General features: G+C 34.2%; 5 protein-coding genes and 1 pseudogene across 5 annotated transcripts; all 6 read left to right on the plus strand.

Annotated features, from left to right (window-relative positions):
• The first annotated feature begins 5602 nt into the window (after positions 1-5602).
• LOC107418144 (pentatricopeptide repeat-containing protein At4g35850, mitochondrial-like) lies at positions 5603-9148 on the plus strand (annotated as a pseudogene).
• Positions 9149-15004: 5856 nt separating this feature from the next.
• Positions 15005-16635, plus strand: LOC107418145 (probable leucine-rich repeat receptor-like protein kinase At1g35710). Its single transcript, XM_060815381.1, has 3 exons — positions 15005-15320; positions 15610-15663; positions 15845-16635. Exons 1-3 carry the CDS (start codon positions 15005-15007, stop codon positions 16633-16635), a joined length of 1161 nt encoding a protein of 386 aa, XP_060671364.1.
• A 294-nt stretch (positions 16636-16929) lies between these two features.
• Positions 16930-18233, plus strand: LOC112488799 (MDIS1-interacting receptor like kinase 2-like). Its single transcript, XM_060815382.1, has 3 exons — positions 16930-17184; positions 17247-17505; positions 18034-18233. The coding sequence occupies exons 1-3, from the start codon at positions 16930-16932 to the stop codon at positions 18231-18233; spliced, it is 714 nt and encodes a 237-aa protein (XP_060671365.1).
• Positions 18234-29904: 11671 nt separating this feature from the next.
• Positions 29905-34395, plus strand: LOC107422039 (probable leucine-rich repeat receptor-like protein kinase At1g35710). Its single transcript, XM_048476665.2, has 2 exons — positions 29905-33220; positions 33741-34395. The coding sequence occupies exons 1-2, from the start codon at positions 29905-29907 to the stop codon at positions 34109-34111; spliced, it is 3687 nt and encodes a 1228-aa protein (XP_048332622.2). The 3' UTR covers positions 34112-34395.
• Positions 34396-44841: 10446 nt separating this feature from the next.
• LOC132803130 (probable leucine-rich repeat receptor-like protein kinase At1g35710) lies at positions 44842-54558 on the plus strand. The gene is made up of 2 exons (XM_060815383.1): positions 44842-45113; positions 53868-54558. The coding sequence occupies exons 1-2, from the start codon at positions 44842-44844 to the stop codon at positions 54556-54558; spliced, it is 963 nt and encodes a 320-aa protein (XP_060671366.1).
• A 110-nt stretch (positions 54559-54668) lies between these two features.
• On the plus strand, positions 54669-55184 carry LOC132803131 (probable leucine-rich repeat receptor-like protein kinase At1g35710). The gene has a single exon (XM_060815384.1). The coding sequence runs from the start codon at positions 54669-54671 to the stop codon at positions 55182-55184; it is 516 nt and encodes a 171-aa protein (XP_060671367.1).
• The last annotated feature ends 16905 nt before the right edge of the window (positions 55185-72089 follow it).

Below are 72089 nucleotides of genomic sequence, written 5' to 3' on the forward strand. Positions count from 1 at the left end.
TTCAAAAATTATTTATTATATTTATTTACATTTTAATTACATTTGGAGTATTTATTTATTTATCTATTGTTTATTAAATTAATTGATCTCTTGGTTTTCGGGAAGTACGAATAGCGGGTTTTGCGAAAATGTTTTAAAAGGGGAATATTTCCAACAGAGTGAATAGTGAGGGTTTTGAGAGAAAGCATTACCTTCAAATGTTTATTCATTTATTTATTTAATTGTTCGGTATTGATTACTTAAATCCATTTAATTGTTATATTATTAATATTAAAAGTGTTCAGTAGATAGGGTCACTCACTGAGATGATTAGCATCTTACGTTTTTAAATTTTGTTCCCCTAGGTCCAGGTTGGGAGACGTTGATCGTTCGGGGCGAGCCCGACGTCTCAGTTCATTGCCGAAAGTCCAAGAAGTATTTCTTCCCTTTCCTCTCCATCTTGTATTACTTCTTTATCTGTCATCATATAAATTGCACATTTATTTGTATAATGCTCCGTATACTGTATTGGACATGTAGTTATTATTTATGCACTGGGTTGCTGTTATTCTTTGAAGTGCTGTAAATTTGTAGATACAAATTGTAGTAATGTGGGAGGAATAAGGGGACGATTATAGAAGTGTGTTTTCAGTGCAGGAAATTTATGGTAAGTCCTACCCTTAGGGGAGGTGTTGTCGGATTTTCCGTTGGAAGGTTCGGTGGTATTTCCCTGGGATTATGGCTTGTCTAGGGTTACGAGGAGAAATCTTGGACGGGTCCTGACATTGGAGCTATCTTAATGCAAGAAGGAAGACCCATAGCCTACTTTAGTGAAAAATTAAATGGAGCTGCCCTAAACTACCCGACTTATGACAAGGAGATGTATGCTTTGGTGAGGGCTTTGGAGACGTGGCAGCATTATCTCATGCCAAAGGAGTTTGTGATTCATACGGATCATGAGTATTTGAAGCATATCAAAGGTCAAGGAAAGCTCAACCGAAGACATGCCAAGTGGATTGAATTTATTGAAACCTTTCCATATGTGATCCGCTACAAAAAAGGTAAGGAAAATGTGGTTGCCGATGCATTATCCCGAAGGTATGTACTCTTTTCTACCTTAGATGATAGATTGCTTGGATTTGAACAATTGAAAAAACTTTATGAGCATGATAGTGACTTTGGAGAAATTTTTAGAACCTGTTTGAAACATGGATTTAATAAATTTTACATATTTGAGGGATATTTGTTTAAGGAAAACAAACTTTGTATGCCTAATTGTAGTATTAGGGAATTATTGGTTCGGGAAGGACATGGGGGTGGTTTAATGGGTCATTTTGGTGTTTTAAAAACTTTATCCTTAATGCAAGAACATTTTTATTGGCCTAACATGAGGAAAGATGTTGAGAGAATTTGTGAAAGATGTTTGAAGTGCCGAAAAACAAAATCAACATTGAAGCCGCATGGATTGTATAAGCCTTTGCCGATTCCTACCTGTCCTTAGGTAGATTTGTCTATGGATTTTATTCTTGGGTTGCCTAGGTCAAGGACAGGTAAGGATTCAATATTTGTTGTAGTGGATAGGTTTTCTAAGATGGCACATTTTATTGCATGTAACAAAACTGATGATGCATCCAATATTGCTAATTTATTTTTCAAGGAAATTGTGAGATTGCATGGAATGCCAAGAACTATTGTTTCGGATAGGGACACGAAGTTCTTAAGCTATTTTTGGAAAACTTTGTGGGCTAAATTAGGTACTAAGCTTTTATTTTCAACTACTTGTCATCCATAAACTGATGGACAAACCGAAGTAGTAAATAGAACCTTGTCTGCATTGTTGAGAGCATTAATTAGTAGAAATTTAAGAACTTGGGAAGAATGTTTGCCTCATGCTGAATTTGCATATAATAGGTCTTTACATTCAGCAACTAAATTTACTCCATTTGAAATTGTTTATAGTTTTAATCCTTTGACTCCATTAGATTTAACACCTTTACCTTTAAGTGAGCGTGCTAATCTAGATGGGAAACAAAAAGCTGATTTTGTAAAGCAGATTCATGAGAAAACACGAGCAAATATTGAGAGGAGGACCGAGCAATATGCAAAGGTGGCTAATCAAGGCCGAAAATCAATGTTATTTGAACCTGGAGATTGGGTGTGGCTGCATTTAAGGAAAGAAAGGTTTCCTGAACAAAGGAAATTCAAACTCATGCCGAGGGGCGATGAACCTTTTCAAGTTTTGGAGAGGATAAATGACAATGCCTACAAACTTGATTTACCGGGTGAGTATAGTGTTAGGGCCACCTTTAATGTTGCTGATTTATCTCCTTTTGTTGCAGGTGATGACTTCGATTTGAGGACAAATCCTTTTCAAGAGGAGGGGAATGATGCGAACACGTCCGAGCTCGCACAACCGACAACTCACTGGGGCACTGATTCGATACGGATAAAGACTGGACCGAACACTAGGGCTCAAGCTAAGACGTTTAAGGATAACCTTGCTGCTTTTATCCAGAGAGTAATTCATTCTCAAAAGGGCTTGTCCATACCTGAAGATAAAAGACCTGTTTTAAGTATCCAAGTGGTGGAGGCTGATACATCGGACACCCTTGCCTCGGAAATCGAACCCTTGCCTCGAACATCTGATCTCGGACTTCGGACATCGGATGTAACTTAGATCGGACAGACATCAGTTAGCTCGGCCAGACACAACTTAGCTTGGACAGACATCAGTTAGCTCGGCCAGACACAAGTTAGCTCGGACAGACATCAGTTAGCTTGGATAGGCCATAAGCTAGCTCGGACATTAGGCAGACATAAGTTAGCTCGGTTGAAGACATAATTAAGCCTAGATGTCAAAGTCAACTTGTTACCTAATTTGCGATTGACTTTCTTTCTTTTTGGGTTTTTATTTATTTATTTTTTGGACAAATAACTTTAGGAAGGTTTTTATTTTATTCTTTCCATTATAAATTAATTAATTCCTAATTTAATATAAAGGAATTAATTAATCAAACTTAGATTAGGAAAGGAAGTATAGTTTCGGCCAACTAGGTTTCTTTATGTGTGTGACCGGTTTTCCCTAGGTTTTTTTTTTTTGGGTTTATTTTGTTTCTTTCAAAGCCGATTTAAAGGTTTATTTTTCAATATGAATACAACTTTGATTTTATTAAGAAAATACTTATGAGATTAATTATCTCTTTCTTCTTTGAGAACACCTAAAACACCATTAGAGAATTGGCTGTTTTAGCTTGACTTATCAATAGGTTTTCCATCCCCTATTGTGACGTCTACATTATACCAAGGTTTCTAACCACAGGTTGATTAGGGGTTGAGGTCCATTCCATTAGAACTTGAACTTAATTAAGATCCGGGCTAATATAATACGGGTTTAGGAGCAGGTCGTCTTAGGTTCGTATCAAGATGTATGCAATTTAATTTACTAATTCTGATGAAAAAAACATATACTTGACTTATTTGCAATTGGCATATATAATGTATCTGATGGTTTGGAAGTACTAACTCAAAGTCATAATTCTTTGAAGAGCTTGCTTATACAATGGAAATAAAAGAGAAGATTGACATTTACAGCTTCGGAGTCGTAACATTGGAAGTGATCGCTGGAAAGCATCCAGGAGCCTCATATCATCTCTGTTCCATCACCATTACTGGCTTTTGATGTGATACTCAAAGATGTACTCGATCAACGTCTCTCATCTCCAAGGAGGCAAATAGCAAATCGAGTGATCTCCATTGCAGAAACAGCATTTGCATGCCTATCGCAAAGTCCACAATCTCGGCCAACTATGAAGCAAGTATTTCAGAAGCTATCAGCTCCTTTACCATCATTGTCAGAGCCTTTTCATATGATTACAATAAAGTAGCTGTTTGATTCTCCAACATGGGCATCCTAAACTGCTTCAATTTCCCCTTGTTTGATATCATCTGTTTGTGTGCATTTTCTTTTGCTCTGTCATTCTTTGTTAGTCTCAGATTGTTTTTCTTTTCTTGTGTAATAAGATAGCCAGAGCTTGGATATACTAGGCCTTGGATATGGCATGTACTTAATATGAGAACTCATTGTTGTTGCATCTAGCTTTTAGTGTGTTTGATGGAGAAAAAACATGGTCTTGCATTTGTGATGGAACTGATGCAAAATTTACTTTCATGTAATGTTTACAAGAACCATTTCCATATGTGACATAGTTTTTGGACCATAATTTCTACCATGAGGTACACACTCTTCTCTTGCTGCAACATAAATTATGACCCCCGACTCCGCAAAAACAGATCAAATTTTCACCAAAATAATCAAATGCATTGCATCAAAATTTTCACCTAGCCTTTCTGCAATGTGCATTCATGATTTTGGATTTCCTGGTTTTCCTGAGAACCTAGGTCTTTCTAAAAAGAGCATAAGACCATAAGTAGCTATTAAATATCTCTCAAATAATAACAAAAAAATGACGGTTCAGAAACTAAAAGACCATTGAATGTTGATGGTGAATAAGATAACTTCACAGAGCTTTAAATACATGGCAAATTCATGTAAACTAAATGTCATAATTTCCCAACAAAAAAAAAAAAAGACTATTTTTAAGTCAAAACATATCAACACGTGAATTACAGTATATTAGTTATCTCCTTTCAACCCCAGACTTAAAAGACATAATTTAGAGAGGAGCTGATGGAATTCTTGTTTAACCAATTGATTCCATTTTTAAGTAAAACTACAAAACTAGATAGACATAAAATATTGATTTTATGGTGAAAGAAAGGTAAACAATGTGCTTCTTAATTTTATTTTATTTTATTTTTATTTTTTTAAGGAAGCCCTCCTTTGCTCAAACTGAAAGTGGCTATCAGAATTCTCTCCAGAGTACTATATAATATAGCGAATAAATAAATCAAAAGAGATATCTCTTCCTGTTCCAAGTATTAATTTACAAGTTTCCTTTAAAAAAATATTAATTTACAAGTAATTATAAGAAAGTTTACATTATCTATTGTTATGCTTGTGGACATATATGCATAGAAATAACAGATTGCTTTACAGCAGACCATTCACAAAATTTCTATAAAAATGTCATATTTTATATCCAAAGACAGGAATTAATTTTTTAACTAATTTTTTATATTTTAAATTTCAATTAGAATAACTTCACCCAATTCCTATTATGTGAAACTTTCATTTCTTAATGTATGTGGGCCATTTATTGCAATATATTGTGTCAAATATACATAAGTCAAGGGGGAATTTGGCCCAATACCCTTGCAGGGATGGGGTTAATGATTTTTACCCCTTCATTTGGTATCTTTTTTTTTCTACCCTTTCAATTTTTGACAATCCCAAAATATCCTTATATCCAAGTTAAATATTTTTACTTCTTTTTTTTTTCCTTGTTTTTTCTTTCTTTTCTTCACCCGACTTTTCTCTTCTCCTTATAATCCATATCCAGCCCATTAGGAGCCCTCTATTTCCTTTTGTATCGGTCGGATTGTAAGCTTGGAGACTGTGCATTTTGAAGGAAATGGTGAAGAGGCGACTCAGAGAGAAAACTGCAGGGTTTTAGAGAGCCCTAGAAGCAAAAGCAACAGGCAAGCAACAACGAAGTAGGAAAGCATGAGGCTCATTCGATGAATCACTGGTAATCTTCTCCTTTCCATTTTCAAATTCTTAAGCTTTTCCCCAGACATTTTCTTACTCTTTCGCTAATAACGAAATAGTTTTTTTTTTAAAATAAATAATATATTTTAGATTGTTATAATTCAGGGCAGCATAATTCACTGCTGCGAGAGGTGGGATGGCGATACTTCACTGCGGCTTCAATAGAGGAATACGCAAGGAGGAACTATGCAAGTAATGTCTCTGAGTATAACACTGTTATCGGTTCTCTCACCGCGCAGAGAAGGTAGATTCTAATTTTGATTTTCTTTTTGTGGTTTTGGGATTTTTTTTTTTTAGGAGAAATTGTGAAAGTTGTGTTCTTTTTTTTTATTTTTTTATAACGGTGGTGGGAGGCATTTCTTGCTCAGAGATGTGTATGATACTGGATGGAATACAGCAAACTAGGGATAGATTCCATTCTCTCATCGTTGGAACCATGAAAGGCTCTTGTTTGTAGGACGGACCAAATGAAATCCATGGATTTGGTCCCTGATGTATGTATTTGTATATATATGCTTTTTTTTTTTTCGTTTTTGTTTTCTTTCCCATGGATCTGTATATATATATGTGTTTTTTTTTCTTTTTTTTTCCCTAGCTTTTACAATGTATTGCTTTATGTTATAGGTTACTTTATACAACATTTTAGTTTCATTGTGGGAAATGCAAGCACTCTAACCAGGCAATTTGGGTATGTTTCTTAGATGTTTTGTAAGTCTTCAGATTATTTTTAGAATCCATAAACTTATGTCGGATTTTGGAGTAAATTTTGATCTGTTTACTTTCAACATGATTGAAGATTTTGGATGAGATGAAGAAATATGAAGTGAAGCCGATGGTGCAAACCTATGTGTGTCTACTCAATGCATGTGCTGCTGCTGGCCGTATAGATCAAGCATATGCCACCCTTTTAGTTGTCTTGTTTTACCTAGTTGCAAATTGCAATAATTATGGTCATAAACCTTAGCCTGTAAACTTGATAGTCAGCTATACCAGTGATTAAATTGGCTTTATTTTACCTTAGTGGATGATTTTACATGAATTCATTCCAAAATTTTACATTTAAATGCCTGCTCTGCAAATTAATTTATAAGTTTTCCTATATGCTTTACGATCTACTTTTGGTTAGTTTCAGCATATAACAATTCTAATCTACAGATATGCGATCATTTGTGATATGACTGTAGCTGGTCTTGGGTTGAACAAGTTCTGCTATGCAGGGCTTATTGCTGCACTTAAGAACAAATCGCCTGTTCCAGAAGATTTTGCCACTATAGCAACTACTATAAGATCTCTCTTCTTAAATTAGGCTTTCATATCATTAGCTTTTGATGTTTTCTGTGATATTCCCTTTGCTGAAAGATCATTAAGTTCGTTGAGCAGTCAATAGAGTGGACATCAGTTGAAGCATCTAGTGCCTTAGATGAAAATTTGATGATAGGTGTCGCTGAGGAGGAATTATATTATCTTCCCACTGTTGAATATGTTCATAGGCGTGGTGGATTTTTGAATAGGCAACTAACTGTATATCATGTTGCATTTCACACTTGTGCAGACCTGGGAAATGTAGAGGTACTTATTTGCATCTCTAATATTTCGGCTTAATATCACTCAACAAGCAAATCTCTATTATCTTCTTTGTGTATAGGCAATTGTGGGTCTATTATTCTATTGTTATTTTGTTATCTACTTTATGTTTTTCTGTTTTCTGTTATTTCTTGATATTAGTAATATACCTTTATATTAGTATACCTGTAGCTTATATATGTTATATGAATAATTTAATTCTATTTTAGCTTTGTTTATTTAATCTCTATTTATTTTGTCAGTTGAAGGAAACTCAAAGGATGAGAAATATCCAGATATCTTCATTGTAATGCAAATTATGAGGTAAGTGATTTTTTTAATAATATTATCTTCATTGGATGGGAAAAAGTTCTTTTGGAGATTCTAAATTGGTTCTGTTTTGCTTGCTATGTTCTATTCCCTAGAAGATGCTTTTTTCTGTTATGTCCTATTTATTTTGTTAATTTTCATGGTAAAATATCCTGTTAGTTGATTAGCTCGTCGTAAGAAACTGGTCTCTGTCACTAGCGCTTTGATTCAGGTGCTATCTACGTGCACGGGACATTGATAATGCTCTTAAAACTTTCGTAGACCACATTAATGCAAAAAAGCCTGCAGTGCCAGAACTATATGTAGTAAGTTTAGTGGCAAAAAATCTTTGGCATTATGTCAAAGCATCTTCGTTCTCTATATTTGAATGCTATTTCATAGTTTCTGCTTCCTTTTGAAATTAGTAAGAATTTACATTGAACCTGATTTTTAGATGATTGGATTTCTGATCAGCCAAATCATTTTTGGACAGCACTTGATGTCAGATTATGTGTGCAATAATCTGCCTTCTTTGAACTCTACACGTATTCAAGAAATACAACAACACTTTCCCTTTCATGGGTATCCACATGGTCCATCCAGACATCTGATATGTTATGATTTTTTTTACCAGAAAAACTAATATTTTCTTTTTCCTTTTGCCATGCATAAACTCTTTCCATAGCATTTATGGTTGGCTAGTTGTATGTTGCTTAGTAATAAAATGTTGCTATTTATTCTATTATATTATACACCTTCATGTTTGGCACATTTTCTATTTAAGACTCAAGAAAGTATATTATTTGTGTTGTTCTCTCTGAAATGTTCGAAGGATTATTCTAATAGCTGGACGTTAATTTTGTATAATATATGTCTCCAGACACTTATAGAGGGAGCCACGATTGGGCATACCCCCAAGGGAATGCAACTTGCACAAGATACACTGGTACGTTGAGTAATTGTAGTTTCTTATCTGAGTTAAAAAATAAATCAAGGACTTAGTCTAACGTGATTTCATTCTCCACCATAGGTAAAAATGACTGAGAGGGACTTTTTCTTCAGCTCAAAAATGGGGAGTGACCTTCTCCTTATAGCCTCTGGCGAAAAGGTGCTATAAGAGCTTCATTTGATCCTTTTTTATTAGCTTAGGGATGAGAAGGGTGATTGTACTTTGTCTTTTGTGGTTCCTCATGGATAATTTTATGTTTCTGCGTTTGAGGAAATATTCTCATTCAAGAACTCGTTTTGATATTTGCAGACTGGTGGATATACTACTGCTAACTATATTTGGGACTTGATGCAAGCTCGGAAGATTACTCCTTCACTTCCTACTGTGGAAGCATATTACAATGGCTTAAAAGTTAGTCTCTTGCTTCGCTAGAGACGTTTATTGTTTCACTTTAATTTAAAGTACATAATATATATATATATATATACCCATCCACGTGACTCAATTTCTTTTTCTTATCCAAGTTTCCATCTTTTTTGACAAATTTTCTGAACTTTTTTTTGTTTATGAAATTGCAGGGACACGAGATCCTAGAAGATGATCCATGGCTCCTACAAGTTTCATAGAGTTATGACAGCCTTTGCACCAGATTTGGAATAAGACCTGGCCAACCCTATTAGGTGTCAACTTTGTCTTTTGTAGGCTATTAAGCGAGGTTTAATATTTAGAACTTAGAACTAATCAAAAAATTGGAATTATCAAAGGGATTTGATATGGATTAGAATTATCAAAGTGTACAACTTGCCCCAAGAAAGAAAGTGCCCCAAACAGATTAGTCATAGCAGCCGATCCTGCTGGCCGCCATACCTCTTGATAGCATTACCAACCAACAGCACCATTCAACTGAAGGACCATAAATCACTCTACGCTATATTAAGACAGTGGGGGCATGTTATGCGGTATGCGTGTGTTATGTAATGTAGTAAGGAATGCAATTAGTAGCTTAACTGCGTAACATGTGTTTTGGCATAATAGACGTTGGTTTTATGTGTTGTTTTGTTGGCAAAGTCATCTGTTGTATTGTGTTTCTAAAATATCATTTTGTGTTCAGTTTTTGTTCAGTTTTTTGTAGGTTTCTTACTGTTTCACGGATGCTATTACTGCCCAATGGTAATTACCGATGCACCATCGGTAATTGACATTTGTCCACCGTCGTAAGAGAATCACCACAATTCCATCCAACAACTTCAATCGTGTGTGTTTCCACCAAGAACATGCTAAATCTAGCTTTATTGGTGATAAATGTTGACAAAGTAAGAGAAAAAAACGACATTAATAAGTGAAAACATTCAATTTGTAATTGCTTGAAACATTACCATAGGTTTCATCGGTAATTACCGAAACGCTTGTGGTAATCACATTTTACCAAATTTTTGGCCTCCACAAGTCCCTTAATGTGCGTTAAATGCAATAACATGAAAAATATACATTCTTCAATGATCCTAAGGAGAAAAACCCCAAACATTAGGAAAAAGTTCTTAAATTGGCCAAAAAAACTTGATTACTGTAGGACCTTCAGTAATTACCGATGAAACCGACTATAATTAGTTTAAACTTGCTGGAAAAATTATCGAAGGTTTTATCGGTAATTACCGAAGGCCCTACAGTAATCACATTTGACAACCTTTTTGGCCCCTACAAGTCCCCTAATGTGTGTTAAATGCAACAACATGCAAAATATACTTTCGTCAATGATCCTAAGGAGAAAAAACCCCAAAACAACTGAAAAAGTTCTCAAATTGGCAAAAAAACTTGATTGCCATAGGGCCTTCGCTAATTACCAATGAAACCTATGGTAATCATTTTAAACTTGCTGGAAAAATTACCGAAGGTTTCATCGGTAATTACCGAAGGCCCTACGGTAATCACATTTGACAACTTTTTTGGCCCCCACAAGTCCCCTAATGTGTGTTAAATGCAACAACATGCAAACTATACATTTTCCAATGATACCAAGGAGAAAAAATCCCAAACGTTATGAAAAAGTTCTCAAATTGGCAAAAAAAACTTGATTACTTGAGGGCCTTCAGTAATTACCGATGAAACCTTTGGTAATAGATTTATACTTGCTGGAAATATTACCGATGGTTTCATCGGTAATTACCGAAAGCATTACGATAATCAAATTTTTGTGCCAATATGAGAATTTTTTCAGAAACTTTGGGGTTTTTTCTCCTTAGGATCATTGAAGAAAGTATATTTTGCTTGTTGTTGCATTTAACATACATTAGGGGACTTATGGGGGCCAAAAAGATTGTCAAATGTGATTACCATAGGGTCTTCGGTAATTACCGATGAAACCTTTGGTAATTTTTCCAGCAAGTTTAAACTGATTACCATAGCTTTCATCGGTAATTACCGAAGGCCCTAGGGCAATCAAGTTTTTTTGCCAATTTGAGAACTTTTGCTGAACTTTTGGGGTTTTTTCTCCTTAGGATCATTGAAGAAAGTATATTTTACATGTTGTTGGATTTAACACACATTAGGGGACTTATGGGGGCTAAAAAAGTTGTCAAATGTGATTACCGTAGGGCCTTTGGTAATTACCGATGAAAGCTTCGGTAATTTTTCCAGCAAGTTTAAACTGATTACCGTAGGTTTCATCGGTAATTACCGAAGGCCCTACGGTAACCAAGGTTTTTTGCCAATTTGAAAACGTTTTCCTAATGTTTGGGCTTTTTTCTCCTTAAAATCATTGAAGAATGTATATTTGGCATGTTTTTGCATTTAACACACATTAGGGGACTTGTGGGGGCCAAAAAATTGATAAAATGTGATTACCACTAGGGTTTCGATAATGACCGATGAAACCTATGGTAATCAAATTTTTTTGCCAATTTGAGAACTTTTTCCAAACTTTTGGGGTTTTCTCTATTTAGGGTCAATGATGAATATATATTTTGCATGTTGTTGCTGGAAACATGCATTAGTGGACTCCTTGGAGTCAAAAAATATGTGAATTTATGTTACTGAAAGCGTATCGATAATCATCTTTGTTTGAATTTTTATCACTACCAAGGGTCTTCTTTTCTCTTTTTTATCAACGGTTATCATTACTAAAGCTAGATTCTGCATATTAAGATACCATTAATATAGGGTGTCATAACATTAAAGATACGATCTACATTGAAAATTTATTAAAGTACAAGTCAACAGCATATTTTTTTCTAAAAAGCTAATGTCTTCCGGGCCAAATAAAAGGTTCTCCTCATGCTTTTGTATTTAATAAATTTCAAAGCAAAGACGCCACAATCACCCCTGCAAAATAGCATTAATGAAAACCAACCACGTGAATTTCCACACATAAGCACAATTAAACAGCAGCAATAGAAGTGGTTGGAAATGACAACACATTCATACCCATTATCTTGGCAGGGCGCACCTTTGATCATGGTCATCGTGAATGGCTTTAAAGTGCGAAGCATGTCCAGATTCTTCTTGTAATATCCCCCATCCCTCGATAGGTAAGGCAGCATATACTTAAGGCATTTTGCATTGTCCAACTCTTTATTTTGGACATATTTATTTCCCATATTTGGGTCGTATAAATCAATATGTCGAGCCTTCAAGTCCATACATGCTACCAACCAAAGGGTGCCTCCATTGTTGACAGGGATGTACACCTGAAAATTAGAACGTAACCTCATTATCCACAAATTGGGAAACTTAGTCAGAATTTTTTTAAATATGTGTATAGACTTACATAATCACATCTCCACCACGGCACGCTAAGTTTGGGTGACTTCCCATGCACATAGCTATGAAGTGTCAACTCACATGAATATGTGCTTCGAGATGCCTCCCATGTGGGATAACGGCCTTTGATGGATGATTGCCAAATAATTGAATAGATACAATATAAAATGTCATCAATATAACATTAAGCAACCCAGTAACATCCCATCTTCTTACCCAAAATAACATGTCTAATATGGCACAGTTGTGGGTGAACATCTTCTCATTCTCAAACTGCCATTTTCGTATAAAATACAAAATAATGTCAATATGCTGCAAAAAACATTAAAGGAAATAAAAAACAAGTGTGAGGTGATAAATAAAACATCATTCCAAATGTACAAACACAATGAATTTACATGGAAGTAAAGTATATAACTTACATCAGAACTCAACCATCCTGCAGGGGTAAGTAGCTCAGCAAAAAATTTCTTCCCCACCGTCATATAAGATGTACACACGGTTGCTCCGTTTGGTGCCACCCTATACCATTCATCGAACGCCCTCTCCTTCGATGCATCAATATGTCGATTAAGATTAAATTTGACCTTCTTCTTACACGAGTCGGTGTAAGAAGAGTTGACATGATGTGACTGATGGTAAACTCTACCGAATAGGCTTTTATCACCAACTTTATGCATCCAAGCCTCCACCTCACTCTCAGCTGATTGGTCATGATGTGGACTGTCAGCTGAAGCACTGATATCCCACCCCCAATGCAAAGGCTGATATGGCACCAAAGCCCAGGAATCCTCCACATAGGCTCCTCCAGGTACGATAGGCTCGAATGGTGTTGTACAATCCTCATCCTCTTTTCTACCATTAGAACCATCTATGGGTGCATAAAATTCTTCGGCTTGCTTTCCAAATGACGGTTCCAGAGGGGATGATGGTCGCACCGAAGATGATGGTGAATGGGTGTGCATATGATGTTCGGCCTGCAAAACACAATGGTTATTTTGCAGTTCCCAAAAACTAACAACAGGTAATTATTGAATTACAATATATAATTTAATAATGCTGAAACCCTAAAGTATACTATGTTGTCTAAATGATACCTAATGCTTTAGTTGGTCAATAATAGAACTAAGCATCTTCCTTAATGATGCCATCTCTTGCTTCACTTCGTGATGACAATCATCCACAAATTTCTTTAATTCATCAAATTGTGCCTCCAAGCAAGCAAGCTAATCAATATCAATATCCAAAACATAAGTCAATATATATTAGTACAACATATGAAATGCAAATTTGCATGCAAGTAACAATTGCATACCCTGCAACTAGCATCTGAAGGGGCACTAGAATGCTCCTCAGCTTTGGACGCATCTTTAGCACCAACGACGGCTATTGGTGCTACAAGTGGTGGTGTCGTATAGCGAACTTTATGTATGTTCACTGCTATTGTTCGCCAGTAATCCATAGTTTTCTCCTCATCGGTAGCGTCTAACCTCCAGTGCATAACACACTACATGAAATGAAGAAAGGAAAAAAAAGTAAATTTGGAAACTGGACATTGGTAATGTAACTTGACTGTAGTCGTACCATATAGTCTAAATAAATTTCCCTCACTATGCTATTTGAGGTGAACCAATAATGGACAGCAAAATGGCTCGGTTGACTTGTAGCATGCCATCCAAGGATCCTCGGACAACGGGTTTCCTGTCGCTCACCAAAATGGTTACCGAAATCAGGTATTGCTTCAAACCCCCACACCTACAAAATATAAATTATAGGTTATTAAATATAATTTTTAAGTAAACACTACATGTATTAAATATATTACCGTACTTGAAACGCCAATGGAAAACCTTTTAGGTCATACGACTGTGATTTATTCTTTACCGCACGTCCTTTATGGTGGAATGCATTGTGCAATAAGTTAATCGTCTCCTTGTAGCTCAAAAAGCCCCAAGGGTAGGAATTAAATACCTCAATATCAGCAACCAAATCAATGAATTTTCTATTTATTTGAACCTTCGGATCCATTCCGAGTACACCATGAACTAAGAAATATAGTAATGCAATTCTTATAGCATCCCAATCATCCACAAAATGTGTACCCTTGAATCTTTGAGCCAGTTGGGGCGGTTTCAAGTCAGTCCTGTCTTCTAGCAACCTCGTGCACAGCTCATTTCCTTTCGAATTTAGCATATCATATATGGAAAGGCACCTACAAAACTTTAAGCCACTAATTAGTGCAAATTCTCATTTCATAAACCGCACTCTAGATCCGCCGAAGTTAAACTCCAGTACTTCTGGATCGTTGGAAATAACTCGTCTGCAAAGCAGGTGATGCACTAGATGACCAGAGAACTTGAGGTTCTTCATGTCAAGTAAGTGTCCAAAACATGTTTGTCTATACTTTTCCAGCTGCTCACTTGTGAGGACACTTGTAATTACTTCGTTCGCTTCTATTGGATTCCCAAATGAATGTGCCCTAACTTTAAATATATCGGCATTCTGAAAGATCCGTTCCTTTGGAGCGTCGTTGGCCTACAAAATGAATTACATAAATGGAACAGAAGTCAACCATTTAATCATACCCTATTTTTCCACCCTACCTTGATAATAATAATTTTCAACGAAATATTAAGACATATGGGTTCACATTTTTGCATTAGTGGTAATTACTGATGAAACCATTGATAATCAACCTACAATGAACTAAAAAAATCCCGATGGCCTATCGGCAATTACCGATGGCCATCAGGTGAAGTTTTTCTCAAGTATTTACATTCATGGCGCCCTGGTTTCCAAACCTCGTTGTACAGTTACCTGATCAGTTTTTGTTGTTGTTTATCATCATCCTACTATTTCTTTGTTCTTCTACTACTTGTTTTACAATAAGTGGACAGGCAGAGGCTCTTGTGAAATGGAAGGACAGCCTTGATATGAATCCAACTACTCATTCTCTTCTCCGCTCTTGGAATCTCAATTCTACTGTTTCAACTTCTCACCATCTCTATAATAATAACCCCTGTACCTGGGTTGGGATCACTTGTAACGGCTATGGCAGTGTCATCAACATTACTCTTGAAAGCAGTAATCTGAAAGGTACGCTTCACCACTTCAACTTCTCTTCCTTTCCCAGCTTGCTCGAGCTTAACCTATATAACAACTCCCTTCATGGAAGTATCCCCATGCACATTGGCAACCTTTCCACACTCACCTCACTTGATATGGGGTTCAATCATCTCTCTGGAAATATTCCTTCCCAAATATGCCTTTTGACAAGTTTACGCTTCCTTGCTTTGGCTAACAATTATTTGAATGGCTCTATACCACCTCAAATAGACATGTTGGTGTCTTGAAGTGATTTATGTTTATAGTAACAATCTTTCAGGTTCAATTCCTGTGTCCATTGGAAACTTGAGCAAGTTAACTGAGTTAGACCTTGGTGAAAACAAAATAGTTGTGGGATAACCATCTAACTGGCTCCATTCCTTGGTCAATCGGACAGCTTAAACATCTTGAACATATTGACTTGTCTTTCAACCATCTAAGTGGCTCAATTCCTGCATCCATTGGAAACCTTACATCCCTTGCCTTCTTCAGTTTGTTCACTAACAACATTACAGGGTCCCTTCCTCCTGAAATGAATAACCTTACAAATCTGGAAGAGCTTTTATTAAGCAATAACTTCTTGTATGGCTATCTTCCAGAAAATATTTGTCTGGGTGGGAGACTTAAAAAGATTGCAGTAAGCTATCACTATTTTACATGTTCTATTCCAAAAAGCATGAGAAACTGCAACTCCGTAGTCCGTGTTTTACTTGGAGTGAATGAATTTACAGGAAATATGTCAGAAGACTTTGGAATATACCCAAACCTGGTCTACATGGAATTAGGCAACAATAAGTTTTTTGGAAAACTTACTAGAAATTGGGGACACTGTCAAAAACTAACTATGCTGAACATCTCTAACAATAAAGTTTCTGGCATGCTACCTCCTGAACTTGGGAAAGCTACTCAATTGCAGAAACTTGATCTGTCGTCCAATCTTCTTGTAGGGAAAATTCCAAAGGAATTGGGCCAATTGAGATTGCTTTACATTCTTAAACTCAATAATAATACACTTTCTGGAAATGTTCCTGCTCAAATTGGGATGTTATTTGACCTTCAACAGCTTGACCTTGCAGACAACAAATTGGGTGGACCATTTCCTAAACATTTGGAGCAGTGTGCAAACCTAGAAAACTTGAACTTTAGAAGCAATAGATTCAGTGGTGCTGTTCCTTTTCAGATTGGGAATTTTCACTCTCTTCGAAATGTTGATCTAAGTCGGAATATGCTTATAGGAGATTTGCCTCCAGAGCTTGGAAATTTGTTCTTGTTAGAAACACTCAACCTATCCATAACAATTTCATAGGCTCAATACCAGCTTCATTTCAAAAGCTAATAAGTTTGACATCCGTTGATGTATCCTACAATCAATTAGAAGGTCCGCTTCCCACATCAAAGTTTTCATTGAAGCTCCTTTGGAAGCCTTGGAAGATAATAAAGGGCTGTGTGGTAACAACACTAGTTTGAAGCCTTGCCCCTCACCTAAAGATAAAAATGAAATCAAGCTGTAATTGCAATCGTAGTATCCATCTCCAGCATTCTATTTTTATTGTTTATCATTGTTGGGATTGTTTTTATTTGCAAAAGAAGAGTGAGGAATATGGATGAACCAAGAGAAATACAAACTGAAGCTTTCTTTGCAGCATGGAACCATGATGGGAAAAAAGTTCATGAAGAAATAGTTGAAGCACCAGAGAATTTTGATTCCAAATATTGCATTGGAGTTGGAGGGAATGGAAGTGTGTATAAAACACTACTATCAACTGGTCAACTTGTTGCTGTGAAAAAGTTCCACGAGAATAATGGAACAGACCATCAACAAGCTTTCAAAAGCGAGACAAGCATTTTGGATTTTGTTTGCATACAAGATACTCATTTTTGGTGTATGAGTTCATGGAACTGGGAAGTTTGGTAAAGATATTGAGCGACAATGAAAAGGCAACAGAGTTGGAATGGTTCAAGAGAGTGAACATTGTCAAAGGTTTGGCAAAGGCGACATCCTATCTGCACCATGAATGTTTTCCAGCTATAGTCCACAGAGACATATCTAGTAAGAATGTTCTGTTGGATGATGAATGTGAAGCTCACATTTCTGACTTTGGCTCTGCTACAACTTTAGATCCAGACTCATCAAATTGGACTCCATTTGCAGGAACCTTCGGTTACTCAGCCCCAGGTAGGTATTCCATCAAAGTTCCATCAAAATTTAAATCCACAATTCATTTTTTGATCTCTTTGGTAACCAGGAAATTTCATGCTTTTCATTTCGACAAAAAAATATCATTTAATCAATAGACATTGTAGCTTTTTTTCTTTCCCCCTTTTTTTGGGTCAAAACAAGAACTGAGAAGTTCCTAGCAAAAACATAAGACAGTTGGTTTACATGCTTAGAAAAAGGATTTCAAACCAGATCACATTAATTGTAGTTTTTACCTATTTTCCTTTTTCAAACAACTTCGAAAACAGATTTACCTACAAATAGTCCTTTATGTATATTTACTAGATAATACAGAGGTTGAACTAATGGTTTGGCTATATTCTGTATATGCACTTTCAAGGTCTTTACTTGCATTTTTAGAAGAAGTTGTATACAATTTATTTTACCGACTACCATGAAGGAAATGTTACTAACTTCTTGCCATTTAACATATGCAAAGTATCTTATCGTTGGAAAATATTAACTGCAATTCATATTTCTTTGAAGAGCTTGCTTATACAATGGAAGTAAATGAGAAGATTGATGTCTACAGCTTCGGAGTTGTTGCATTAGAATCTATCATGGGAGAGCATCCTGGAGACCTCATATCATCTCTGTTATCATCACCACTACATGCTGTTGATGTTCTGCTTAAGGATGTACTTGACCAACGTCTCTCACCTCCAAAGCGGCAAATAGCAGACTAAGTGGTCTCCATTGCAGAAATAGCATTTGCGTGCGTGTGACAAAGTCCACAGTCACGACCAACTAGAAGCAAGTATCTCAGAAGCTGTCGACTCCATTACAATCATTATCAGTGCCTTTTCATATGGTTACAATAAAGCAGCTGTTTGATTCCCCAACATGGACATCCTAATTTGCTGCAGTTTCTCCTTCTTTTTGATTGCCTACATGTCTATGTACATTTTCTTTCACTCTGTCTTTCTTCATTTCGTCAGTGAGTTGTTTTCCTTTTCTTGCTTATTAAATTAGCCTAAGCTTGGATATTCTAAGACTTGGCAGTGTAACGTCTTAATGAGTAAAGAGACTTTATTTATCTGGCTTCTTGTATTTCTCTGATTTTGGATAAACAATTTCATCAGTCTCTTTAATTTGCTAACAGATAGTGCCAAAGCTAAATTTTCTGTCATTTAAATTCCAAATGTCATATAATATTTACCAAAACCATTTCCATAGAAGGCAGTTTTTTTGTCCATAATATATCATGAGCGACAAACTCTTTGTCTAGCTGCAACAACAATTATGATCACAAACCTTGCAAAGCAGGCTCAAGATTCACCTGGCCTTGCAGTTACTTATCTGAACTGTGATAAAATGCATATTATAATATGAAATGGGATGTTAGATTTGCCCATCAAAGAGGCAAAGGTTTTTTTATTTTTTACTTTGTATGTAAAACTATACATATAAAAACATGAATCACAGATTTTTTTCAATATCATAATTTCCCTCAAGTGTATTCTCAAATATAGGATCGATATAAATTTGAACTGGTATCTTAGTTTCAAGTATTAATTTACAAGGAAAAGAAAGGTAAACAAGCTGTTTCCTTACCTTACCTGTGACTATAATTTTCCGATATGGAAGCCTTCCTTGATGAAAATGAAAGTTGCCACTAGAATTCTCTCTAGAGAACTTATATAATGAAGAAGATGTATAAAGCTAAACAAATATCTCTGTTTTAAGCATAAATTTACGAGTAATTATAGGAAAAATTTGTTTTATTGCTTTTGTTATTGGGAACATATAAGATGAGGTTAGCACATAGCTTAGATGTGGTCCAATTGAATGTTGTTAATTATACTTATATTAGTTCAATGTATTTGGATTAAATTTAAAATAATCTAGTCCAGTTCTATATTTTAAAATTTACCCAGAGAGTAGGAGAACGTATTTGTTAACTTTTAATCTGATCCTTTTTTTTTTTTTTTTGGGTTGTTACTAACAAGAAGATAAGACTTCAAAGTAAGAGTTATACTAGAAGGTAAAAGTCACTGTGTAGTAAAGATCAGTCAGGAAAAAAAAAAAAAAAAGGAAAGTAAAAAAATATAGCAGTGATTTTTTCTTTTATCAAACAGGCCAAAAACAGAGCGTTTACCTTGCATAGCAGTCAAATATGGCAGTGACTATTTAACTACCTTAAGTATAAGACATTTCTCTACTAAATGAGTACATTATTGCTTTTATAAATAGACACTTCAAAAAACACATTCTTTTATAAAATCTACTTTAGTAATTGACACGCCTAATATGGAAACTAGATTGAGCAAATTAAGTTAATAAGTTAAGTTAAGAAGCATGAAAGCTAGTCAGAATGAATGTTCAAAGAAATATGGAGATTCATTAGTTAATAGACATACACAAAAATTACAAACTCTACTTATTAGACACACTTAACATGCGGAAGAGGTTAAGGTCTTGGTCGGAATGTAGATATTTAGATTTGTTGGCGTAGAACCACTTGGGTAAAAAAAGGCGTCAACTGGAAACAGAGAGTCTTTCAAAAGGAAACATAAAAAGAAACCAAGAAATTCATTTTCCTAAACCAAGAAAACGAATTGTCCTGCTTGGAAAGCAATTACTAATTTGCTTATAAAATACAGCCTATTTTGATAAATGAGTACTGGACCAGCATCTCTCACCTCCAACGAGGCGAATAGCAGACCAGGTGGTCTCCATTGCAGAAATAGCATTTGTTTGCCGGCAACAAAGTCCACAGTTACAATAAAGCAGCTGTTTGATTCCCGAACATGGACATGCTAAATTGCTGCAGTTTTTCCTAGTTTTAGATTGTCTATGTGTGTGTGTGTGTTTGCATTTTCTTTCACTCTCTCATTCTTCATTAGTCACTGGGTTGTTTTTGATTTCTTGCTTAATAACTTAGCCTGAGCTTAGATATTCCAAGACTTGGTTGTGTGATGTCTAGCTTCTGGTGTCTGATGGATTAAAAACATGATCTGGTATTTAAATTGCTAATGGATGGTGACAGAGCAAAATTTGCGGTCATTTTCTTTTCAAATGTTTAATAATATTTAGTAAAACCACAGCATGCAAGGCCGTAAAGGTGACGCTTAGTTATATCACTGCTAGACTTCTTAACCAAACGTTTCAATAAAATAGCAAAACAGAACAAAATATTTTCTTTCAAATTTGGAGAACACAGGTAATCTTCTTTGAACCATTTCAATTTCTACCTTCATAATCTAGAAAGCATATTACCTCCAAGGGGGTAAAATACTTTCTAGTTTCTGATCATCATAAAATATTAACTCAAAGTCATATTACTTTGAAGAGCTTGCTTATACAATGGAAGTAAATGAGAAGATTGACCTGTACAGCTTCAGAGTTGTAACATTAGAAGTTATCATGGGAAAGCATCCAGGAGACCTCATATCATCTCTGTTACTATCACCATTACTGGCTGTTGACGCTCTGCTTAAGGATGTACTGGATCAACGTCTCTCACCTCCAAGGGGGCAAATAGCAGACCAAGTAATCTTCATTGCAGAGATAGCATTTGCGTGCCTGCAACAAAGTCCACAGTTCCGTCCAACTATGAAGCAAGTATCTAAGAAGCTGTCAGCTCCATTATAATCACTATCAGAGCCATTTCATATTATTATAATAAAGCAGCGGTTTGATTCCCCAACATGGACATCCTAAACTGCTGGAATTTCTCCTTGTTTTATCTCATCAATTTGTGTTCATTTTCCTTCCGTATTTGTCCTAGATTATTTTTCTTTTCTTGTGTAACAAGATAGCCCGTGCTTGGATATACCAGGACTTTGTCATGTCTTGTTCTTAATGAGGAAACTGATTTTGTTGTCTCTAATGGAGAAAATTAAAACATGATCTGGTATTTCTCTGCGAGTTTTTTCTGAACAAAATAATTCCTAACACTCTTTAATTTACTAATAGATGGAACTGAAGCAAAATTTGCAGTCATGTAATATTTACTTAAACCATTTCTATATGTGACATTGTTTTTGGACCATAATTTCTAGCATGAGGCACACACTCTTATCCTGCTGCAACATCAATTATACTCCCAAGCCCTGCAAAAACAGATCCAAGTCTCACCTGGCCTTGCAATTATATATAATCCCAAAATGATCAAATGAATTGCAGTAAAATTACCTTTTTTTGTGCCCTTCAATGGTGCATTACCATCTCCAAAGAATATGGACAAAAATATGGTCTAAATTCAAATCAAATTTTGTACCCTGCAATGTTACATTCACGATTTTGGATTGCTTGGTTTTCCTGGGAACCAAGATCTTTTTACAAAGAGCTTAAGGCCATTTCAGTCATTCAATACTTCTCAAATAAAAGTTGGAACATAATACTCAAACCAACCAAACTATTTGACTACTATATAACGAAACGAATGGCAGTTCAGAAACTAATAGACCATCTAAATATTAACCTTATACAGTAAGAAAAATTTATAGAGCTACAAATTATAAATTCATCGAATATAAATGTCATAATTTCCCATAAAAATAGATAAGATATTTTTAAGTCAAAATATATATCGACACATGAACCACAATATTTTTATTATCTCCCTCCAACCCCATACTTGAAGGCCATAGCTCAGAGAGTGATTGATGGAATTCTTGTTTAACCAGTTGATTCCATTGTTAACCAGAACTACAAAACTAGATAAATATAAACATATTGATTTTGTGGAACTATCAGAATTCTTTGCAGAGTAATAAATAATATAATGGATATATAAATATCTCTGTTTCAAGTATTAATTTACAAGTAATTATAACAAAATTTATATTATCTATTGTTATGCTTGTGGACATATATTTATATATACGTAGAAATAACCAATTGCTTTACAGCAGACCATTGACAAAATTTCTATGACAATATCATATTTGTCTAATATAACCACATATTTGTATCTAAACATAGGAATTAATTTTTTAAATAATTTTCATATTCATCTAATTCCTATTATGTGAAACTTTCATTTCCTAACGTATGTCGGCCATTTATTGCAATATATTGTGTCAAATATATATAAGTCGATCGATCGGAGCAATTTTATTAAAACAAGTGAAAGTAAGTAAACTTGTTAAGGATTTTAACCAGTGCATTTAACAATTTTTATTTCAATCTGTGAAGATATAATCCACAAATGCATCTTGCAAAGGTCTGGTGTATGCATGAAGTCAACATTTGGAGAAGACTCGAGTTGATTAAATTGATGAGTCTCAGAAGAGCAAAACGCATCGTTTCATTTACTTGGAAATAAAGAAGGGCAAAGCAGTCATTTCCAGCATATTGTAACAGAATAATGGTATAAGTTGGACGACGTCGTTTTGAAGCTGGTGTGTAATATATATATGCACAGAACTCTTTCCTTTCGATAGAAGAAACAGAAATAACAGAAACCAGTCTTTCTTCAAGCTTGTGAACGAGAGAGGAGCTCCAAGATTCTTCTTTACCTTTTCTTTAATTGTATTCTTTTCTGAGTGAGAAATAATCTCTAAGTGAGATTGAGTGATTGTTGAAAGGGTGTATACTGGGGCTTTGGATTTTGGTGTGTATGTTTTCTATGTGAAAACCTGTGTGTATACCAAAGGTGTTAGTTTGTGTAACTACTGCAAGATCAATAAGAGATCAGAAGCTCTCACCAAAGCAACGAGGACGTAGGTCATCTTGACCGAACCTCGATAAGTCCTGTTGTGTTTGTTGTGTTAGGATTTTCTAACACAATCTTACTTAAAACTAACCAATAATTTTCTCACAATGAACATTTGTTAGTTCAAAATATACAGGAATAATATATTCTCAATTTAATTAAGAAATGATCAAATGTTGTTCTCTAAAACTTCAAAGGTGACTTATTAATCAGGTATTAATTTGTTTTTTTAAAGTTAATGAAATACTTATTTTCCATCATCCAAAAATAAGAAAAATCCGTCACTCTGCAGTGGTGTTTGGCTGCTCGGCAGTTTTTTTTGTTAGGATCCTATTCGGCAATTGATTATAAGTTTTTGAGGTTTCGATTTGTTAATGTTTAATTTATTTCTAAGTGGAATTATGAAGTTGGGAAAAAGATAGCTCATTAGAGAGGTCTCAAGACTAGTGTATTAGAGTTGTTAGTCTTTGCAGGTGAACAAGTCTGCAAAGACTTGTTAATGTCAAAAAGGAAAAACGAAAAACGAAGAAAAAAAACCAGCAAAAATTTTATTTTAAAAAACAATGATTAGTGTATTAGACTTGTTAGTCTAGTATTTGCAGGTCAAAAAGGGAAAACGAAGAAAATAAGAAGAAAAAAATAGTGCCTATGTGCGAAGCAAACTCTTTTCCCATTTTGAATAAACTTTACAAGGGGAAGATGCAGGGAAATTTCTTCTCAAATCTGAGGAAGAATAATCAACAACTACTTTATCATGGTGTTGCCTTTATTATTGTCTCATGTTTCATTAGTCATAGCTGGTTGCTTATTAATTAATTAATTTATTCATTAGTGATAAAGAATTTAATGGAATAGAGCTTGAGTACTGAACCAATAGTGCGTTGACTTTGATTGAAGAATTCTGGCATGGCATGAATTCTGCAATTTTGATCGGGTCAAATAGTGTGTCTAATGGTGCAAAAACACAATCTGTCATTGTGTGTGGTCACTCAAATATCATGAAAACATCTGAATGCTAAACATTAAGATTTCCTACCAAAATTTTCAATAATTAATTGCTGACAGGACGAAGAATGCACAAAGACAAAGCAAATGAACCAAATGTTACGTACAATGGAATGGGGCCGACTGCAGTGGATGCTAGAAAAACAAGGAATTTCGTGGCAAAGCAAAGTGGACTAGTGGAAGACCACTATCATTTTGGAAAAACTGCCATGCGTGAAGAAAGGGGAATAAAAACATGTTTAATTATACTCTCCACTCAGCAATGAATGAAATATTGACAATCAACCTTATTGTTCATTGTCAATACTTAACAGATCAATGTCTTATGTAACATGTTTTAATGTTATAAAGAAAAGAAAAGGAAAAAAATAAATAAAAATAAGGGAGGCTTTTTCTTTTGTGAAAACAGAACAAAACAGAGCATTTACCCTGCCTAGCAAATCTACTCTAACAGGGACGATTTAACTGGATAAGCATAAGAAATTTCTCCACTAGTACTAAGATTTGAAAATTATGGAAAGTAGCTAGAGAAAGTGCTTTATTTAATTCTATAGACAAAAAAAACACATTCTTTTAGTGTATTACAAACTCTAATTTGTAATAGACAAACTTTATATAGAGAAAGAGAAAAGCGTGAGCAAATTAAGTTAGAGGTACTTAAGAAGCACAAAAGCCATTCAGAAAAGAATATACAACGGAATTGAGAAATTTATTAATTTTGACAAACATGTCTAATTTGTGTCTTTTATTATCCTTCAACTAAAAATAAAAGGAAAAAAGAAAAGGAAATCAAGGCCTTGGTCAGAAAGCAGATCATATTTAGATTGGTTCGTATAGAACCACTTGATATGGGCCGGGACGAGCCGAAAAGATTAGGAAATATACCTACAGGTCGATTAGAAGCATAAAGTCATGAAAAAAAAAAAAAAAAAATTCAAAGACACAAGCAGATTCACTTTCATAGAAACCATGTTAAATACATTAACAGAAAATGATCATTGTCCTGGTTGGAAAGCAATTACTTAGGTTGCAAAGCAATTTGTTCATAACGGGTGTTAATAACAGTGTTTATGATCCGAGGATTCAAATTTAGGCTTTCTAAGAAATATTGAATATTTCTCTACTGGATTGTCACGAGGGGACATCTTAATCAATATTATTGATTTTCTCTAAAATGACAAAGACATTTATTTTCATCACCTACGCATATCTCTAAAGTCGTGGTCCTTGGCAATGAATTAAAAGACAAATAAAAAAACGAAAGCAATTATTATGACGACTTTGATATGGGGAAGTGCACAAATAGAAAGCCATTAGTCAATTGTCAAAAGAAAAATCAAACAGAATTGTAAATTCATTTCCATAAACAATATATAGGTATCTTGGTCATTAGCAAAATAAGAAAACGACATGACTCAGAGACAATAAATTCATACAAACATATTTGGATTTCTACTTAAGTTGTTTTTGAGGTAGTTTTACTTTACTTATTTACATTAATAGTCTGCTCATATATATAATTTAATATGTATATCTAAACAATGTAACATGGCCTTGCAATTATTTATAATCTCAACTGTAATCAAATGCAAATTAAAGAATAGGAAATATTTTATTTACATCTATTCAGTTTTGTCGTAATTACAATTAAATTCATGTTTATAAAAAACAATATAAGCAGAACTCATCTATCAATTTTTATCTATTAATTTTTTATAATTAAAAATCATAAGTTTAATCACGACAGATTGGAGGGGTTCTAAATAAAATTTATCCATTAAAATATGAAATGGGATGTTATAATTTCCCAAACAAAGAGACAAGTTTTTTTTTTCTTTATTCAAAAGTAAATATATATATATATATATACACGAAACATGAATCATAGTTTTTATTAATGTCATAATTTCCCTCAAGAGTATTTTTAAATACAGTGTATATATTAGCGGCCAGATTAGGTTTAGCTACTTATATCGTCCAATGTCGCAATCCCTGGTCAGGCAGTTCCTTAGAAGATGTAATTCACAGGTTCAAACTCATGTTAAAGACCTGTAAGTGGTCGAAAAGTCGAAAAATAACAAGCATTAGATACAAACTCCTTTAAGATATCAATTCCATGACTAAAAAGTGATAGATACAAACTTTGTAACAGAGTACTTAAATGTATTTACCTAATACGAAAATCATAATCATAATGATCAAAGACTGTTCTTTTACTCAAAACCAATTGAATTGGAAGGCTAGTCTCATATTCTTAGTTGCCATCATGATCATTATCATCATCAACATTTTGTTGGATCCTTCTTCCTCTGTCACTGCAAGTGTTATTACACCCAGGCACGAACTGTCCAAGAACAAGAAGGACAAGGACAAGTAAAAGGACACAGAATTTTTTTTTTTAAATATCAAAATGATTAGTTTCTTTTCCAACCCCTAGACTTAAAAGGGGCATGTTTCAGAGATTTTAAGCAGACCTCTAAAATATATTACAATGATTTTCTGGAAAAGGAAAGGTAAAACAAACTGTTTGATTGACTATCAATTTTCTGGTAATGAAGCCTTTCTTGCTTAAAATGAAAATGGCTCTCAGAATTCTCTTCAGAGTATTATATAATATAGAAGATACATAAAGCTAAACAAAATCTCTCTGTTTCAAGTATTAATTCACAAGTAAATAAAAGAAAATTTGTTTTATCTTTTGTTAAGCTTGTTTCATCCTCTCTATCTCTGGTGTATACTATTGCTTGAAACACATACGATGTACTTAGAACATAGATTTGATTTAGTCCAATTGTATTGTGTTAACTAAACTTATATTAGTTCAATATATTTGGACTAAATTTACAGTAATCTAGATTGGTTCTATATTTTAAAATTTACCAAGTGTACATAAAATTTCTTCCTTGGAGATGAATGTATTTGTTAACTTTTAATCCGATCCTTTATTTTATTTTATTTTATTTTTTAATTTAATAATGTTACTGATAAAACGATAAAACTTCAAAGTGAGAGATATATTAGAAGCTAAAAGTCACAGTCTAGTAAAGCAGGTCATTACAGTATTTAATAGATTACTCTTTCTGTAACATGTTTATCAATGGAGTAAAAAGGACTTCCCGACCTTTTGATTTTTATATTAATTTACAAATAACAGTAAAAAATAATAATGAAGAAAAAATAAAGATAAGACTTCGAAGTGAGAGATATATTGGAAACTAAAAGTCATTGTCTAGTAAAGCAGGTCATTACAGTACATAATATAGATCACTCTTACTGTAACATGTTTATCAATGGCGTAAAAAGGACTTCCCAACCTTTCGATTTTTATATCAATGTACAAATAACAGTAAAAAAACAATAATAAAGGAAAAAAAATAAAGATAAAACAGAGTCTTTTTCTTTTGTCTTACATACCAGTCAAATCTAGCAGTGATAAACACAAAAACAGGGGGGAAAAAAAAAAACAGAGCATTTCTCTTCTAAGTGAGTACCTAATCTGCTTCTATGCATAGACACAAACTAAAAACACGTTCTTTTTGTCTATTATGAACTCTACATTAGTAATTGACACACTTAATATGGAAAAAGAGATTAGCAAATTAAGTTGGAGGTTCTTAAGTTCAGAAGCATGAAAGCCATTTAGAAGGTAAATTCAAAGAAATCATAAAATTCATTAGTCAATAGACACACACAAAATTACACACTCTACTTGATAGACGTGCCTAATATGGAGATGAGGAAAATTCAAAGAAATCATGAAACCATTGATTTTGACAAATATATCTAATTAGTGCCTTTATATCCATGAAAAATAAATGAAAAACAAAAAAGAAAAAAATTAAGTTCTTGGTCAGAAAGAAGATATTTAGATTGGCTGGTTAAGAACCACTTGGGATAAAAAAGAGGTAAACTGGAAGCACAAAGTCACTCAAAAGGAAAAGAATCAAAGAAACCAATAAACTCATTTTTCATAAACCGTGCTGAATACATTAAGAGAAAACGAATTGTGCTGGTTGGAAAGCAATTACTTATATTGGTTTTTTTCAAACCACTTGATATGTGGAAGACTTAAGACTTAAGAGGTAAAGCATATTCAGAGGTCAAGAAGAAGCTGAAGTACACTCAAAATGAAAAAAGTCAAAGAAATTTTTTATTATCATTTTCTGTAAATCGACTTGGCGAATACGACGGGCAAAAATAGATAGCAGCATGATTTAGACTTTTACATTTATGCTTTTATAATTGGCTTGTTCAAATAATAAGTAGCCTTCTCTTTTTGTTTTTTTTTCTTTTTTTTTTCCAACATAAATAAAAGAAAAAAAAAAAAAAACACCAAGCAGCTTACCATTTCAGTTTGTTTATAAAATAAAACTAATTTTGATAAACATTATAAATTTTACCATAAAATAAAATTAAAATAAAAAAACCCACATGATTCATAAACTCTAATTTCATACCTATAATAAACCATATTAATTAATTTTAATTTCTACTTTGTTTTTAAGGCATTTTTATTACATTCAAAATCTGCTCTTATAATTTAATATATACATCTCCACAAATGTCCAGTTAAAACAATAAAGTAAATGGAGATAAAAGAAATAAACAATAAATAAACCTAATAGAACCCCCCAAAAAAAAATTATGTATAAAAGGTAAAATGTGAACAAATAAAAACATTAAAAAAAAGAAGTTAAATATATAATTAAAAATTATAATAATAATAACAATGGATTAAACTATTTTTTTATACAATTTAAAATATAAATATTTTTCTTTGAAAAAAGATACCGAACAAATACGTCTAACCTTTCAATTAAAAAAAGGAATAAAAACAATTATTTATTTTGAATTTCTTTTACCTCAAGAATACTTATTTCCCTTTTTTTTTAAAGGATAACCATAACAGCATACCTTCTAGTTTAAAATTTTGTAGGATCACTATTCAATTTTCATTTTTTGCACAAACTTACCTTCTAGTTGTATTTTGCCTGCAATTTATTATTATTATTTTTACCTTAAAATAGGTTGTAAAAACCCAATATTCAAAAATAAGAATAAAAAAACAACCTTGTTAATAAAAGAAGACCATTTCATTTAAAAATTAGGAAAACTCAAATAAAACCACCAAAAATTCTCTCGTACACATATACCAATGCTTCTTTGAGACTCATAATCTATGTAATGTTGGTGCTATAGACATGTTCGTATGCACATGTGTCCTTGTTGCTTCATGTGTGCATTGAAGAATCTATCAAACTCCGACTTTGAATTCTCGCAGCGTTTATGGGGGCTTCCGCAATTACTCCCATCCCATCTTTGCACAGTGTTGCATTGCAGATAAAGATGGTGATGGCAGACTGGGATCAAATTTGCAAACGGTGTTTTTGTCTTCTGACCAAACAATTTTGACTTTAATTATCCATTTTGAAATGAAAAATGATAAATTGCAATAAAAAAGTAACTGGTAGGTAAGTTTCTCTTTTTATTAAAAAAAAAAAAAACACACACACACACACACACAAAAATACAATGGCTATATTGCAAAAGTTTTAAACTAGGAGGCACGTTATTGAAATTTTCCCTTCTTTTTTTTTTTAAATTAATAAAATGTTCCCACCCTATATATATTCGAAAGGAACCCAAGGCATTCTTAATTCCATAATCAAAGTTCAAAAATTATCAAGTCCATGGCACCTTGCATTCTAAACCTCGTTGTACGGTCACTTGCTCAGTTTTTGTTGTTTATCATCGTTCTACTGTTTCTTCTTTGTTCTTCTAGTACTTGTTTTGCAATAAGTGGAGAGGCAGAGGCCCTTGTGAAATGGAAGGACAGCCTTGATATGAATCCAACTACTCATTCTCTTCTCCGCTCTTGGAATCTCAATTCTACTCATTCAACTTCTCATCATCTCTATAACAATACTCCTTGTACCTGGGTTGGGATCACGTGTAACAATTTTGGAAGTGTCATCAATATTACTCTTCACAGCAGTAATTTGAAAGGTACGCTTCACAACTTCAACTTCTCCTCCTTTCCCAACTTACTCGTGCTTAGCCTATATAACAACTCCCTTTATGGAAGTATCCCCATGCACATTGGAAACCTTTCCACACTCACCTCACTTGATATGGGGTTCAATCATCTCTCCGGAAACATTCCTTCCCAAATATGCCTTTTGCCAAGATTACGTTTCCTTGCTTTTCCTAACAATTATTTGAATGGCTTTATACCACCTCAAATAGGCATGTTGGTGTCTCTTGAAGTGATTTATGCTTATAGTAACAATCTTTCAGGTTCAATTCCTATGTCCATTGGAAACTTGAGCAAGTTAACTGAATTGAGTCTTAGTGGAAACAAAATAGTTGGTTCCATCCCCAATGAGATTGGACAGCTCAAATCACTCACTATCCTTTATTTGAATGATAACCAACTCACTGGCCCAATTGTTGTGTCTATTGGAAACTTAAGTAGGTTAACTGATTTGGCATTTAGTGGAAACAAAATAGTTGGGTCCATTCCCAATGAGATTGGACAGCTTACATCACTCACTACCCTTTATTTGTATGATAACCAACTCAGTGGCTCAATTCCGATATCCATTGAAAACTTGAGCAAGTTGACTAAATTGAGCCTTGGTGGAAATAAAATAGTTGGGTCCATCCCCAGTGAGATTGGACAATTTAAATCACTCACTATCCTTTATTTGTATGATAACCAACTCACTGGTTTAATTCCTGTGTCCTTTGGAAACTTGAGGAAGTTAACTGGTTTGGAACTTAGTGGAAACAAAATAGTTGGGTCCATTCCCAATGAGATTGGACAGCTTAAATTACTCACTATCCTTTTTTTGTATGATAACCAACTTAGTGGCTCAATTCCTATATCCATTGGAAACTTGAGCAAGTTAACTGAATTGAGCCTTGGTGGAAACAAAATAGTTGGGTCCATCCCCAATGAGATCAGACAGCTTAAATCACTCACAGTCCTTGATTTGAATGATAACCAACTCACTGGCCCAATTCCTGTGTCCATTGGAAACTTAAGCAAGTTAACTGATTTGGAACTTGTTGGAAACAAAATAGTTGGGTCCATTCCCAATGAGATTGGACAACTTAAATCACTCACTACCCTTTATTTGTATGATAACCAACTCAGTGGCTCAATTCCTATGTCCATTGGAAACTTGAGCAAGTTAATTGAATTGAGGCTTGGTGGAAACAAAATAGTTGGGTGCATCACCAATGAGATAGGGCAGCTTAAATCACTCTCTATCCTTTATTTGTCTGATAACCAACTCATTGGCTCAATTCCTATGTCCATTGGAAACTTGAGCAGGTTAACTGCTTTGGAACTCGGTGGAAACAAAATAGTTGGGTCCATTCCAAATAATATTTGTCTTAATGGGAAGCTTACATGGTTTACAGCAGGTGATAACAACTTTAGAGGTTCCATTCCAAAAAGCATAAGAAACTGCAGTTCATTAGTCCACCTTTCAGTTGGTGGAAATCAACTAATAGGAAATATATCTCAAGAATTCGGAATATACCCAGACCTGGATTATATGGACTTGAGCACCAATAAGTTTTTTGGAGAACTTTCCAAAAACTGGGGACGGTTTGCAAAACTCACGATGTTGAACATCTCCAACAATAAAATTTCAGGTAGGCTACCTCCTGAACTTAGGAAGGCAACTCAATTACGGGAACTTGACCTCTCATCCAACCTTCTCGTAGGTAAAATTCCTAAGGAATTGGGACAACTGAAATTGTTGTACATTCTCAAGCTCAACAATAATTCCCTTTCTAGCAATGTTCCTGGAGAAATTGGAATGATATCGGACCTTGAAACACTTGATCTTGCAGCCAACCAATTGAGTGGACCAATTCCCATGCATTTGGAGCACTGTTCAAAACTACTGCATTTAAACTTGAGGAATAACAAATTCAGTGGAAATATTCGCTTCCAACTTGGGAATCTACTCTCCCTTGAAAATCTGGATCTAAGTAATAATTTTCTTTCAGGAGAGTTGCCTTCGGAGCTTGGTCATTTGGATAAGCTAGAAACATTTAACCTCTCACACAACAATCTGTCAGGCTCAATACCATCCATGTTTAACGAATTGTTAAGCTTGACAACTGTTGATATATCCTACAATCAGTTAGAAGGTCCTCTTCCCCACATCAAAGCTTTCACTGAAGCTCCAATGGAAGCCTTGGAAGGTAATAAAGGATTGTGCGGCAACAACACTAGTTTGAAGCCTTGCCTCACACCTAAAGATAAAAATAGAAATCAAGCTGTAATTGCAATCATAGTATCCATCTCCGGCATTCTATTTTTATTGTTTATCATTGTTGGGATGCTTTTTATTTGCCAAAAAAGAGTGACGAATATGGTTGAACCAAGAGAAACACAAACTGAAGCTTTCTTTACTGCATGGAACCACGATGGGAAAAAAGTTCATGAAGAAATAGTTGCAGCAACAGAGAATTTTGATTCCAAATATTGCATTGGAGTTGGAGAGAATGGTAGTGTGTATAAAACACTACTATCAACTGGTCAAATTGTTGCTGTGAAAAAGTTCCATGAGAATGATGGAATAGACCATCAACAAGCTTTCAAAAGCGAGACAAGTATTTTGCCAAAAGTGCGCCATCGAAACATCATCAAGATTTTTGGATTTTGTGTGCATACAAGATACTCATTTTTGGTGTATGAGTTCATGGAAATGGGAAGTTTGGTAAAGATATTGAGCGACAATGAAAAGGCAATGGAGTTGGAATGGCTCAAGAGAGTGAATATTGTCAAAGGTTTGGCAAATGCGACATGCTATCTACACCATGAATGTTTACCAGCTATAGTCCACAGAGACATATCTAGTAAGAATGTTCTGTTGGATGATGATTGTGAAGCTCACATTTCTGACTTTGGTTCTGCTACAACTTTAGATCCAGACTCATCAAATTGGACTCCATTTGCAGGAACCTTGGGTTACTCAGCCCCAGGTAGGTATTCCATCAAAGTTCCATCTTAATTCCACAATTCATTTTTTGATCTTTTTGGTAACCAGGAAATGTCATGTTTTTTCATTTCGACAAAAAAAATATCATTTGATCAATAGATATTGTGGCTTTTTTTTCCCCTTTTTTTGGTCAAAACAAGAACTAAGAAGTTCCTGGAAAAAACATAAGACAGCTGGTTTACATGCTTAGCAAAAGGATTTCAAACCAGATCACATTACTTGTAGTTTTTACCTATTTTCCTTTTTCATACGACTTCAAGAACAGACTTACCTAGAAATAGTCCTTTTTGTATATTTACTAGATAATAGAGAGGTTAAACTAATGGTTTGACTATATTCTTTATATGCACTTTCAAGGTCTCTACTTGCATGTTTAGAAGAAGTTGTATACAATTTATTTTACCGACTACCATGAAGGAAATGTTACTAACTTTTTGGCATTTGGCATATGCAAAGTATCTCATCATTGGAAAATATTAACTGCAATTCATATTTCTTTGAAGAGCTTGCTTATACAATGGAAGTAAATGAGAAGATTGATGTCTACAGCTTCGGAGTTGTTGCATTAGAATCTCTCATGGGAGAGCATCCTGGAGACCTCATATCATCTCTGTTATCATCACCATTACATGCTGCTGATGTTCTGCTTAAGGATGTACTTGACCAACGTCTCTCACCTCCAAAGCGGCAAATAGCAGACCAAGTGGTCTCCATTGCAGAAATAGCATTTGTGTGCGTGCGACAAAGTCCACAGTCACGACCAACTATGAAGCAAGTATCTCAGAAGCTGTCAACTCCATTACAATCATTGTCAGTTCCTTTTCATATGGTTACAATAAAGCAGCTGTTTGAGTCCCCAGCATGGACATCCTAAATTTTCTGCAATTTCTCCTTGTTTTAGATTGTCTACATGTCTGTGTGCATTTTCTTTCACTCTGTCTTTCTTCGTTTGTCACTGGGTTGTTTTCCTTTTCTTGCTTATTATGGACAAGACTTGGCAGTGTAACGTCTTAATGAGTAAAGAGACTTTATTTATCTGGCTTCTTCTATTTCCCTGATTTTGGATAAACAATTTCATGAGTCTCTTTAGTTTGCTAATAGATAGAGCCAAAGCTAAATTTGCTGTCATTTAAATTCCAAATGTCATATAATATTTACTAAAACCATTTCCACAGAAGGTAGTTTTTGTCCATAATATATCATGAGCGACAAGCTCTTTGTCTACCTGCATCAACAATTATGATCACAAGCCTTGTAAGCAGGCTCAAGATTCATCTGGCCTTGCAGTTAGTTATCTGAACCGTGATCAAATGCAAATTAAATATCAAATGGGATGTCACATTTTGCCCATCAAAGGGCAAAGGTTTTTTATTTCTTACTTTGTATGTCAAACTATACATATAAATACATGAATCACAGTTGTTTTTTCAATATCATAATTTTCCTCAAGTGTATTTTCAAATATAGGATCAATATAAATTTGAACTGGTATCTTAGTTTCAAGTATTCATTTACAAGGCGAAGAAAGGGAAACAAGATGTTTCATTACCCTTGACAATAATTTTCTGATAAGGAAGCCTTCCTTGATGAAAACGAAAGTTGCCATTAGAACTCTCTCTAGAGAACTTATACAATGGAGAAGATATATAAAGATAAACAAATATCTCTGTTTTAAGCATAAATTTACAAGTAATTATAGGAAAAATTTGTTTTATTTCTTTTGTTTATATAAGATGAGGTTAGAACATAGCTTAGATGTAGTCCAATTGAATTGTGTTAGTTATATTTATATTAGTTCAATCTATTTGGACTAAATTTCAAATAATCTAGTCCGGTTCTATATTTTAAAATTTACCCAGAGAGTATACATAATCTCTTCCTTTGAGGAGAATGTATTTGTTGACTTTTAATCCGATCCTCTTTTTTTTTTTTTTTTTGGTTGTTACTAACAAGAAGATAAGACTTCAAATTAAGAGGTATACTAGAAGGTAAAAGTCACTGTCTAGTAAAGATCACTCGGAAAAAAAAAAACCAAAAAAAAAAAAAAAAGAAAGTAAAAAAACATAGCAGAGACTTTTTCTTTTATCAAAACAGGGCAAAAACAGAGCGTTTACCTTGCATAGCAGTCAAATATGGCAGTGACTATTTTACTACCTTAAGTATAAGACATTTCTCTACTGAGTACTTAATTGCTTTTATAAATAGACACTTCAAAAAACACATTCTTTTATAAAATCTACCTTAGTAATTGACACGCCTAATATTGAAACTAGATTGAGCAAATTAAGTTCATAAGTTTAGTTAAGAAGCATGAAAGCTAGTGAGAATGAAAATTCAAAGAAATAAGGAAATTCATTAGTTAATAGACACACACAAAAATTACAAACTCGACTTAATAGACACACTTAACATGAAGAAGAGGTTAAGGAAAATTCAAAGAAATCATGAAATCATTAATTTTGACAAATATGTCTAATTAGTGTCTTGGTCGGAACCATTTGGGTAAAAAAGGGGTCAACTGGAAACAGAGAGTCTTTCAAAAGGAAATATAAGAAAAAACCACGAAATTCATTTTCCTAAACCAAGAAAATGAATTGTCCTGGTTGGAAAACAATTACTAATTTTGGTTTGTTTCAAACCACTTGATAAGTGGAAGACTTAAGAGATAGGGCATATTGATAAATGTGGGTTTATATCAATTTGCTTATAAAATACAGCGTATTTTGATAAATGAGTGCTGGACCAGCTTCTGTCACCTCCAACAAGGCGAATAGCAGACCAACTGGTCTCCATTGCAGAAATAACATTTGTTTGCAGGCAACAAAGTCCACAGTTACAATAATTCAGCTGTTTGATTCCCCAACATGGATATGCTAAATTGCTGCAATTTTTCCTAGTTTTAGATTGTCTATGTGTGTGTGTGTGTGTGTGTGTGTGTTTGCATTTTCTTTCACTCTGTCATTCTTCATTAGTCACTTGTTTTTGTTTTCTTGCTTAATAACTTAGCCTGAGCTTAGATATTCCAAGACTTGGTTGTGTGATGTCTAGCTTCTGGTGTGTTTAATGGATTGAAAACATGATCTGGTATTTAAATTGCTAATACAAGGAGACAGAGCAAAATTTGCGGTCATTTTCTTTTCAAATGTTTAATAATATTTAGTAGAACCACAGCATGCAAGGCCGTAAAGGTGACGCTTAGTTATATCACTGCTGGACTTCTTAACCAAACTTTTCAATAAAATAGCGAAACAGAACAAAATATTTTCTTTCAAATGTTAACGTTCTGCTTAAGGATGTACTAGATCAACGTCTCTCACCTCCAAGGGGCCGAATAGCAAACCAAGTGATCTCCATTGCAGAGATAGCATTTGATTGCCTGCTACAAAGTCCACAATTCCATCCAACTGTGAAGCGGTCAAATCCATTACAATCATTATGGGAGCCATTTCATATGATTGCAATAAAGCAGCTGTTTGATTCCCCAACATGGACATCCTAAACTGCTGAATTTCTCCTTGTTGGATATGGTCAATGCGTGTTCCTTTTCTTTCCGTATTAGTCTTAGGATTGTTTTTATTTTCTTGTGTAATAAGATAGCCCGAGCTTGGATATACCAGGACTTTGTTATGTCTTGTACTTAATGATGAAACTGATTTTGTTGTCTCTGATGGAGAAAATTAAAACATGATCTGGTATTTCTTTATGACTTTTTTTTCTGAACAAAACAATTTCGTAACACTCTTTAATTTACTAATAGATGGAACTGAAACAAAATTTGCAGTCATGTAATATTTACTAAAACCATTTCCATATGTGACATTGTTTTTGGACCATAATTTCTAGCATGAGGCACACAGATCCAATTTTGTGCCGTGCAATGATGCATTACCATCTCCAAAGCATATGGACAAAAATATGGTCTATATTCAAATCAAATTTTGTACCCTGCAATGCTCCATTCACGGTTCTGGATTTCTTGGTTTTCCTGGGAACCAAGATCTTTTTACAAAGAGCTTAAGACCATTTCAGCCATTCAATACTTCTCAAATAAAAGTTAGAACAAAATACTCAAACCAACCAAACTATTTGACTACCGTATAACGAAAAGAATGACAGTTCAGAAACTAATAGACCACCTAAATGTTAACCTTAACATAGCTACAAATTATAAATTCATCGAATACAAATGTCATAATTTCCCCAAAAAATAGACAAGATATTTTTAAGTCAAAATATATATATATCAACACTTGAATCACGATATTTTTATTATCTCCTTCCAGCCCCAGACTTGAAGGGCATAGTTCAGAGAGGGATTGATGGAATTCTTGTTTAACCAGTTGATTCCATTTTTAAGCAGAACTACACAACCAGATAAATATAAACATTTTGATTTTATGAAACTATCAGAGCAAATCAAAACAAATATCTCTGTTTCAAGTATTAATTTACAAGTAATTATAAGAAAATTGTATTATCTATTGTTATGCTTGTGGATACACACACACACACACACACACACACGTAGAAATAACAAATTACTTTACAGCAGACCATTCACAAAATTTCTATGAAAATGTCATATTTGTCTAATATAACCACATATTTGTATCTAAACATTGGAATTAATTTTTTAAATAATTTTCATATTTGAATTTTTATTAGAATAACTTCACCTAATTCCTATTATGTGAAAATTTCCTTTCTTGATGTATGTCGGCCATTTATTGCAATATATTGTGTCAAATATATATAAGTCGGTCGATTGGAGCAATTTTACCCAAGTAAGAAAACTTGTGTAAGGATTTTCACTATTTTTTTTTTTTTTCCTCTCCTTTTTATATTTCCTAGTGAAAATATGTAAAGCACTTTTGGGCCTATGCGGCCCATCAGTTAAACATAAAAATGTCCAAACAGATTGAAAAAGAGTGCACCTTTTTGCACGGCAAGAATTGCTACTCGCACTATATAGAATGTAAAATTACTTAAAAACCTCCTTTTGATATATATTTTTTTTAATAATTTTAACCGGTTTGTCTTTCCTCTTTATGGGATTTTTAAAATTATGGTCTTATCTTCGTCGACAAACTTTCTCTTCAGCATTAGTTTTTAACCAGTAGGTGCAACAATTTTTATTCCAAAGTTACTTAATATGGAAAAGACACATTTAATATGGGAAAGAGATTAGCAAATTAAGTTAGAGGTCCTTAAGTTTAGAAGCATGAAAGCCATTCAGAAGGTAAATTCAAAGAAATCATAAAATTCATTAGTTAACATATACACAGAAAAATTACAAACTCAAATTAATAGGCACGCCCAATATGGAGAAGAGGAAAATTCAAAGAAATCATGAAATCATGAATCAAATGCAATGCAGCCAAATTACCCTCTCCGAATTCATATGGACAAAAATATGGTCAAAACTCAAATCGTTAAATGCATAAGTTTGCATTAAATTGTTTTGGTTGCCAAGGTTTTGCTGAGAACAAAGGTCTTTTTGCTAAGAGCTTAAGAGCATAAAAAGCTATTAAATATCTCTCAGATAAAATTTTGAATCAAAATATAAAATGGAAGAAACTATTTGACTATTATAACTAGAAATTCACAAGTTAATGACAGTTCAGAAATTAATAGATTACCTGAATGTTGATGTTGTGTAAGATAACTGCACAGAGCAACCAATTACATAGCACACAAATAAAAACACCTTTGTTATATAAATTCATCTAAAATATGACATGGAAATACCACGATTTGTTTATGCTGTCTTTTTGTGTTCGCATTTTCTTTCTCTGTATCGTTGTGTTGCCTTTACTAATGTCTCATGTTTCATTAGTCATAGTTGGTTATTTATTCATTAGTCACAAAGAATTTGATGGAATGTAGCTTGAGTACTGAACCAATAGTGCGTTTAATTTTGGTGGAAGAATTCTGGCATGACATGAATTCTGCAATTCTGATCGAGTCAAATAGTGTCTAATGGTGCAAAAACACATCTGTCATTGTGTGTGGCTGCTCTAATATCATGAAAAAATCTAAATGCTAAACATTAAGATTTCCAACCAAAATTTTCAATAATTACTGACTGATAGGACAAAATATGCACAAGCACAAAACAAACAGTGTATACTGACTGGGGCCCACTGCAGTGTATGCTAGAAAAACAAGGAATGGAAGACCACTATCACTTTGGAAAAACTACCATGCGTGACGAAAGGGGAATAAGAACATGCTTTGTATTCTCCACTCAGCTATGAATGAAATAGTGACAATTAATCATATTGTTCATTGTCAATACTTAATAGATCAATCTCTTATCGTAACATGTTTTGATGTGATTAAAAAAAAAAAAACAATTAAAAAAAAAACTTTCTTTTGTCAAAACAGGACAAAACGGAGCATTTACCTTGCTTGGCAAATCTAGCAGTAAGGATTTAAATAGAAAAGCATAAGAAATTTCTCTAATAGTACTAAGATTTGAAAAAGGTGGAAAGTAGATTGAGAAAGTATATTTTTTAATTATATATATATATATATATATATAGAGAGAGAGAGAGAGAGAAAAATACAAGCTCTAATTTTCAATAGACAAACTTGATATAAAGAAGAGCTTGAACAAATTAAGTTAGAGGTATTTAAGAAGTATGAAAGCCATTCAGAAAAGAATATGCAACAAAACTGATAAATTATTAATTTTGACGAACATGTCTAATTTGTGTCTTTTATTATGCTTCAACAAAAAAAAAGGAAATCAAGGCCTTGGTCGGAATGCAGATCATATTTAGATTGGATAGTATAGAACCACTTGATACGGGCCGGGAAGAGCTAGCTACAGCTCAATTAGAAGCAGAAAGTCATTCAAAAAAAAAACAAATTCAAAGACACAAACAGATTCACTTTCATAAAACCACGTTAAATATATTAACAGAAAATGATCACTCTCCTGGTTGGAAAGCTGTTACTTAGGTGCCTTTGGTTAGATATATTAATTAGCTACTATATATGACTGAACACAAAAGAAGAAAAAAATTAAATAAAAGAACTAAAAAAAACTAAAAGTCGACAAAATTTTAGGTTATGCTTCATTTTTTATTTATTTATTCTTTGTGTAAAGAAATAATCCTCAAGAGTTGAGGAGTTTGAGAATTGATGTGCATCTGCTGTTTAAGCTTGTGCATAAAGGAAGTAAGAAACGATGCCGTTTTTGATATAATACATTTACACAGTTTTGAGAAGAAGAACGACAGCTTTTTTCATCTGGTTTTAATGATTTAAGTAGGACGGTGTCGTATTGGCACAACGGTGGTTTTATTTGGATAACAGAATCACGTGCAGGCCATGTGAATTAGTTATGGTGGTTATGTGAAGGGCTAAGTATCATTGGTCCATGTCATTTGGATTGCCACATCAGCAACAGCAATGCTAGATATATATAACGGTCTTCGTCTTCTTCATTCTTACTTCTGGATTTTGCAGAATTACAGAGCTAAGGGTTGAGTTTGTGTTTCAGTGATTGTGAGAGGAAGTTGAGTTCTTCGTGTTTGTACAAACTCATCAAAGTAATCTGTAGGTGTAGGAATGATTTCTTTGTGAAATTGGTCAGGACAGATTGAGTGAGGGTGTATGTGGGCTTACGGGTTGGGTTGGGCGTTGTTCTGAGTGATTCACCATTATAGAACCTATTAAGCTCTTGTTTTTCCTCATTTTATCAATAATAGCAGAAGCTCAGAACCTGAGCACGAGGACGTAGGCAATAGTTTTTGGCCGAACCTCATTAAATCGTGTATGCATCTCATTGATTTTATTTCTTGTTCTTGCTGCTTTTCCACAACAAGTGGTATCAGAGCAAGGTTAGGAAAGTTGGTGGAGCTTCTTTATCAAGAATTGTGTAATTTCATATGATCATGAATGGCCTCGAAGATTGAGGTGGAGATCTTCAATGGCAAAGGGGACTTCCTGCTTTGGAGGAAGAAAATGAAGGCTGTTCTTGTCCAGATGAAAGTAGCAAGAGCCATAGATGGAACATTCTCTGCAGATCTCTCAGAATACAAGAAATTGGAGATGGATGAGATTGCTCTAAGTACGATCATTCTTCACTTGTCAGACAATGTGCTAAGAAAGGTAGATGATGTAACCACCACTTCTGAAATGTGGCATAAACTAGAACAACTGTATCTAGTAAGGTCTTTACCTGATCGTATTCTTTTGCTTAAGCAGTTCTTTGGCTTTAAGATGGACACCAATAAAGATTTAGACTCTAATCTTGACATGTTTAATCGTTTAATACTTGATCTTGCAAATTGTAAAGTCACTTTTAGTGATGAACACAATGCTGTGATTTTGTTAAATTCTTTACCTGAGTCTTATAGAGAGGTCAAGAATGCCATAAAGTATGGCCGTGATTTCTTGTCCTTAGATATGGTGATAAGTTCTTTAAAATCTAGGGACATTGAAATGAAATCTGAGTCTAAAGGTGAAGGACTTAATGTTCGAGGAAGAAGTCAAACAAGAACTTTTGGTAATTCTGAGTTTAGAGCCAAGAGTAGAGATCACTCCAGATCCAAGTCTAGAACTAGAGGTCGAAAATGTTATTACTGTAAGAGGGAAGGTCATATAATGAAATTTTGCTACAAGAAGAAGAGAGATGACAAAAGTAAGATTCAGGTGAGTAGTGATCTTGCTGCTGTCACCTCAAGTGAAGAGTCTGGTGAGGTTCTTGTGGCTGACACTGAACAAAATAAGACTGAATGGGTTTTAGACTCAGGATGTTCATTCCATATGAGTCCTATACTTGATGTTTTTCAGTCTTATAAGGAATATGAAGAAGGACAAGTTCTCCTTGGTGATGATCATTCCTGTAAAGTTGTTGGTATAGGTAATGTTCAATTTAAACTAGATGATGGTACTGTTAAGACTCTAAACTCAGTTAGATATGTGCCTGGTTTAAGGAGAAATTTAATTTCTCTTGGAATGCTTGATGAGGTTGGTTATACCACTAAAACTGAGAATGAAAAAATGAGGATTTCAAAAGGCTCTTTTGTTGCTTTTAAAGGCATTAAGAAAAATGGTCTGTATGTTTTGCTTGGTGAGGCTGTTTCTGATTCTTGCAATGCTTCAATTCATACTTCTGCAGATAAAACTCTGCTATGGCATAATAGATTAGGCCATATACGTGAAAAAGGCATGTATTATCTGAATAAGCAACAAGTTTTTGGTAAGGATCAGATAAGCAAATTAGAATTTTGTGAAAATTGCATTTTAGGTAAGCAACATAGGCTCAGTTTTAATTTGAATTCAAATAGAGCTAAAGCTGTGCTTGATTATGTTCATGCTGATCTTTGGGGTCCTGCTAAAGTCTCCACTCAAAGTGGAAACAGATACTTTATGTCTATTATAGATTACCATTCTAGGAAAGTGTGGGTCATCTTATTGAAGTCCAAAGATGAGGCCTTCAATAAGTTTAAAGAGTGGAAACTACTTGTTGAAAAACAAGCAAATAGGACAGTAAAGGCTTTAAGAACAGATAATGGTCTTGAGTTCTGTAATAGGGAGTTTGATAATTTCTGTAAGACTCAAGGAATTGTGAGACACAGAACTGTCAAGCATACCACTCAGCAAAATGGTGTTGCTGAGAGGATGAATAGGACCTTGCTTGATAAGGTAAGGTGTATGTTAGTGTCATCAGGCTTGCCAAAGTTGTTTTGGGGTGAAGCAGTTATGACTGCTATGTATCTTATTAATTTGTCACCATCAACTGCTTTAAATTTTGAAACACCTGACTATGTCTGGTCTGGAAAGTTGCCAAATGATGATAATTTGAGAGTGTTTGGATGTGCAGCATATGCACATCAGTCAGAAGGTAATCTTGAACCTAGAGGCATCAAATGTGTCTTTCTAGGATATCCTCAAGGTGTCAAAGGCTATAAGCTGTGGGTTAAGGACAGAAATGGTTTTAAAGTCATTGTTAGTAGAGATGTCATTTTCAATGAAAATATTATGCCTTGCAAGAATACTAACAGTGCAGGTACTGAAAGTGAACAACCACAACAAATGTCAAGGCAAATGGACTTAGTAATGCTTGAGATTGATTTTCAAGACAATAGGGGAAGTGCACCAAAGGAATCATCATCAGAAGCTGAAGTCCATGGAACTCCTGAGCATTCAGAATCAGAATCAGATGAAGAAAGGCAAGGACAACAGCTTTCTTCACCTTCAAGAACTGTTGCATCACCAGGATACCTATTGACTCGAGATAGAGCTAGAAGGAGGATTATTCCAAATAAGAGATACAGCTATGCAGATTTTATTGCATATGCTTTAGTTGGATTTCAAGAATTCTCTGATAATGAACCTCAGAATTATAAAGAAGCTATGAAGTCTTCAGAATCAGCAAAATGGAAGCAAGCAATGGATGAGGAAATGCAGTCACTTCATGATAATCATAGATGGGATCTGGTGTTGGCGCCTGTAAAACAAAGAGTTGTTGACTGTAAATGGATTTATAAAGTCAAGGAAGGGTTGACCAAGTCAGATCCAGTGAGATTCAAGGCAAGGTTGGTAGTAAAGGGGTTTACCCAGGTTGAAGGTGTGGATTATAATGAAATCTTCTCACCTGTAGTCAAATATACTACTATTCGAATCATTCTCTCTTTAGTTACACATTTTGATTGGGAACTAGAACAATTGGATGTAAAGACTGCTTTTCTTCATGGGGATTTAGAAGAAACTATTTACATGAAGCAACCAGAGGGATATGAAGTGACTAGAAAGGGTGGAGAGTTAGTATGCATGCTAAAGAAGTCTCTCTATGGTCTAAAACAGTCACCAAGGCAGTGGTATAAAAGGTTTGATACCTTCGTGGTGAAGGCTGGTTTTATGAGGAGCAACTTTGATAGTTGTTTGTACTTCAAGGAGACAGCAAGCTCAAATGCTGTATTTCTGCTTTTGTATATAGATGATATGTTGTTGTCAGGACCAAATGCAAAAGTTATTGATTCAGTTAAGAAGTTACTAAGTTCAGAGTTTGATATGAAGGAGCTTGGTCAGGCAAAAAGGATTTTGGGCATGACAATTGAGAAGGATAGAAGAAATAGAAAGATGAAACTTCAACAGACTTCATATGTTCTAAAGATACTTTCCAAGTTTAATATGAGTGAAGCTAAGCCTGTTTCTGTGCCCTTAGGTGGTCATTACAAGTTATCAATGGAACAGTGCCCTAGTAATGAACAAGAAAGAGAAGATATGATTACTGTACCATATTCAAGTGCAATAGGTTCAGTTATGTATCTTATGATCAGTACAAGGCCGGAGTTGGCTTATGCAGTAAGTGTGCTCAGCAGGTTTATGTCAAATCCTGGAAGGAGTCATTGGGATGCAATAAAGTGGCTCTTAAGGTATTTAAAACTCACTGCAAATGAAGGCTTGGTGTTTAAAGGCAGCAAAGATGGAATAGAATTGCTTGGCTACACAGATGCAGATTATGCTGGGGATCGAGATAAGAGAAAGTCAATCTTAGCATATGCATTCACTGTTTGTGGGAATTGTGTAAGTTGGAAGTCACATTTATAAGCCATAGTAGCTTTGTCTACTACAGAAGTAGAATATATGGCAATAACAGATGCTGCAAAGGAAGCAATATGGATTAAAGGTTTACTGTCAGAACTTAATATGTTACACAAGGCTGTCATACTCTATTCAGATAGTCAAAGTGCAATACATCTTTCTAAGAATCCTGTATTTCATGAGAGATCAAAACATATTCAGATTAAATATCATTTCATACGGGATATGGTGGAAAGGAAGGAAGTAAAGTTAGAAAAGGTACCTACAGAACTTAATCCTATTGATATGGGTACTAAAGTTTTACCCCTGAGCAGGTTTAATTCATGTAAAACCTTGCTTAATATTGGGGTAGGCTAATGTTGATTTAAGGGAAGATTGCAAGGAGGGTTCACAGAGTTTCTGCTATAATTACACTCTTGAGGATTAGGTTGAGAAATGTAAAGAAATAATCCTCAAGAGTTGAGGAGTTTGAGAATTGATGTGCATCTGCTGTTTAAGCTTGTGCATAAAGGAAGTAAGAAACGATGCCGTTTTTGATATAATACATTTACACAGTTTTGAGAAGAAGAACGACAGCGTTTTTCATCTAGTTTTAATGATTTAAGTAGGACCATGTCGTATTGGCACAACGGTGGTTTTATCTGGATAACAGAATCACGTGCAGGCCATGTGAATTAGTTATGGTGGTTATGTGAAGGGCTAAGTATCATTGGTCCATGTCATTTGGATTGCCACATCAGCAACAGCAATGCTGGATATATATAACGGTCTTCGTCTTCTTCATTCTTACTTCTGGATTTTACAGAATTACAGAGCTAAGGGTTGAGTTTGTGTTTCAATGATTGTGAGAGGAAGTTGAGTTCTTCGTGTTTGTACAAACTCATCAAAGTAATCTGTAGGTGTAGGAACGATTTCTTTATGAAATTGGTCAGGACAGATTGAGTGAGGGTGTATGTGGGCTTACAGGTTGGGTTGGGTGTTGTTCTGAGTGATTCACCATTATAGAACCTGTTAAGCTCTTGTTTTTCCTCATTTTATCAATAATAGCAGAAGCTCAGAACCTGAGCACGAGGACGTAGGCAATAGTTTTTGGCCGAACCTCGTTAAATCGTGTGTGCATCTCATTGATTTTATTTCTTGTTCTTGCTGCTTTTCCACAACACTTTGCATTTATTGTTAATAAAGATGTTAACTACTATTAATTAACATTCCCAACTATTGAAGTAAATAAGCTACATAGAGAAGAAAAAAACAAAAACTAATTAAACACGTTACCAAGCAACACCTTAATTTTTTTTTTTTTTTGGAAGATTAAAGACTTAATAAAAACTTTGGTATATATGTGGAAGACTTTGGGATTTAAAACCATGTCCTTGATCTTATTAAATTCTTCACAAAACCATATCCTCTCATATCCTCTGAATATATCCTGCCTTTTAGTACTAGAGGAGAAAGATATCCTAGTCTACTGGCTTAATTATTTCATTATTATTTTTTCAATCAATGTTTAATTATTTTATTTTTATTTTTAAATTAATGTTTTTTTATGGTTGCAAAGCAATTTGTTCATAACGGGTTCTAATAACAGTGTTTATAGTCCTAGTATTCAAATTTAGGCTTTCAAAGAAACAGTGGATATTTTTCTATTGGATTGTCTCGATGGTCCATCTTAATCAATATTGATTTTTTCTGATTTTTTCTGAAATGACAAAGACGCTTAATTTCATCAATTCCATGTATCTCTAAAGTTGTGGTCCTTGGCAATAAATTAAAAGACAAAGAGAAACACATAAGTAATTATTATGACGACTTTGAAATGGGGAAGTGCACAAATAGAGATCAAATCAAAGAGAATTGTGAACACAAATAGAGATCAAATCAAAGAGAATTGTAAACTCATTTTCATAAACAATATATAGGTGTCTTGGTCATTAGCAAAATAAGAAAACGACATGACTCAGAGACAATAAATTCATACAAACGTACTTGAATTTCTACTTAATTTGTTTTTGAGGTATTTTTACTTGTTTACATTTACGGTCTGCTCATATAATTTAATATGTATATCTAGACCATGTAAAATGGCCTTGCAATTACTTATAATCTGAACTGTAATCAAATGTAAATTAAAAATTAGGGAAGATTTCATTTACATCCTTTCAATTTTGTCTTAATTATAATTATATTCTTACTTATAAAAAATTATACTCAAAACTCATCTATCAATTTTTATCCATTAAATTTTATAGTTAAAAATCGCAAGTTTAATTATGGCAAACTTGAGGAGATCTAAATGAAATTTATCCTTTAAAATATGAAATGGGATGGCATATGCCCCCTAGAAATACAGATCCAATTTTTTGATGCTGTTAGTATCCTTCTTCAGGTGGTGGCGGTCTTTCAAGTAAAACAATTAAATAATTAATTAAGAGTAAAAATTGCAAGATTTTTTACTCAAAAAAAAAAAAAAAAAAAAAAAAAAAGGACAAAGTGGCAGTAGTTTCATGGGTCTACTGTAACTCCCTTGATAGCCATAGGCGGTTAGTCACAAGCAATGGCTGCTGCTTTACAAGGGAGCAGTTTAAAAAAGAAAAAAAAAATGAAAAATGAAAACTTAATGATTGAGGTTTTAGAAGAATATAAAGATATGAGATTGTATAGAGCTGTTTTGATATTACAACTTCTCATACTGCAATGATGTATATACTCCTATCCTGCTGCAAACAATTAATCAAAAACCTTGCCTAGAAATAAAAATGTTGATGGTAGTAGTATTCAAATACAGTTATATATTTGAGACCAGATTAGGTTTCGCTATTTACATAGTCCAATGTTGCATTCCCTGGTTAAGCAGTTCCTTAGAAATAGTTAAAGATCAGTAAGTGGTCGAAAAGTCAAAAAATAACAAGCATTTGATACAAACTCCTTCAAGATATTGAAATAGTTCATTCCATGACTAAAAAATGATAGACACAAACTTCGTAACAGATTACTTAAATGTATTTAGCTAATACAAAAACCATAATCATAATAATCAAAGACTCTTCTTTTACTCAAAACCAATTGGCTTGAACGTTATTATTATATGTTATGTTTTCAGCACATAGTGGATTGGAAGGCTAGTCTCATTCTCATAGTTACCATCATCAACGTTTTATTGGATCCTTTCCTCTGTTAATGCAAGTGTTATTACACCCCAGCAAGATCTGTCCAAGAACAAGGACAAGGACAAGTAAAACCACACAGAATAATTATTATTATTTTTTTTTGTTTTTTTTTTTTCCCTGACCCCAAGACTTAAAGGGGCGTGTTTCAGAGATTTTAAGCAGAACTCTAAAATATATTACAATGAGTTTATGAAAAAGGATAGGTAAAACAAACTGTTTCATTGACTATGAATTTTCTTATAAGGTGGCATTCCATGCTTAAAACGAAAATGGCTATCAGAATTCTCTTTAGAGTATTATATAATATAGAAGATATATGAAGCTAAACAAAATATCTCTGTTTCAAGTATTAATTCACAAGTAATTAAAAGAAAATTTGTTTTATCTTTTGCTAAGCTTGTTTCATCCTCTCTATCTCTGGTGTATACTATAGCTTGAAATATATAAGATGAGTTTAGAACATAAATTTGATTTAGTCCATTGTGTTGTGTTAATTAGACTTATATTAGTTCAATCTATTTGGCCTAAATTTAAAATAATCTAGTTCAGTTCTATATTTTAAAATTTATCCACGGTATACACAAAATTTCTTCCTTGGAAATGAATGTATTCATTAACTTTTAGTCTGATTCATTAGTTTATTTTTTCATTCAGAAATGTTGCTAATAAAAAGATAAGACTTTAGAGTGGGTGGTCATTACAGTACTTAATAGATCACTCTCTTATTGTAACATGTTTATCAATGGAGTAAAAAGTACTTCCCAACCTTTTGATTTTTGTATTAATGTACAAATAACAGTAGAAAATAATAATAATAATAATAATAATAAATAAATAAATAAATAAATAAAAACAGAGTCTTTTTCTTTTGTCAAAACAGGGCAAAAACAGAGCATTTAGGTTATATAGCAGTTAAATCTAGCAGTGACACACACAAAAACTGGGGGGAAAAAAAACAGAGCATTTCTCTTCTATTAGAGGTCCTTAAGTTCAAAAATATGAAAGCTATTCAGAAGGTAAATTTAAAGAAATCAAGATTTTTATTAGTTAACGGACATACACAAAAATTTCAAACTCTTCTTAATAGATACGCCTAATATGGAGAAGAGGTTAAGGAAAATTCAAAGAAATCATGAAACCATTAATTTTGACAAATATGTCTAATTAGTGTTTTTATATCCTTGAAAAACAAATAAAAAACCAAAAAAGAAATTAAGTCCTTGGTCGGAATGGAGATATTTAGCTTGGTTGGCGAGAACCACTTTGGCTAAAAAAAGAGGTAATCTGGAAGCAGAAAGTCACTCAAAAGGAAGAATCAAAGAAACCAATAAATTCAGTTTTCATAAACCATGTTGAATACGTTAAGAGAAAACGAATTGTGCTGGTTGGAAAGCAATTACTTATATTGGTTTTTTCCAAACCACTTGATACGTAGAAGACTTAGACTTAAGATGTAGGGCATATTCAGAGGTCAAGATGAAACTGAAGTCCACTCAAAATGAAAAAAAAGGTCAAAGAAACTCTTTATTATCATTATCTGTTATTCTGTGTGATTACTCCTATCCAGCCCAAAATAAGCTAACATAATGCCGCCATGGATCATTCTGTGTGCATGCCTGTCCTTTCAAGGATAGTTTTTAATCCGTATTTTAATAAAATGTGAAAATGGCGATATATATATATCCTAGTAATTGAGTTTTTTTATTTATTTTTTTTTATATGAAGCAATTAATCTGTTTATAATACCCTAAATTTGTATACTTAATAAAAACAATGAAGTAATTCAACGAAAGGGTCCAAGAAAGTACACTACAATTGTTGCCATAACTCGGATTAAAATATATGTGGACATAAATAGACAAAATTCACCATACCATGCGCTTGTTATTCTATTATAGAAAAATTAAAAATTATAAAGTGTAACGTAAGCATATCTGTCGAAGATAGTGTTACAAGTATTAAATATTTTTCAAAAACATTTATTAAATTATTAATTGAAATATTTATATAATTTAAATATAGATAAAAAGAACGTCTAAATATATGAATAAATAAAAAATAAATCAATCATTAAACATATTATTTGACAAATATTTTGATAACTTTCATGAAGTTACTAAGCACGTCATTTTTTGCCATTTGGCATTACTTTACAGACCACTTTCTTACAGTACACATGTTTATTAATTGAGAAAAAGAACTGCCCAACCTTCTGTTTTATTCATTTATTAATACAAATATAACAGTAAAAAAGTAAACATAAAGCGGTGACTTTATCTTTTGTCAAAACAGAACAGAAACAGAGCATTTACCTACCTTGTCTAGCAGTCGAATATGGCAGTGACGATTTAGCTAAATTAGTATTAAAGAGAAATAAAAAGAGTTCTACCAAGATTTTGTAAATGGTGGAAAAAAGCTTGGGAGAGTACTTGATGTGCTTCTTATATAGGCACACACAAACAAAAATTAAGAAGGAATAATCAAAGAAAGCAAGAAATTCATTTTCATAAACCATGTTTAGTATGCAAGTTAAGAGAAAATAAAATGTCCACGTTGGAACTTGGAGAGCAGTTAAAGGACACGGTTCAGAAAAGGGTTTTAAGCAGAGCTATAAAATTTGATAAATAGATTACATTGATTCTATGGAAAAATAAAGGTAAAATATGCTCCCTTGACTATAAATTTTTTCGTACGGAAAGCCTTCCTTGCTCAAAATGAAAGTGGCTATCAGAATTGTCTCTAGAGTTACATGATATAAAAAGACATATAAAGCTAAACATATATCTCTGTTTCAGATATTAATTTACAAGCAATTATGAGAAAATTTATTTTATCTTTTATTAAGTTTGTTCTACATCCTCTCTATCTCTAGTGTATACCATAGCTTTTGTTACACGGAACATATAAGATGAGCTTAGAACATAGATTAGATTTATTGGACAAAATTTAGAGTCATCTGTTGTAGTTCTATATTTAAAATTTACCAACAGTAAGTTTCTTCCTTGGAGAAGAATGTATTTGTCGAATTTCAATCTAATCATTTTTTTTTTTTTTTAAAGATTGTTTCTGATAAAAGGATAAATCTTCAAAGTGAGGGGTGCATTAGAAGCTAAAAAACATTTTGTCTAATAAAGCAGATCATTGCGAGTACTTAATAGATCACCCTCTTATAAAATGTTTATCAAAGTAAAAAGGACTTCCCAACCTTTCACTTATGTATAAATGTAAAATAGCTGTAATTAAAAAAAAAAAAAAAACCAAACAATAAAGCAAAGACATTTTCTTTTGTCAAAACAGGACAAAAACAGAGCATTTACCATAGCAGTCAAATCTTGCAGTGACTGTTTAACTACCTTTAAGTATGAAACATTTGTCTACTAAGTGAGTGCTTAATTTGCTTCTATATATAGACACATAAAAAAAATACCTTTTTTTAATCTATTACAAACTCTACTTAATAGACACAGTTTATATGGAAAAGAGGTTGGGCGACCTAAGATAGAGGTCATTAAGATGCATGAAAGACACTAAGAAGGAAACTTCATAGAAATCATATAAATCATTAACTTTGACAAATATATATGTCTAATTAGTGTGCTTATATCCTTGAAAAATAAATGAAAAGAAAATAAGTTACGGTCTTCGTCTTCGTAGGAAAATAGATATTTAGATTGGTCCGTCTAGAACCACTATGGCCAGAAAAGAGGTCAATTGGAAGCAAAAAGTCACTCAAAACAAAAAATCAAAGAAACCAATAAATTCATTTTCATAGACCTTGTTTAATACGTCAAAGACAAAACTAAATGCCCTGTCGGAAAGCTGTTACTTGTATTGGTTTGTTTCGAACCACTAGCTACGTCGAAGACTTCAGAGGTTGGCATATTCAGAGGTCAATAAGAAGCTTAAATCCACTCAAAAGGAAATTAATCAAAGAAAACCAAGTCCTTGATCTTATTAATTCTTCACAAAAAAAAAAAAAACAATATAACATGTCTTGGTGATAAAGAAACTCTGTATTATCCTTTTTTGTAGAAAGACTAGGGGAAGTCAATGGACAAAGACAGAGATTCAGTAGAGATTGAGTTACACTCCTAAACTCATTTTCACAGACCATGTCTAATGTCTTGGTAGATAGCAACGTGATTTAGACTCCTAAATTTATTTTCAACAAGCATTAAATAAATGGAGACATCGGTTTAATTAGTACTCGTTTTTAACATTTATGTTTTATATATAATTGACTTGATTAAAATGATAAACTAGGCTTCTCATTTAGTTTGTAGAACAATAAACAAAGAAAAAAAAAGAAAAACCACCAAATGGATTTCCATTTCAGTTTGTCTAAAAAATAAAGCTCATTTTAATAAATGTTTTAACTTTTTCCTTTACAAATCTACCTTCACAATTATATTAATATGAAAAAGTCAGAGGCACATAACCACTTTATTAATTATATGACAATTCTTAAACATAAAAGCACAAAAATAATAACCTAGTATGCATATTGATTTGTTATTGTTTTTGTTGTTAATTTGTTTTTATGGTAGCAAAGCAATTTCTTCATGAGTGTGCATAATATCCTGAATATACTTAATGAAATTTCAACTACTAGTTTCTTTAATGTTGAAGAAAATTTGATGTGGCATTGTTTAGTTATTTCTGAATAAACGATTTTATATACAACACTCACTAATTTATATCCATTTCCAAAAATGACACTCATTTGTGTGACACACTCTTATCCTGCAGCAACAACAATTAACCACTAGCCTTGCAAAAACATGATCCAATTATTCAACTAGCCTAGCAATTATAATCCAAAATAGTAACCCAAACTGCCTTTGCTATCCTCCAATGATGTATATTACCCCATCAAGAATTTGCTCAGAGAATGTAATACAACAGTACTAAGTCTTGTTAAATATCAGTAAGTGATAAAAAAAAAATGTAAAATGATAACAAGTAAGTCCATTCAGATTCAAAACATATGGTAGTAAATCCTATTCTTGCTTTTGAGCCGTCTCATCTTAATAGAATGCCAATTTCTTTCAGCAAGCATGGTAATGAAAGCAGTGCTTAGGAATGTATGTCATTCAGTTGTATTTTTTTGAAAAGCCTAATAATGAGTTTCATGGAGTAAAACCACTAACCGTCATTCTGTTTGATGACTCTTATCCAGCTGATCACAACAAACTAACAAAACCCCGCTGTGGCTAGATGCAATTGCTCAAACATCCGGAACACATATTTGTGGACTATATGATATGCTTACTCTTTCATATCAAATTCTTCTCTAGGATGTATTGGACCAGCACCTCTTACCTCCAAAGACTAATTAGCAGAGGAGCTAGTCTCCATTGCCAAGCTAGTATTTGCATATCTGCATACAAATTCATAGCCTAGGCCAGATTTGAAGCAAGTTTCTTACATTACAAGCCTATCAACTTCAATTCAATCCTCCTCACACCCACCCTCTATTTATGAGTACGCTTAATCTTTTAGATCCCACAACTTGGATTTCATGAAATGCACTAACAATTTTTCATTAAACAAAGATTTGCTATAGAAATTAAAATTTGATTAATTAGTCTGTTATTTAACTAGGGGTGATTCTGAACAAATACGGCTAAACTTTTCATTAAACAAAGGAATAAAAACAATATTTATTTAGAATTATTTCTTCTTCAAAAACAAAGAATAATTATTTTCCTTTTTTAAAATAAATAAATAAATAAAATGCTCTCTCTATATATATTCGAAAGAAAGCCAAGGCATTCAAGCCTTGCTTTAAAATTAAAAGATTATCAAGTCCGTGGCACGCTGGAGTCCAAACCTCTTTGTACGGTCACTTGATCAGTTTTTGTTGTTTATCATCATTCTACTGTTTCTTTGTCCTTCTAGTACTTGTTTTGCAATAAGTGGAGAGGTAGAGGCCCTTGTGAAATGGAAGGACAGCCTTGATATGAATCCAACTACTCATTCTCTTCTCCGCTCTTGGAATCTCAGTTCTACTAGTTCAACTTCTCACGATCTCTATAATAATACCCCCTGTACCTGGGTTGGGATCGCTTGTAACGGCTTTGGAAGTGTCATCAACATTACTCTTTACAGTAGTAATCTGAAAGGTACGCTTCACAACTTCAACTTCTCCTCCTTTCCTAGCTTACTCGAGCTTAGCCTATATAACAACTCCCTTTATGGAAGTATCCCCATGCACATTGGCAACCTTTCCACACTCACCTCACTTGATATAGGGATCAATCATCTCTCGGGAAACATTCCTTCCCCAATATGCCTTTTGACAAGTTTAGGCTTCCTTGATTTGGCTAGCAATTATTTGAATGGCTCTATACCACCTCAAATAGGCTTGTTGGTGTTTCTTGAAGTGATGTATGTTTATAGTAACAAATTTTCAAGTCGAATTCCTGTGTCCATTGGAAACCTGAGCAAGTTAACTGATTTGGAACTTAGTGAAAGTAAAGTAGTTGGGTCCATCCCCAATGAGATTGGGCAACTTAAATCACTCACTACGCTTTATTTGTATGATAACCAACTCACTGGTTCAATTCCATGGGAAACCTCACCAAGTTAATTTATTTGGGACTTAATAAAAACAAACTAGTTGGGTCCATCTCCAATGAGATTGGATAGCTTCAATATGTCACTTCACTATATTTGTGTGGTAACCAACTAATTGGCTGCATGCTTGTGTCCATCGAACAGCTTAAATCTCTTGAAGAGATTCATTTGGATGAGAACCATCTTAGTGGCTCAATTCCTTCATCCATTACAAACTTGAGCAAGTTAACTTATTTGGCACTTCAGAGAAACAAAATAGTTGGGTCCATCCCCATTGAGATTGGGCTGCTTCAATCACTCACTACCCTTTATTTGGATGATAACCAACTTACTGGTTCAATTCCTATGTCCACTGGAAACCTAACCAAGCTAACTCATTTGGGACTTAGTAAAAACAAACTAGTTGGGTCCATCCCCAACAAGATTGGACAGCTTAAATGTCTCACTTCACTATATTTGTTGGGTAACCATCCAATTGGCTCCGTACCTGTGTCCATCAGACAGCTTAAATCACTTGAAGAGATTGACTTGGATGGTAACTATCTTAGTGGTTCAATTCTTGCATCCATTGGAAACCTTACATCCCTCGCCAACTTCAGTTTGTTCACTAACAACATTACAGGATCCCTTCCTCCTTAAACGAGTAACCTTACAAAACTGGAAGAGCTTCTTTTAAGCAATAACTTCTTGTATGGCTATCTTCCCAAAAATATTTGTCTAGGTGGGAGACTTAAACAGGTTTCAGTAGCCAATAACCATTTTATAGGTTCTATTCCAAAAAGCATGAAAAACTGCAACTCCTTAGTCCGTGTTACACTTGGAATGAATGAATTTGCAGGAAATATGTCATAAGACTTTGGAATATACCCAAACCTGATCAACATGGACTTAACCAACAATAATTTTTTTGGAAAACTTACTAGATATTGGGGACATTGTCAAAAACTAACTATGTTGAACATCTCTAACAATAAAGTTTCTAACATGCTACCTCTTAAACTTGGGAAAGCTACTCAATTGCATAAACTTGATCTGTCCTCCAATCTTCTTGTAGGGAAAATTCCAAAGGAATTGGGCCAATTAAGATTGCTTTACCTTCTTAAACTCAATAATAATACACTTTCTGGAAATGTTCCTGCACAAATTGGGATGTTATTGGACCTTCAACGGCTTGACCTTGCAGACAACAAATTCATTGGACCATTTCCCAAATAGTTGGAGCAGTGTGCGAACCTACAAAACTTGAACTTGAGAAACAATAAATTCAATGGGGTTGTTGTTGGTTATGTGATTCAAAGAAGTCAAAGCTTGAGTTATTTTTTCTGCATAGTTGCTGTCATCAAAACTACGTCATTTCAACCTTATATCATTAAACAAAACTGTGAGTTTTGGCTTGGCGATTTAAAAAGAAGCTGGCAGTCACATAAAGGCTTTCCAAAAGTCCTAACAGCAATAGAGATATGCAACAATAGTTCTACAGCAGCAACAGTTTTGCAGCAGCAACAATTCTGCAGCAATCGTTTTCTTTGGTGTTAATATAATTTAAGTTCTCTTTCTCTTTCCCTTTAAGGTTTTCTCTTTAGTATTCTCTTGAGTGAGAGTTGTGAGGTGAGAAAGGCTGTAAAAGGGAATTTTGGGTCTGGTATATGGGTTTTAGGTGGAGCTTCTAAAACAAAGAAAGAGAACTAGATAAGCTGTAAAACACATTCAGTTATAGTGCATTTGAACTCCTTGTGGAGCTCCGAGGACGTAGATTCAATCTTAAATCGAACCTCATAAATTCTGTGGTGTTTTGATCTATTTTATTATTTAATTCTGTGGTGTTTGAGTGACCAAGTTACAGATTCTAGTAAAACACCTACTAAAAATACAGTACAGTTTGAGGTGGAGCCTTATAACCAGCAAGTAGTAAAGAAACTCAACAGCCAATAGGTGAAACAGGTGAATTTCAGCAAGTACAACCGCTGGAAGTAGTAGATGTACCTCAAGGAGAGACAACACCTCAACAAAATCAAAGATCTGTCATCTCACAGCAGTATAATCCACTACAACATTACCAACTTGCCAAAGATAGAGAACGAAGGATGGTAAGAACCCCAACCAAATTTAATCCTTCTGATTATAATATGTTTGCTTTGGTTTCATATCAGGATCTTTCAGAAAATGAACCACAGTCATATACCGAGGCAGTAAGAGGTAAACAAGCTAAGCAGTGGCAAAATGCCATGTTAGAGGAGTTAGAATCTCTACATAAGAATCAGACATGGATTTTAGTTCCCAAAACCAAAAGATCAGAAGTTGGTAGATTGCAAATGGATATTCAAGGTGAAATAAGGTATGACAGATTCAGAACCTATAAGATTTAAAGCTAGACTTGTGGCCAAAGGATTCACACAAGTAGAAGGTATAGATTATAAGGAAATCTTTTCTCCTGTGATCAATTATACAACTATTAGAGTAATACTATCTTTGGTAGCTCATTTCAATTGGGAATTGGAGCAGCTAGATGTTAAGACAGCTTTTTTACATGGAGAATTAGATGAGACAATTTATATGAACAACCTGAAGGTTTTGAGGTGAAGAATTCAAAACAAGAGTTGGTTTGCCTATTAAAAAGGTCACTATATGGGCTGAAACAATCCCCTAGGCAATGGTACAAGAGGTTTGACACCTATGTAATTAGAATTGGTTTTAAGAGGAGTAGTTATGATAGCTGTTTGTATTACAAAGGTGAAAATATTAATTTTTCAGTTTATCTACTTCTATATATGGATGACATGCTGCTTGCTGGTCAAAGTTTAGAGACTATCAATCAAGTTAAGGAAGCTTTAAAAGCTGAATTTGATATGAAGGAGCTTGGACCTGCAAAGAAGATTTTGGGAATGAGTATTAAAAGAAACAGAGGAAAGAATTGGTTATTCTTGAATCAGGAAGATTACATTCCAAAAATCCTTTCTAGATTTTCAATTTCAGAATCAAGATCAACAAGTGTTCCTTTGGCAAATCACTACAAATTGATGCAAAGCTTTGTCCTAGCACTGAAGAAGAACAAGAGGAAATGGTTGGTGTTCCATACTCCAATGCAGTTGGTTCTGTCATGTACACCATGATTTGTTGTAGACTGGATTTAGCTCATGCGATTAGTGTTTTGAGTAGGTATATGGCTAATCCAGGAAGAGAACATTAGGAAGCTATGAAGTGGCTGTTAAGGTATTTGAAAGGAACTTCAAATTTTGGTTTAGTATTTAATCATTGCAAAGATGGTGTGGTACTTAGAGGCTATGTAGATGTTGATTATGGAGGAGATAGAAATAGAAGAAAGATCTACTTCAGCTTATATATTTACTGTGTGTGACAATTGTGTTAATTGGAAATCACAATTACAGTCTCAGGTAGCTCTGTCCACAGCTGATGCTGAATATGTTGCAACAATAGCAGCTATGAAGGAAGCACTTTGGTTGAAAGGCATGTTAGAAGAGTTGAAGTTGTTGGAGCAAAAGGTAGTGGTTCATTCAGATAGTCAGAGTTCTATTCAACTTTGTAATAATCCAATTTTTCATGAGAAGACTAAGCATATTGATATTAAATATCATTTTAATAGAGATGTGGTTGAGGAAGGTTTGGTAAAGTTGGAAAAGATATCCACGGAAAGGAATCCTGCAAATATGGGAACTAAGGTGTTACCTGTGAGCAAGCTTGAGTTTTGCAAAAGTTTGCTCAAGATTGATACAGGTTGATAATGAAGAAAGTGAGCTGAGAAGCAAAGGAAGTTCAATGCACTTTATATTGCTTGACTTATTTGAATCAAGGTGGAGATTGTTGGTTATGTGATTCAAAAAAGTCAAAGCTTGAGTTATTTTTTCTGCATAGTTGCTGTCATCAAAACTACGTCGTTTCAACCTTATATCATTACACAAAACTGTGAGTTTTGGCTTGGTGGTTTAAAGAGAAGCTGGCGGTCACGTAAAGGCTTTCCAAGAGTCCTAACAGCAATAGAGATATGCAGCAATAGTTCTACAGCAGCAACAATTCTGCAGCAACCATTTTCTTTGGTGTTAATATAATTTAAGTTCTCTTTCTATTTCCCTTTAAGGTTTTCTCTTTAGTATTCTCTTGGATGAGAGTTGTGAGGTGAGAAAGGTTGTAAAAGGGGATTTTGGGTCTGGTATATGGGTTTTAGGTGGAGCTTCTAAAACAAAGAAAGAGAACTAGATAAGCTGTAAAACACATTCAGTTATAGTGCATTTGAACTCCTTATGGAGCTCCGAGGACGTAGATTCAATCTTGAATCGAACCTCGTAAACTCAGTGGTGTTTTGATCTAGTTTATTATTTAATTTCTTGAATGTTTGTGTTGCTGAAATTGTAACACAAACATAATTTCTATATTTTAAAATTTACCCGGAGAGTATACATAATTTCTTCCTTTAAGGAGAATGTACTTGTTGACTTTTAATCTGATCTTTTTTTTTTTTTGTTTTTTTTTTTTTTAGGTTGTTACTAACAAGAAGATAAGACTTCAAAGTAAGAGGTATGCTAGAAGGTAAAAGTCACTGTCTTGTAAAGATCACTCAGAAGGAGGGACCAAAATAAAAAAAAAAGTAAAAAAATATAACAGACTTTTTTCATTTATCAAAACAGGGCAAAAACAGAGCGTTTACCTTGCATAGCAGTTAAATATGGCAGTGACTATATAACTACCTTTAAGTATAAGACATTTCTCTACTAAATGATACTAATTTGCTTCTATATATAGACACTTTAAAAAACACATTCGTTTATAAAATCTACTTTAGTAATTGACAGCCTAATATGGAAACTAGATTAAGCAAATTAAGTTAACAAGTTAAGTTGAGAAGCATGAAAGCACGTCAGAATGAAAGTTCAAAGAAATATGGAAATACATTAGTGAATAGACATACAAAAAAATTATGAATTCTACTTAACAGACACACTTAACCGGGAAAACAGGTTAAGGAAAATTCAAAGAAATCATCAAATAATTAGTTTTGACAAATATGTCTAATTAGTGTCTTTATATCCTTGGGGCAAAAAAAAAAAAAAGGAAAAGAAATTAAGGTCTTGGTCGGAATGTAGATATTTAGATTGGTTGGCCTGGAACCCCTTAGGTAAAAAAAGTGGTCAACTCGAAGCATAAAGTCATTCAAAAGGAAAAATAATAAAAAACCAAGAAATTCATTTTCCTAAACCAAGAAAACGAATTGTCCTGGTTGGAAAGCAATTACTAATTTTGGTTTGTTTCCAACCACTTGATAAGTGGAAGACTTACGGGGTAGCGCATTTTGATAAATGAGTACTGGACCAGCGTTTCTCACCTCCAACTAGGTAAATAGGCGAATAGTAGACCAAGTGGTCTCCATTGCTGAAATAACATTTGTTTGCCTGCAACAAAGCCCACAGTTACAATAAACCAGCTGTTTGATTCCCCAACATGGACAGCCTAAACTGCTGCATTTTTTCCTAGTTTTAGATTGTCTATGTGTCTGTGCATTTGCATTTACTTTCACTCTGTCATTCTTCATTAGTCACTGGGTTTTTTTTGTTTCTTGCTTAATAACTTAGCCTGAGCTTAGATATTCCAAGACTTGGTTGTGTAATGTCTAGCTTCTTGTGTCTTTAATGGATTAAAAGCATGATCTGGTACTTAAATTGCTAATAGATGGAGACAGAGAAAAATTTGAGGTCATTTTCTTTCCAAATGTTTAATAATATTCAGTAAAACCGCAGCATGCAAGGCTGTAAAGGTGATGCTTAGTTATATCACTTCTGGACTTCTTAACCAAACGTTTCAATAAAATAGCAAAACGGAACAAAATATTTTCATTCAAATTTGGAGAATATAGGCAGTCTTCTTTGAACCATTTCAATTTCTACCTTTGTAATCTAGAAAGCATATTAGACCTGAGCAGTGTTCTCAAGCGGCATATTCTTTCTTTTTTGATTTAGCATTTTGTACAATATCCACACCTCAAATTCTGTCAGAAGACGTATGCAAGTTCCTGTCCTTCTAAAATGGCAGCAGCACATATCCAAATTTCGGCGCAGAAATAGTACTCGTTTGAGATGTTGAGAAAGTGCATCCTTGGAGTAAAAAGCATTAAATACTTGCTTTACAACATGGTACATAAATCTATTTATCATGCAAAATACATAATCATAATGACCAATGACTGTTATTTTACCTGACAAAATGATCATATATATTCTGTTTTCAGAAAGTATGTATAGTTAAGATGCTCAAAACCTTTCAATTTTGCAAAATTGTATGTAACTTGAGAAGATGTCCTCATATTCGCTCTTCGATTAACATTTCTAGCAATGTTTTATTGCCATTTTCAGTCCTCATATCCATTTTCTTTCTCTTTGAGCATATCTTCATACCATCATTGATTTTTTCCCCTGCATTCAGCGTGTCATGATTCAATTAATATGGCATTTGGTAGTCATAATTTCTCTTCCTTTCTCTCTAACATTACCTTGTTGTTAATTTTAGTGGCTTTTTTTTTTTTATATATATATGAAAAGATATACTTTGTAGCAAGAACTCAGTTTATTTGTAGCTGATCATAAACTAAACCAAAACTGAGGAAGAAAATAATAATAAATCTTGCAGAAAATTTCTTTAAGTTATCCATTGCGGAGACTGCAACCAAATTCAGTCTCGGCCAATTATGAAGCAAGTATCTTAGAAGCTGTCAACTCCATTACCATCCTTGTACAAGCTCTTTCATAGAATTACAGTAAAGCAGGTGTTTGACTCCCCAACATGGACATCCTAAACTGCTATAATTTCTCCTTGATTTATGTTGTTCAAGTGTTTGCATTTTCTTTTGCTTTTCTATTGTTTTCTATTAGTCACAGGAATGCTTTTCTTTTCTTCCTTAATAAGATAGCCAGAGCTTGAATATACCATGAATTAGTCATGCCATGTCTTATTAATTGAGCCAAGGGATTATGTCATGTCTATCTTCTAGTATAATTAATGGAGAAAAATACATGATCTGGTTTTCAAGCCGAAGTAAAATTTGTAGTGGTTTTTGTTCTGAATATTTTATAGTATTTAGTAAAACCATTTCTTTATGTTGTAGAATTCTGGAACTACTTCTAGAATAAAGAAATTGAACAAAAACACACAAATTTATCGAGGTTCGGTCAAATCAACCTACGTCCTCGTTGCTCAGGTGTTGAGCTTTCTGCACTATGTAAATGTAGTGTTTACAAGCTTACTCACACACCATCAATGGTGGATTCACACAAGAATACCAAAACCAAGAACCCAAGAACCCAATACACCCATTCACTCTTCGATCTCCACAGAGATCTCTCTCAAACCCACGTTGAGAATACAAAGAAACAAGAAAGAATTGCTTCCAAAACTCAAAGGGACTCACTTCGTACAAAGCTTTCTCTCGGGCCTGCAACTTTTTCCGCTCTCTGTTTTTCTATTCTATATCTAATATATGAAGAAGAAGACCAAAAAATACATATATGTGTAGCAGCCCAGTACCACCCGCATCAAGATGTTGTCCTCTTTGGCCCAGGGTTCACTCCTTTTCTCCCCCCTGGCCTCAAGGTTTTGTCAAAATGCATCTTGAAGGGAAAGGTATCCACAACCTTATAAAGACAGCTTTGTGCCCCTCCTGTAACACCCCGTCCCGAACCATGTCGGAATTTTTGCACGTTGACCAAGGTTGACTGTTAACCGTTGACCAAAGGGGTCAAAAGTTGACTTTTTGTTCCGGTTAGAATTCTAGGTTGACTGAGGTACCGGTACGAAGTACACGTTGGCACGAGTTCATAGACTAGTAGCACGTTGAAAACGGAGCTACGGTTTGAAAGTTATGAGCAAAACAAGTTGAGGTCCAAACTATCCAAAGGGTGCCAGAGTTGACTTTTTTTTTAATGCAAAGTTGAGCTTTGACTTATGCATGGTTGTAAAGTACTAGTTGATACGAGTCCATAGACTAGTGGCACGTCCGATTTGGACATGTGGTTTGAAAGTTATGGACCTGTAGAGTTTTTCAAACACCGTATTATTTTTGAACGTGTAACGATGTGCCACGTGTGACTTAATAAATGTGACCATGTGTCACCATGGTGAGATGCCACATGTCAACCATGCCTAATATCAAATTATTTTATTGTTATTTTATATAATAATATTATTTTAAATATTATTTAATTATTTAATTTTATTTTATTATCTTTTTTCTTTTTCTTTTTTCTTTTTCTTTTTCTTTTCTTCTCCCCACGTGGGGAAAAAGGGGGGGGGGACACGGGGGGAAATTTCCCTTTTCTTTCTTCTTCTTCTTCTTCTTCCTTCTCCTTCTTCCTTTCCTTTCCTTTCTCCCTCTTGGCCTCATCGTGTTTATCTTTTCTGGCCACCCATTGCCCACACGCGTCGGCCACCGTCCAAGCCCACACGCTGGTGAGCTCACCAGCCAAATTTGGCTGCCGGCCGGCCGGTGAAGTCGCGGAGGCGGGTTGAAATTTTTCTGGCGATTCTCGCCGTTTTCGGCCAGCCCAGTCCGAATTGCCACCCCTCTCCTCCTATTTTGGGTCCTCTGAGTCCAAATATGGCCTCCAATTTCCAAAATTCGAAGTGGTTTGTGAGATGCGAAGGAATCAAGACCGGTCGAAGCTTTTCGGCCACCACCGGCGGAATTGGGGTCGATGGAGACCGGTAATGCGATCCTCGTTCCACAAGCTTCGATTCGGTATATTATTCGACCATTTTGGTTAACGTTTGTGTTTGACCCCCCGGGTACCAGGTATTATTTACCCGAATAAAATATTAATTTATTTGACTGTGTGTGAATTGTGTTCTAAGAGCACCGGTGAGTCGTGGAATTGATCCCATGGTGGATCATGGTTTAATTGCGTGCTCCAGGTGAGTGCCCCACCTTGAAAACTATTTTGGGCAATTAATTATATTTATGTGGTGTTGAATCGATATCTGTAATTTGTGCTCATGTGGCGTATTTTAAATATAATCGGAAAAAATATTATTTTATATATATTTATCCATTGGTGCTAAACGGAAATTTGGGGTTATTAAGAAATTCCCGATTATTATTTTATTGTGATTAAATGGTATTTATTACACATGAGCAAGTATTTCCAGTAATTAATTGTGTATGGATTTTATATTATTCTTGGGCATAATTGGTTTGAATATTTTAAAAAAATTATTTGTTTAAATTGGTGGTTTAATTTTCATAATTATGCCCGTGGTATATTATTCGTTGAACCGCTTGTTGCGAGAAAAAATTATTGTTTTACTGTTATCTATGTTTTCGTACCGGGTTTGTTAAATGAAAATATGTGGGATGGTAAATGTGAAAATTGGTATATTTCCCACGGTAATTTTGGAAAACGATACGGTTGGTTTAATAATTATTTTAGACGCACTCATAAAGTATTGGTGTTCTGGTGTATGTACACGTGGTTTAGCGTGCAAGTATTATGTGGTTTAGCGCGCAAGTATTATGTCTCCCGTGGTTGCCATTGGACCGTGTGCAGGCAAGTTTGATATTGGCCACAGCCGCCCCTCCCTTGGCCGAGATGACGGTTTCAGCAGCGGTACTGTCAGGACGCCGAAGTGCCGTTTGAAAGTTTCTCTGTTTAATCTCCCCGCCAGTCGGTGCTCAGGACGCTGGGTATCGGAGGGCATCACCGGTATATGGTGTGGTGCGTCAAGTGTAAATTTTCGGATAGAAATTTCAAACCCCAAAGAGTACAAAAATTATTTATTATAATTTATTACATTTTATTTATATTTTGGGTATTTATTTATTTGTTTGTTGGTTATTAAATTATTTGATCCCTTAGTTTTCGGGAGGTACGAATATCGGGTTTTGTGAAAATGTTTTAAAAGGGGAATATTTCCAACGGAGTGAATAGTGAGGGTTTTGAGAGAAAATATTACTTCCAATGTTTATGATTTATTTATTATTTAATTGTTGGTATTAATTAAATCCATTTATTTGGTATACTATTAATATTAAAAGTGTTCGGTAGTTAGGGTCACTCACTGAGATGATTAGCATCTCACGTTTTTAAATTCCGTTCCCCTAGGTCAAGGTTGGGAAACGTTGATTGTCCGGAGCGAGCCCAACATCTCAGTTCGTTGCCAAAGTCCAAGAAGTATTTCTTCCCCTTTTCCTTTCCATCCTGTATTACTTCTTATCTGTCATTGTATAAATTCCACATTATCTGTATAATGCTCTGTATACTGTATTGGACGTGTAGTTATTATTTATGCACTGAGTTACTATTATTTTTTTTGGTGTGCTGAAATTTGTGGAATCAATTTGTAGTATTATGGGAGGAATAAGGGGATGTTTATAGAAGTGTGTTTTCAGTGCAGGTAATTTTTGGTTAGTCCTACCCTTTGGGGAGGTGTTGCAGGATTTTCCGTTGGAAGGTTCGGTGGTATTTCCCTAGGATCAGGGCTTGTCTAGGGTTCCGGGGAGGAATTCTGGATAGGTCCTGACACCTCTCCAACTGATGTGGGATGTTACAATCCTCCCCCCTTGGGGCCCAGCGTCCTCGCTGGCACACCGATCCGGGTCCGGCTCTGATACCACTGTAACAGCCCAGTACCACTCGCATCAAGATATTGTCCTCTTTGGCCCAGGGTTCACTCCCTCTCTCCCCCCTGACCTCAAGGTTTTGTCAAAACGCGTCTTAATGGTTAGAGGTCCCACCTCTTTAACCTGCCAGTCCCATTGGCCTGGGCCTCCCAGGCCCAATCAAGATATTGTCCGCTTTGGGGCATTCCAGGCCGTAGCCCCCCTCACAGTTTTACTTTCCCTCCCAGGAACGCGTCTTGAAGGGAGAGGTATCCACAGCCTTATAAAGACCGCTCCGTGCCCCTCTCCAACCGATGTGGGATGTTACAATTCTCCCCCCTTGGAGCCCAGCGTCCTCACTGGCACACCGATCCAGGTCCAGCTCTGATACCACTGTAACAACCTAGTACCACCCGCATTAAGATATTGTCCTCTTTGGCCCAGGGTTCACTCCCTCTCTCCCCCCTGGCCTCAAGGTTTTGTCAAAATGCATCTTGAAGGGAGAGGTATCCACAGCCTTATAAAGACTGCTTCGTGCCCCTCTCCAGCCGATGTGGGATGTTACATATGTATTTCCAGAAACAAGAAATGGTGTGTTCAACTAATCTCCAACAGCTCTTTGGTGGCAAACAAATTGTTGTAACTGAAAAATTCACGAGATGACTTTTCTATCCTTCATTAACTGATGTGGCAGCAAAGTGTTGCCGTTTTGGAACCTAGAAATTTTCTCTTCTTTCTTCTCTGACCAGCAGCTTGTAAACACACAGATAAATGGCTTGATTTGAGGATTATTATCTTACACTTTATGGTACATAGTTTTTTGTCCATAGTATACCATGAGGCATACGCCCTTATCCCGCAGCAACAACAATTATAATGGCAAGCCCTGTAAAAACAGATTCAAAACTCACATGGCCTTTCAATTATATATTATCTAAACAGTAATCAAATGCAAATTATACTTGCTTTCATCCAATGCTGCATTCCCTCACATGGGAATTGAATAAGATCACCTGAATGTTGATGTTGAATAAGTTAAACAGCACAGAACTACTAAATACATAGCACACAAGCAAAGACACCCTTGTAACTTAAATTCATCTAAAATATGTAATGCAATGTCGTAATCTCTCAAACAAAGAGACAGTTTTTTCTTATGCCAAAAAATATAAGAAAACATGAATTACAGTTTATTAGTTTTCTCCTTCAAACCCTAAAACTTAAGGGGCATGGCTCAGGGAGAGGGTTTGCTTCCAAATATTATTCATGTTGAACCAAATGATAGCAATGTACTATTTTGTTTTAATTCTCTCTGGTGTGTTATAAAATATAACTCATATATAAAGCTAGAAGATAACTCTGTTTCAAACAAAGAGTGGATAAAGCCAGCTTTGCATTGGAAACGAAAAGTAAAAACCAGGCAAACCCATGTCAAGTAATTCTTCTAGAGATAATAATAATAATAATAATAATAATAATAATAAAAGTTGAATCTTGAGTAAAACTAATCAGATAGAGGTTGCTTATAAAAGTAGTGTAACGAGTTGATAACAGCATTTTTTTTTTAATATATGGTTTCAATCCTTTGTTCCATTTTTAAGAATAACTATGTAACTTGATATGATATATTTTTATCTAAATATCAATTTTATACAATAATGAATGAAATTATATATGTAGCATTTAGAATTCTCCCTAATAATGTTCTATTGAGCTATATAACATATATATATATATATATATATATATCAGTGGTGCACACGATATCTTCCTCTTCATTATTGCAACCAACTAGAAAATTAGAGGTCCATATCAAAAGGAAAATCAAACAAAACCCATCAATTCATTTTTCTTAAGTCGAAGCCAAGTTCCAAAAGTTGAAAAAGAAAAAAACATTTGCACATGACATGACTAAGTCAAACAATATAGTTGTACAAAATGCAGCATTATTCCAAAAATAGAAAAAAGAAAAAAAAAGAAAAATTGAAGTCAAACTAAATTCATAAACTGCAAGTCAAAGCCAATTATGCTTCCTTATTTCTTGCGTAAACCAAAGGTTCTCTTAATCAAAGGCAATGATATGTTGTGGCTAATATAGCTCTCTGATACCAGTTGGGAATTAATCACCTATATTATATTAATCACTTGTACAAGACTCTTTGAATACACAAACACGCATACTCACATTGACAATCCTAGCACTCTAGACACTACCATGAGGAGCTACCTTTAAACTTTTGACATTTCCTTAAGGTCGGTGCTCCTCTTAATATTGCAGAGATATTTCTTTCTCAACTACCAATGTTTTTCTTCCTATTCAAGTATTTAATAAACTCTAGATAGTTCTAGAAACTTCTAAAGTCAATATTGACCTCATGATACTTGCAAGCAAAAGGACTTCGCCAGTATGTAACATGTTTATCAATTCAATAAAAGAACTTTGCCACCATTCAAGTCATTCCCAAGTTGCCAGTGTTTGTAACATGTTTTATAGGTCATTACTAGTTTGTAACATGTTTATCAAATGCACACAAATCTGCATTAATCCATCGAAAAACAACTGTTAAGATGACAAATAATTTTCATAAAACCTGAATAGTCTTCTTGGTCCTTGGCAAAAAAAGAAAACGACATGATTTGGAGACAATAAATTCATACAAAAGACTATACCAAAACAAAAACATAAATTATTGTACCTTATAGATTTTAAAAATGACTATTTAAAAAAATTTTAAATAGAACCAAATTTGATTTAATTTATTATTTGAAACCAGGCTTTTCTGAACAAATGCTGCCAAACCTTCAATTAAACAGAGGAATAAAAACGGTAAATTATTTTAAGAAATGAGAAACCTTCAATTAAACGGAGGAATAAAAAAAGTTAATTATTTTAATTTCTTTTACTCACAAGAATAATTATCTCCATTTTTCAAGAATAACAACTCCCTTCATGGTAGTATCCCCATGCACATTGGCAACGTTTCCACACTTACCTTACTAGATATGAGGTTCAATCATCTCTCTAGAAATATTCCTTCCCAAATATGCCTTTTGACAAGTTTACGTTTCCTTGCTTTGGCTAACAATTATTTGAATGGCTCGATACCACCTCAAAAGGCATATTGGTTTATATTGGTTTCTCTTGAAATGATTTATGCTTATAGTAACAATCTTGCAAGTTCAATTCCTTTCTCCATTGTAAACTGAACAACTTGACCAATTTGCAACTTAGTGAAAATAAAATAGGTGGGTCCATCCCCAATGAGATTGGATAGCTTAAGTCATTGAGTATGCTTTCTATGTTTGATAACCAGCTCACTGGCTCAATTCCGGTTTCCGTTGGAAACCTAAGCAACTTAATCTATTTGGAGCTTTACTGAAACAAAATAATTGGATCCATTACCCATGAGATTAGACAACCTAAATCTTTAACTTTTTTTTTATTTTATGATAAGCATCTCACTGGCTGAATTCCTACATCTGTGGCAAACTTAAGTAGCTTAACAGAGCTGAGTATTTGGGAAAACAATATAAATGGATCCATCCTCCAAAGGGATTGGACAACTTAAATCTTAGGTGAAACTTTATTTGTGGGATAATCATCTAAGTGCTCCATACCTGTGTCCATTAACAGCTAAAATATGTTAAAACTATTCAACTGTATGAGAGCCATCTTATTGGCTCAATTCTGCATCTATTGGAAACCTTACATCCCTAGCCAATTTTAGTTTGTTCAAAAAAACATTAGAGGATCCATTCCTATAATTTTGGTAAAGATATTGAGTGATAATGTAAAGGCAATGGAGTTGAAGTGGACTACGAGAGTGGGTATCCTATATGCAAGATGAGTGTTGCCCAGCTATAGTCCATAGAAACATATCAAGTAAGAACATTTTGTTCGATGATAAATATGAAGCTCACATCTCTGACTCTGTTCTGCTACAATTTTGGATCAAGAGTCATCAAATTGGACTCCATTTGCAGGAACCTTTGGCTACTCAGTCCCATGTAATTCTTCCACTTCCTTTAAAGTTACTCTTTTATTAACAATCAAAAATGCAACTTTTCTATATTTTTAGCAACCAAGAAATTTCATGTTGTGGTCATTTCGTTAAACAATAAATTCGAACAATAGAAATAGTACTTTTTTTTATTTTGGAAAACAATAATTGAGAAGTTTCTGGCAAAAAAGGCAAAATGATTTAAAACCATATCAAATTGATTATTGTTTTACCTGCTTATTTTCTCATACATGTTAAGACTGATCATTATCCAATGATAGTACTTCACGCATATTTACTATATATACTAGAGAGATTAACTTGAATGTTTTTTTCACTATCTTTTGTATATACACATTCCAAGCCCCCTATTTACATATTTAGAATAAGCCTATAGCATTTCTCTAACTGACTTCGATAATTGTGATGATTTACTTCTCAAATTCACCTTGTAATGCTGCTGTGATGTGTTGCATAACTGGTGCAGAATTGCAAAACCTATTTTGCATGTTTTCAAGTTTTTGGTGGTCAAAACGGTGCACTTCATTATTTTGACGTAAAGAATGGTACAATGGTTATTTTGCCTCACATTTTAAGTAGAGTGACGTCGTTTTGAGGCAACACTTGTTATATATGGTTTCCTTCCTTCACAACGAAAAAAAGTGAGAAAAATCAAATTTTCAAGAAAGCTGCAAAAGCGGGAAAAACTCCAAGAAATCTGTTTTCATTCCCTCGTGTTCTTCTTTGTATGTGTAATTGATGTTCTTTGTGAGGTTCTTTGTGCGCTTGGTTGAGAACACAAAGAGAAAATGGTGTAACAGGGGTTTTGGGTTGTAAATATCTGAGTGATTCCATAGTTAAAATTTTGTAGTCGATTTCAGTGATAGCAGCTATTCAATAATACCAGAAGCTCTCACCAGAGCAACGAGGACGTAGGCAATCTTGGCTGAACCTCGCTAAATCTTGTTGTTGTTTGTGTTAGTTAGTTTTTCAGTTTTTTTTTTTTTTTTTTTTTTTTTTGCTCTCTAATTTTCCAATAGTGGTATCAAAGCTATTAGGTATGTTCAATTCACGATAAGTTGGGTAATTTTTTGATTCTTGGTGAACTTGAGTATTTTCATTCTTGGTGAATTTGGGTATTTTCAATTCTTAGTGAGTTGGATATTTTCAATTCTTGGTGAATTTAGGAATTTTCAATTCTGGGTGAGTGTTTTGATTAACAATCTCGGAAAAGGTGCTTGGTTTTAACTAATTCCAAGGATGTCTACGAAATTGGAGATTGAAGTCTTCTAATGTGATTCCGCCCGAGCCCGCTCCACCGATAACCCGCTGGGGTGCTGACTCGACACGGATGAAGACTAGGCCAATCACAAGAGCTCAAATTAAGAGATTTAAGGGCAACCTGGGAGTATTTATACAGAGGGTAATCAATCTCAACAGAGCTTGTCCATACTTAAAGATACAAAGCCTATTCGAAGCATCCAAGTGGTGGAAGCCGATACGGACCCGGGTGATGGTTTTGGTACATTTTTGGAGTCCGGGAAGCATGAAATGGTTCCAATGCTTTATGGGTTCAATACATATGCCTAAGAGGTCATGGAATCAAGTTAAAGCAGCCTCAAATGCAATCAAAAAGGGCTTGTACGGACAGCATCAACAATTTGGCCGAATTTGCTGTATTGCTTGCTGGCTTTACTGTATTTTACTGTTTTAGCCTTTTCTTATTTTTCCAAGCATGGGCAACGTGTGGGACTTCATATTCAGCTTATTTGGCATCGTACAAAGCATCTAGAAGCTGATTTGAAGCTCAAAGAGGTCAAAGATTGATCAAAGTCAACTTGATCAAAAAGGCTAGCATTTTTAGTTTCCTAATTTGTTTTTACTTTTTGTTTTAGGAAACTACCATTACTTTTTGGCTTTTATTTATTTATTTTTTTGAAAAAATAACTTTAGGAAGGTTTTTATTTTATTCTTTCAAGGTTTTTATTTTATTCTTTCCATTGTAAATTAATTAATTCCTAATTTAATATAAAGGAATTAATTACTCAAACTTAGATTAGGAAAGGAAGTATAGTTTCAGCCAACTAGGTTTCTTTATGTGTGGTGGCTGGTTTTCTTTTGTTTTTAGGGTTTTATTTCGTGGCTTTGTAGCCTATTTAAAGGCTTATTTTTCAATAAGAATACAACTTTGATTTGATTAAGAAAATATTTGTGAGATTAATTATCTCTTTGTTCTTTGAGAACACCTAAAACGCCATTAGAGAATTGCTTGTTTTAGCTTGACTTATCAATAGGTTTTCCATCCCCTATTATGGCGTCTACATTATACCAAGGTTTCTAACCACAGGTTGGTTAGGGGTTGAGGTCCATTCCATTAGAACTTGAACTTAATTAAAGATCCGGGCTAATATAATACGGGTTTAGGAGCAGGTCGTCCTAGGTTCGTATCATCTTCAATGGCAATGGAGACTTCTTACTCTGGCACAAGAAAATGAGGGCTATGCTAGTCCAGATGAAGGTGGCAAGGGAAATCGATGGTTCATTTGGAGCAAATGTCACTGAAGACAAAAAGTTGGAAATTGATGAAACTGAGCACCATCATCCTTCACCTTTCTGACAATGTGCTGCGGCAGGTTGATGATGTCAGTACCACTTCATAGATGTGGAAAAAACTTGAGCAGCTTTACTTGGTGAGATCTTTACCAGATAGAATTTTTTTGCTTGAGCAATTTTTTGGTTTAAAAATGGATACCCCTAAGGACTTAGATGCTAAGATTGATTCTTTTAATCATTTAATTCTGAGTCTTGCAAACTGTAATGTTGTGTTTGATACTAAACATCATGCAGTTATATTGTTAAACTCCTTACATGAAACATATAAAGAAGTGAAGAATGCCATTAAGTATGGCAGAGATTCTTTGTCTTTAGAAACTGTAGTAAGTGCACTTA

Source organism: Ziziphus jujuba, chromosome 3 (genome assembly GCF_031755915.1).
Source record: "Ziziphus jujuba cultivar Dongzao chromosome 3, ASM3175591v1".
Taxonomy (NCBI): Eukaryota; Viridiplantae; Streptophyta; class Magnoliopsida; order Rosales; family Rhamnaceae; genus Ziziphus; species Ziziphus jujuba.

Excerpts from the sequence above, each read along its gene's own strand:
- LOC132803130 (XM_060815383.1), top strand. The coding sequence starts at position 44,842 with ATGGCAATAACAGATGCTGCAAAGGAAGCAATATGGATTAAAGGTTTA. Across the intron at positions 45,114-53,867 it reads AAAGTTTTACCCCTGAGCAG|TACTTGTTTTGCAATAAGTG; the intron begins GTTTAATTCATG and ends TTGTCCTTCTAG.
- LOC107422039 (XM_048476665.2), top strand. The coding sequence starts at position 29,905 with ATGGCACCTTGCATTCTAAACCTCGTTGTACGGTCACTTGCTCAGTTT. Across the intron at positions 33,221-33,740 it reads CTTGGGTTACTCAGCCCCAG|AGCTTGCTTATACAATGGAA; the intron begins GTAGGTATTCCA and ends ATTTCTTTGAAG.
- LOC112488799 (XM_060815382.1), top strand. The coding sequence starts at position 16,930 with ATGGATGAACCAAGAGAAATACAAACTGAAGCTTTCTTTGCAGCATGG. Across the intron at positions 17,185-17,246 it reads AGACAAGCATTTTGGATTTT|ATATTGAGCGACAATGAAAA; the intron begins GTTTGCATACAA and ends AGTTTGGTAAAG. Across the intron at positions 17,506-18,033 it reads CTTCGGTTACTCAGCCCCAG|AGCTTGCTTATACAATGGAA; the intron begins GTAGGTATTCCA and ends ATTTCTTTGAAG.
- LOC107418145 (XM_060815381.1), top strand. The coding sequence starts at position 15,005 with ATGGCGCCCTGGTTTCCAAACCTCGTTGTACAGTTACCTGATCAGTTT. Across the intron at positions 15,321-15,609 it reads TGAAAGCAGTAATCTGAAAG|GTTCAATTCCTGTGTCCATT; the intron begins GTACGCTTCACC and ends ACAATCTTTCAG. Across the intron at positions 15,664-15,844 it reads GTTAACTGAGTTAGACCTTG|GGTCCCTTCCTCCTGAAATG; the intron begins GTGAAAACAAAA and ends ACAACATTACAG.
- LOC132803131 (XM_060815384.1), top strand. The coding sequence starts at position 54,669 with ATGCTTGTGTCCATCGAACAGCTTAAATCTCTTGAAGAGATTCATTTG.